At 39.1% G+C, this 72,089-nt stretch overlaps 3 protein-coding genes across 3 annotated transcripts; 2 read left to right on the forward strand and 1 right to left on the reverse strand.

The window, feature by feature from the left end:
• Window positions 1-12,369: 12,369 nt before the first annotated feature.
• On the reverse strand, window positions 12,370-13,404 carry LOC146690792 (zinc finger MYM-type protein 1-like). Its single transcript, XM_085435094.1, has one exon. The coding sequence runs from the start codon at window positions 13,402-13,404 to the stop codon at window positions 12,370-12,372; it is 1,035 nt and encodes a 344-aa protein (XP_085291220.1).
• Window positions 13,405-17,839: 4,435 nt separating this feature from the next.
• Window positions 17,840-30,376, forward strand: LOC146690793 (protocadherin-17-like). The gene is made up of 4 exons (XM_085433886.1): window positions 17,840-21,410; window positions 22,587-22,645; window positions 22,797-22,966; window positions 29,585-30,376. The coding sequence occupies exons 1-4, from the start codon at window positions 18,942-18,944 to the stop codon at window positions 30,160-30,162; spliced, it is 3,276 nt and encodes a 1,091-aa protein (XP_085290012.1). The 5' UTR covers window positions 17,840-18,941; the 3' UTR covers window positions 30,163-30,376.
• Window positions 30,377-54,105: 23,729 nt separating this feature from the next.
• Window positions 54,106-57,950, forward strand: slitrk5b (SLIT and NTRK-like family, member 5b). The gene is made up of 2 exons (XM_085433887.1): window positions 54,106-54,540; window positions 55,000-57,950. The coding sequence occupies exon 2, from the start codon at window positions 55,055-55,057 to the stop codon at window positions 57,653-57,655; it is 2,601 nt and encodes an 866-aa protein (XP_085290013.1). The 5' UTR covers window positions 54,106-54,540; window positions 55,000-55,054; the 3' UTR covers window positions 57,656-57,950.
• Window positions 57,951-72,089: the final 14,139 nt, after the last annotated feature.

Below are 72,089 nucleotides of genomic sequence, written 5' to 3' on the forward strand. Positions count from 1 at the left end.
GAGCTCCACCATACTCTTAAATAGCTCCTCCAACGGGGCTTGATCAGCTGTGTGATGGTCTTCAGGAGTGGTCAACCACCTGGCAGGGCCACACCTACCAGGCCTGAAGGCGCCTGTAAACAGGTGCTCCCAGACACACACACCCACACACACATACCTGCAAGCAGGGAGAACAAGGGACAGCAACACCAAAAACACATATAATATAATACAAGTCCATAACTGCTCAGGGACCCTGGATCGCTCAGATCCAGGGTCTATTTTAAACGATAAGTCCAGATACCTCTCAAAAAAGGTCTTTTGGGTTGTTTTTGTTGTTCTTTTGTTTTAAATGAACAGCCTTTAACTATTAATTCAAACCTTTAATTATAAATTGTTAGTTATAAATCATAAATTGTTCTCACCTTGTGTCTATTTACAATGTCATGAAAAGAAAAGGCAATTTTAAGAATTTAAAAACAGCTAAAATAAGAACATAAAAATCCAATTCAGTGCATGTTTGTGTATCCTTTTATTTTTTATAAAGAATATATTGCCTAAGGCCACATACAGTCATGTGAAAAAGAAAATTTTCTCAGGACTCTATGCAGTCCTGTGAAAAACTGAGTATACCCATGATTCACTAGCTTGGTGAATCACCTTTAGCAGCAATAACTTGAAGTAATTGTTTTCTCTGTGACTTTATCAGTCTCTCACATCACCGTGGAGGAATTGTGACCCACTCTTCTTTACAACGTTGCTTCAGTTCATTGAGGTTTGTGGGCATTCATTTATGCACAACTCTCTTAAACTTCTGCCACTGCATTTCGATCAGGTTGAGGTCTGGACTTTGACTGAAACACCTTGATTCCTTGCTTTTTCAGCCGTTGTGTTGTAGATTTTTCTGTTTCTGCTTGAGATCCTTATCCTGTTGTATGCAACAGTTTGGGCCAAGCTTTAGGACAGATAGACTCACTCATAACTCTAGAATACTTTGCTATACAGAGGTGTGCACAGTCATGGTGTGGCTACAAATCGAACCTACATCATCACATCTCTGCCACCATGCTTGATAGATATGAGGTGTTTATATTGATGTGATATGTTTTGCTTTTACCAAATGTGGCGCTATGTATTGCGGCCAGATACCTCTACTTTGCAACGTTGCAAACCTAAGTTGTGCTCCCATGATGTTTCAGAGAGAAGATTTCTTCAGGCAGTCCTTCCCAAGCCATGCTTTTTCAGTCTTTTTCTAATTATACTGTCATGAACTTCAATATTTAAAATGGCCTGTATAGTCTAAGATGTAACTCCTGGATTGTTTGCAATTTCTCTGATTGCAAGATTGTGGTATTTTGTTAATGCACGCTTGTTGCTCTGGACCATGCTCTGCTTTTGCAGTTAGACTCATTTTCTGATCTTTAATCAGCCAAGTGCATTTGATTAGCAGACCCTGGTTGTCACTCACTCTCTTAATTTCTATGGAAACAGTAAGAACATACTTTGTTTTTCACAGGACTGCATAGAGCGCTGTCAGTCAAGGCAATGCCAAGGTGCAGTGAAACTGTTACAGCCCCACATGCTAGTACAACGACTTATTAGTACACCTTTTATAATTTTTTTCTTCTTTACGTCACACAGCCAGTAGCGCCTCTGGGGTTTTTTCATAGGGCCACTGAGAATATTGGGGTGTCACACCAAAAAACAGAATTTCCAGTTTTATTATGCTGTTGCCCAATATAGTTTATTTAAAGAAAATATGGCAAAAATGAGAAACAGAAAAGAATTATCTGCCTATTAAAATTCCTGCTATGAAAGTTGATATCACTGAAAACAGGTACATATGAAAACCAAAGAAAAATTTGAAATCTATAATAATTTATTTTAAGCAGGAATAAATAAAAAGTGAATGTTTCAACTCATTGTAGGTTGTCTTCCTCTCTCTTGTGTTCAAGTTTATTAGAATTATTACCAACACAGCAAGCTACTGCAAGATGCTGTAGCCTGGATCGCTCTCTTTATTTTCAACTCTCTCAAGTTAGCATCAGTTACTTACAGATCATAAACAAAACAAATTATACTTGCAGGACAAAGGATAAGCACATAGTATTCACTATATAATGTGTTCATCCTTTTTGCTAAAATCCCCAATTTGTTAGAAGAAATTGGTGCAGTTTTTTATGTATTGATTAATTTGGCAAACAGCATCATAAGTTCAGAGAAACTGTGCACTGAAAGTCATTATATTCCCCAAAGTTTACTAAAAATGACCAAAATGATACTCTGTGGGTTTACAAATAGAAATATTTGCTGTATTTGTCACAGATTAGGAAGTTGGTACCATCATGTATGATATGTGTCAGAAATTTTACATGAGGAGCACATTTTAAAGGCGAATGTTGCTATATAATACAATATAGAGGTCATCAATTCATCTTGGCTCCTTCATCAGTCATTATTGATTTTATATTATTACTCTAGTTGAATCTGAAATGTATTAACCTCCTAAGACCTGAACTCTTCGATGGCGTGCATTTTTAATTTCTCTTTGATATTTGGGCATATTGGGGCCCGATGAATGTAAAAACAAAGAATTACCAGATTTTTTTTTTACCTTATTTTTGTTTTAAAGAAAAATAAGAGCCACATATGAGGAAATTCATTTAAATTTTTGATAGGACAGTAGCAGTATAATGTCCTCGTAAGTGGATATCAGGCCCTTGTAGAGCAAAATTGAGTATTTTGGTCTAAATAACCCAAAATGTGATGTCCACATATGTGGACGCCAGGTCTTAGGAGGTTAATGTTTACAGCATGAACCACAAAGAACAAACAGGAATGCTTGAGCTAATTTCTTTAAATTTAAAGAAAATAAATGTAAACAGGCATAGGTTAGTTAGGTTAGTTAAGATTTATTATATGTTTTAATTCTGTCAGTTTCAATCAAACTGGGGTGAAATTGAGTCCATATAGATGAAGTTATCTTACACAGACCCTTGCTTTTTATCTATAAAACTATTACAACCTGAATAATTAACTGCACTCTATGTAGCTTATGGCAGCACTAAATAACAGTGCCAGTATCTGTCTGTTCTATTTTGGTTCTTATACCACTAGGGGGAATCATCATGCTATGGAACCTCAAGAAATTACAGTTTGCCCAAACATCATTTACACTTATGGGGCGCAGATTTATGTACTGCAATCTTGTTAAAATGAAGTCTCAAAAAATATATTAATAATCAAATAAAAAAATAGGTATTTTCATGTATTGTATTGTGACTGGTTCACTCAAAGTAGAAAATGTTTCTCTTCAAAAGCAGGGCAGTGTAATCCATGAGCTCTCGCTATGCTTTTACAAAACATCCGCTTTTAATGGAGTTCTAGTCTCACACGGAGCCTGTGTTCAGTAGTAACATCACGCAGCGTGGCATTAATGTGTCAGTACTTTTACTTTCCCACTACTATTTCATCTTTTTCCATTGTATAGCTCGAGATTTTTCAGTGCTGTTTACATAATTCTGTTAAGAGCTTCCACTGATTTAAATCTGTCGGTCCAATGTGGCATCATCTGGAGGCTACGAACGTGTTGCATTCAAGTCTGATGAACAAACAAAGGATGAGTACATTTTGAGGGGCTTCTGCAATCAGATCACTGAGTGCTCATTTTAAGCTTGAGCACATCTAAGAGTAATCCAGTACCATGCAATCCATATTCTGCTCTTTTATCTTTATCTCAAACAGAACCCCCAAAAAAAGGAAAATCAAAATTACACGCAATATAGAAATAAATATATATTCCATTTTCTTTCTTTTTGCTTCAACTGTAATTATTATTCATGGATTAAGGGGAAAAAAGTGGAGCACGCTAAAGACCATTACAGAGAATATTCACAGTGATCGCAATATAAAATATGCATTTAAATCCCAATTCAGCTTGTATTCTGGATGAGCTGTTATTATCCGTTTTCAAGAAAACAATGATCATAGCATTCTCATAAAGGACCTTCTTTTAAGCATCTTTGTTATGTAGCATCTATGCAAACAGAATGTTTTACCTAACCAACCACAGGCACAGTCAAATAGGTTTTTTTCTGAATACGGAAATGCACACAAGGGCTTGACTGCATCTTTGCCACCTCAGAAACTGTGTGGTTGACCTGCCTACAGTTCTGTATCTGCAGACTGATTCTGCTCACACATCGAGCTTTGGTCCTGTGCTGATGATGATAAATCTGTGCCAGTTGTTCACCAGTTGATTGTGGTATACTGCTGAGCAGGGAGAGTGTCTCATTCATTGTGTCAGTGTGGGCCGTCATGGAGACTGCTGCCAAAGGAAACACGGCTTTTATACTATTCTCCGCTACATGGGAGAGAAAATTAGGAGAGAGAGAGAGAGGGAGAGTGCAAGAGGGAGAGGACAGAATAATATGTTGCATCAATCAGTCTAAATGACTTGCTTATAATTAGCTAACAATGTTTTGTTTCTTCGGTTCCCTGAAGTTATTGGTTCACAGTTAACCTTGAAGTAATTGGAAAGGCTCCATTGATGTTCCCCAATCTGTATGGAACTGACAGTTTATTTTTCTTCTGCGGATGGCTTCCCTCCTCTTTCATGTTGCTACAGTATTTATGAATTAGTTTCCTGTCACTTTACAGTACAGCCTAATACTAATTGGTGGCGAGATATATGGGTTATTCACATCCCACTAGGTGGCACGCAGTCTTCCTTCCTTCCCGACATTAACATGACTGAGAATTGTCGAAACTAATAACATGGTGTTGCGCTGGTAATACTGCTGCACAAATTACACCTTCCTTGAAAATGGCATAATCTCAAACATAAATTTAAACACTAAGGCTCGGCAGCCTCTGCTTCTCCAACCGGTCCCTGACATTTTAATTTGATGCTTCATCTGCAATTAGACATGCACTGCACACAGATTGGCTTATTTTTATTTAGTGAGAATCAAACATTCACTTTGGATTCCTCTTAATTTAAAAGGAGAGACTGAGAGAGACTTAGTGCAGGGGTTTTACCCTCAGTTCTTATTAAGTTTTAATAAGTTGGACAGTGTCTCGACTGAAAAATGAATTTAGCTGTCATGCTTTTGATGGCTACCATATTAGTGGCATGCTAGGACACAAAATCCTAGTCCAGTTGTCAATAAAAAAGGCCGAGTGTGTTGTGAGAGAGAGGATGATGAGCCGTGAATGCAAGAAAAAAAAGCGTCGCTCCTCATTGTTTAGATTTGTGAAAAGAAAAAAGATCCACATATAAAAGAAAGACAGTCTGTCAGTGAACATCTTGGCATGTTTATGCTTTGCACAGTTTTGTTCCATTTCAATTTCACACTGAAAAGTGTTATGCTTTTTTAATTTTCTGATAGTCCCTTGCCTCTGTCGGCCACTTTGCAGGATAGATATCTGCCCAAGAAGTTAATTTAAATGACTTTTGAGGATGGTGATTGATCCATTGCATACTAAATAACTTTCCAAGCCTAATATGAAGTGCCACAGCAGAAAGAATAAGAATATGTTATGAGCTCTTCCAAATCACTCCCCTATTGTAGCTATCTATTATCAATCTAATTATGTAAGCGCTGTTCGTTTCATGGCTCTCACCTTAATCCCACACAGAATACCGAATGTAGTCACTGTCAAAACCACTAATCTTACAATAAATGCACTGCAGTGTTGCATGCTGAATTTGAATACTTACGATTCATTTTTCAAGGGCTTTAGGCTCATATTCAAAATATATAAAAACAAAAAAGCGGTTTGTTTATTGTTTTGCTTTGGATTCTCAGAGATCACAGAGGCTGAGGAAGGTTTTCTTTTGTTTACCGAGGAAGATCACAGCCTGGGTCATATTAGAGATGTTTACTCCTCCTGTCAAAGGATAAGTTGTAAATTTTAGCTCACAGGAAATGAAAGATGTAGTGGCATGCTGAGTACAGACACCAAAGTAATGTCACCTTGAGTGAGCACTTCTCTTGTCTGGACTGGCAGGTGATATCAGAGGATAAACTCCATTTTGACCTTGTGTTCACTCATCTCAACAAAAACACAGGAGAAGAACAGCATTTAAAAAAAAGAAAAAAAGAAACACCCGTCACATTTCAAATATTATTGCTTCAGTCATGGCTGCCGATAACGGCGCTTCATTCTGTCTGGAGCAACGGAGCAATGTCTAGGCTTGATGTTAACGTTGTTTATTAAAAATGCAAAAAAAAAGAAAAAAGAAAAGAAGAAGAATTAAAAAAACAACAACTACTAAACATATCTTCATTAACATTCACTCCCGTGTAGGTGTGATTGATTCCATCATCAACCAAGTTATTTTCGTGACCAGCATAGGAACATCAAACACCATGACCTCCATTATTTCCCCTTTGAAATTGCATTCACTTTATTCACCTTTGTGGCTCTCCAATACCTTGAATCATTTCTCCTGGGAGGTGTTTTTTTCTAACCTGCTGCTTCTCTGCCAGTCCTAAGAGCAGTGTAACCAGCAATTCTCTCACACTGTATGTGGGACACTTGAGCTAAGAGTGAGATGAGACATCTGGCACAACCTTCCCGAGACTGTGCACTAGATTCAGCTCAGTGAAATTTAGACAGAGACCCCCAAAATAAAGTAGCACACATGTTATATTTATCTTGATAATATATGGCTCTTCTGTGGCAGGATTCAAATTCACTCTTTGATACTGAGTTCTGTGTCTGTGGAAAAAGATGCAAATAGATTTAAACATTTATATGTCTTTGTAAGTTATTCTGGGCCTATGCACCTCTAACGTCTCACTAAATAAATAGGAGTTAGAAAAAATAGAATGAACCTGGAAAAAAAAAATCTGACTTCTTTCCAGGAGTTAGAGGAAAACTTACTCACCACTCGTGTCTGTGCTCTAAGAGTGGATCTGAAGCCAGGTGGAAGTTAGATTAGCTTAGCATAAAGGCTTTTACCACTGGGGAAAGAGATGCCCTAGATATCACCAAAGCAAATTGTGTGCCTGCCACCTCTTTAAAGCCCACTAATTATCAGATTTTGTTTGTTTAATATCTACACAAAATGAAATCTGCTAATGAGAATCAATCATTTTGGTAATTACAAGCAAGGTTTGCTTGGTTATCTGAAGTCTTGTCATCGCAATCAAGATTAGACTCCAACCAGTAGGGACACTGCGCACAATACAACTCCACCTGCAACAAAATTTATGTGCAATTTTAAGCTCATTCTTTGTGTATAGATAAAACAAATGAGATATATTGTGTTATTCCCTGAGCTTTAGAAGTCTTGATAGGCTTATATCAGATCTAGCCGAACTGTTTTTTTTCTTTCCTGCTCCACATGTATCGACACGATAAGAGTGGTACTGATCTTTTCTTTTCTTTTTTCTCTTAAAATGTTTGCACCAGTAGGATTACTGATGCGCTTATGTAATATGCCCATCTATGAGCACTCCATAACTTTTTGCCCTTTTCAAAGTGCTTTTCACTTCTGTCTTTATTAGCAAATACAATACACTTTTCTTCGTAGTTCTCATACTGGTTCAGTTGTCGTGTAATTGAAGAAATTACATCTTGGTGTAAGATGCTTGATGATGGCCTTCTTAAGCTTTATCCACTCATCTATTACTTTCTGGTTAAAAACACAAAACAAAACAAAAAAACCTTGGTTACATTGCAGTTTGATGCTGGACTTTGTAGTGGTTTTCGTATTTTGAGTGTGTGTGCACCTGGAGAGGTGTGCTCTTCTTATTCTTTTCTTTTCTTTTTTTTCCCAGCTCTTGTTCTGGCTCCTTACCATTTCCTGTAGTCTCCCCTACAGCTGTCCCAAGGGTTTTCATACACCATCCCTTGAGTTAAAAACATCAGTTTGAACTTAAGGGGTATCTTCTCCTTGGAGTGTACTTGGAAAGATGTTAATGTGTAAGCGCAGGCTGGCAGGATACTTATAGCTTCAAGACTTTGACTAGATATTCTTACATTACAATAGGAAAGAATGACTTCAATTGAGCAGACAGCCTTGTTCAAAGCCTGAATCAAAATGTCCAAATCTGTGATATTCCCAACATAATCAAAGACGCAGCAGTTGTGTTGCAGGCCTGTTTTGAAATTTGAACAGTAAGTTGTTGCTGGAGTCGCTAAAATCTGCCACGTGACTTTAGAGTGCTGAGGTCTAACGAGTTAGGACATTAGGTCATTACGGAAATGAATAATCAATGTATCTTCAGGAGCGTGTGATTCTTCCTTATGCTTGCAATACTTTACAGCTCAGGCTATTTACAATTATTGGACTCATTTGAAATACAAATTCCAGATCCCTTAATGAAGCCTAGCTGAATGGTAAATTGTATAGATTTACTGAAATATTAATAATGCGCGAGTGTTAGTATCTATTTCAATATATATTACCATTTTTTATGTACACCTGATCAAGAGGCAGACATGAATTAATGACTCTATTTGACTGCATTCTTTGACTGTTAAGTAGTTTGTGCTTAAAAATAACGTTAGCCTTTGTGTCGTGAACAAAGCTTAAAACCAGCAACTGTGACCAAGTGAAGCCAAATTAAAATGATTTAATATATTTGACTCACTGATGTTTTGGCTTAGTCAAAGGCAATTAGCACCAAATCCGACATGCCTTTAGGTAGCACTGACCCCCAAACAGAGCTCTTTTTAAACTCTGTTTTTCATTTACTGCAGAAACTCTGGAAATGTGCAATTGCAGGCTATGGCGTGTGTTTCCTTGTGTCTTATAATTGCATTCACGATTCCAGTCTGAAATGTTCAATGTGAACTGAATAGGAATTCAGCTCCACTAAAGTACCTGCGAGTTTTGCCATCCTAATGTGTTTTGTGTTTGGATCACAGCACAGCATTGCATGCTTCTTTACCAGACTGATTGATGAGCAGGCAATTTGTGAGGTTTTAAGGTACATATTTGCATAAACTCTTAAAAAGACTGTCATATTCTTAACTCCTTCCCCCCCACACACAAACAAAAAAAATGGAGATTTGTTTTCAGAATTTATTAGGAACCAACAACCAAAACTGCACTGGGTGCTATGAAGACTCCAAAAATGATTTTCAGAATTTATGTTTTAAGAATTTGGCAGACAGATGCTGTAACTCCTGGATCCCTGGAGAGCTTCTAAAAATCTAATGCAAAAACATCAACGCTTTAACCCATACACTCTAGAGAGGGAGGCTTGACTCCGCAGTTCTGATTCAGAATTGAAATGTTGGAGAATTGACACACTGACCCTTGAGGATTTGCATTTACATGCAAATCCACAGCTGGTTTGTAGCAAAAATAATTTATTCGACACATATCATGATAACAAGGCTTGTGAGATGTGTGAGTCTCCTTTTGTTGCACCCACAGAGAGGCAAGCAGCTCTGCTATAAAGGTGGATATGAGAGAACCACATAACAATTGTCAACCTGCAGTACAAAAATGGAAGAGTAATGGCCACTAGTAAAAGGCCAAGATGTGGATGTGCTGTGCAAAGAAAACCAGTGAAATAAAACAAAAACATATTTTTTTATCCTTTGACTATATTTATTGCCAGAAATGAACAAGAAAAGTTTTTATTCCATATATACAGAAAGACACCTATAAATTAGGGAATAATACAAGAAAGTGGAGGGAATAACACGTAACAATGGTCTGGTATTTGAGTGTGCTTTGAACTGTAACATATTAGTGGAGATACTTGAAAACTAGATTAGCTCAAATAAGACAAGTCAGTGCACTAGAAAAAAAAATCCTTTCAATTGTTGGACAACTTCATAAAACACCAAACGCCACAAATAACAAAGTCCACTTATGGGAATTATTATCGAAGGACCAAAGGAGGACATCAGGTGAGGTTTCTTACATCTGCTTCCAAGACTCGCTGTAAGGTTGGGGTCAGGTTAAACATCATCAGAGATGGATGATTTTAGATGAGGTCATGTTCCAGTTAATGAAAAGTTAAACACAGATACTTGGAAACAGATCAAATCCCAGTCCTTAAATACAAAGGTGGTCAGGGTTTATGGATGGGTCAACACAACACAACACCAGACAGTAACATGGATGGCTGCTGTTTACTTTCTGTTTCAAGCTGATTAAACCTATATTGTTTTTATGCAATGACAAAAAGTCCTCTAACCCTACAGAGAAGTAGTATCTTTCTTCTGCCGACCTTGCTCTTTCATGGTTGAGGTAAATACAAGAGACTAATTTAAAAATAAGTGCCTGCATGCCTGAAAAGATCATAGTTTGAATTAAAGCTAATCTAAAAAGTAATTAAAAATAACCAGTCCTTCACCACAGCACTGCCATATCATAAATGGCTTTTTATTTTTTTCAGCCAAGGTTGTTGACAATTTATCTGTGGCATTTCTTCTGCTTCAGGTATTCTCTTACGGGTCATATCACTGGGTAGGAACAGCTGACCTATATGGCTGTTTATGTTTGGAGACTCGTTGGCAAATAGGGCATTTCTCTGGGACTATTTTCAGCAGCAGATTAATGCACATTTGGTATGCCAGTGAATTATGACAGCTTGTGTATATGGGACTAAAAATAAACAACAGCTCCCATGTTAATCTTAATGAAGAAACATGCTACCCAGTGCAACAGTGTCAACCCGTCTCCCTATGAGATTGTATTTCTACAAGTAGCAGCAGCAAATATTTTAATATATTTTGAAGGAAATGTAAAGCTGCCCCAATTACATATTCTATTAACATATTAAGGAAATGTTGTTAACTAAGGTATTTGGCAAGTTACAAAAATGTTTTACATAAAAATTTCAGTGAAATGTTTGCTGACAGTGTATTTATTATCATGTTTGGTTTGTATTACAGTATATAATAGCGCATTTCATACACCTAAAACTAATCACACTGTCACTGAGCTTTGTTATGGTTGTGATTATGCACTGAAAGCACATGGTTAAGGTTAGAGTAAGTTCCAGTTGTGTCTCGATGCAGAACGGCGACTGCAGTCATCAACATTAGATGAGACCACAGTCTTTTCCTAATCTTGCCTTAGTCTAACCACAGATGGGGCTCAGGATGCAAACCTCTCCCGAGTCAAAGTCCTATGCTTTGTGCCATCTTTCTGCTTGTCCTTACCTCTTACATTCCAGGCATCACTTGTCAGTCAGATCATTTTTTTGGCATTGTTGGATTTGGTCTTTTTGTAGGATTTGTTGTGAAGAAAAAAATAGGGAATATGGCCAGACTTATGCTTTAAGAAGAGTGCAAAAACAGAATAGATGAAAATAGGACATGACTGGACTCACATGCAGATAATGTTTATTTTATTTGCTGCAGTTTCAAGATGTCTGCTGCTACCTTTACTGAACTGAAGCAAACTGAATTTGTTTTGGGGTGGTGAAAGAAAATTGCATGTCACCAAAAACAAACTTTTTTTTCTCCAAAAACAGTATGTTAGTCACTGAGGAAATATTAACCTTCTGAGGTGTAAGTCGTTATGGGTGGTGATCATAAACTAATCCTGTGTTTTAGAGAAAGGCAAAATTTATGTGTGTCAGTTAAAATGATGGTTTTCTTTGTTTACATATAAACAAGACACAGATGACACCACGGTGATTGACCTCATCAGTGACAACGATGAGGCCGCCTACAGGGAGGAGGTGGATCGTCTGGCTGAGTGGTGCGACAGAAACAACCTGCTGCTTAACACCGAGAAGACCAAGGAGCTCATCGTGGACTACAGGAGGAATGCTGACCCACATCCACCCATCCACATTAAGGGGACGGCTGTGGAGCGTGTGAGCAGCTTCAAGTTCCTGGGAGTCCACATCTCCGAGGATCTCACCTGGACGACCAATTGCTGTAAGCTGGTCAAGAAGGCTCACCAGCGCCTCTTCTTCTTGAGGACTCTGAGGAAGAACCACCTGTCCTCAGACATCCTGGTGAACTTCTATCATTGCACCATCGAGAGCATCCTGACCAACTGTATAACAGTCTGGTACGGGAACTGCTCTGCCTCGGACCGGAAGGCGTTGCAGAGGGTCGTGAAAATTGCCCAGCGCATCGCCGGAGCACCACTTCCTGCCATACAGGGGTGTCACTAGGTTTTAAGGACAGGGGGGGCTTAGCCCCCAAGAGATGCACACAACATGAACGAACGTAGTGAATGAGCACAAAATTTCACAAACAGAAAACAAAGACTGAGAAATTGTTTTCCTACTTTTTTGGACAGATTAAACATCCTAGGCCACCAATAGATCTATTGTTTTATTTCAGTCTGCTTTATAATACAGTACAACAAAAAAACAGAGGAAATGTGTTTGCTGCATCAATAACAAGAAAAAAACTGAAAATAAAAAAGTACATTTTTCTGGCTGCAATCACCAGTTACTTGGTGGGTGGAAGCATCAAAGAATGACGTCTGTTTTTAAGAGTGGCAAATCGGTCAATCACTCTGTTGTGACTCAGATGCTGAAGCGTGTCTTTTTCAATAGACATGACTGCAAGACTGTGAAGTCTTTTCTGACCCATTGTTTGACGCAGCCAGGAGTGCAGCCGACGCAGTGCACTAAAGGACCGTTCGCACGAGCAGCTGCTGACAGGCACTGTTAGGGCAACTTGGATGGTTGCCTTCAGAGAGGGAAACATGTCTGAATCAAGGAGGTTGTACACAGACAACATATTTTTGGGTGGACATCCAGCCTCTGTTTTCCGGGTAAGAAAGTTTCTGGCCACCAGAACCTCCTCTTTTTTCAGGTCAAGTCTGTAGTGCTTTGCAAGTTCATTCAAGTGTGGTTCACTCAAGAAGTTCTCAGATTTAGGACTGCATGCCTGGACGCCTTTTAGCAGCCCTGCATCTACACTGCAAAATCTTTGATCAAGCTCGCCAACCATCCGATCCACACAAGGGAAAAGTAACTCTCTTTTCAATGTGTCTGAGTTGTTCAATTCAGTGCGTGAACCCACAGTTGCCTCCAGGACAAAATCCTCCATTTTCCTCTGTTTGTGCCTTGTCTTGGCACCTGGTTCAGGGATACTGTGGGTGTTACACAGGGCCTTGGTTTTCTCATACAGCTCTGTAGCAAATGCATCTGAGTGTTTGCCCTTAAGTGTGTCACACACAGCTTGTTTGCAGATAAAAGCTTCTGCCAGGTCTAAAGTCTCTTTCTGCAGGAATTTGTGGAGTCCTTCGGTTACAGACAGAATCGACTGAAACATCAGTAGTGCATAGACTGCTGAGAACTTGTAGAGCTTTGCTCTGAGACCAACAGCTATGGGGGATCCAATTGCAGATAGGCACTCCAAAATGGCAGGCAATGTCTCAAGAACTGCACTGATTGATCGCAACTGACATGCCCAGCGAGTGTTTGAAAGTTGCACAAGCTCAGTTTTTGTCAATCCAAGCTTTGCCTGAGTCTCCATGAACTTATGATGATTGACTAGGGAGGTGCTGAAGAAAGAATACACACACTCCAACAAGCTGAAAAGCTCCACAGCCTCTGGGACAGCCTTGCAAGTATTGCACAAAACCAGGTTGAGTTGATGAGCATAACAATGCACATAGATAGCCTCAGGATGGAGCCTTCTAAAATGTGCTTGTACACCTCCGGTGGAGCCACTCATAACGGCTGCACCATCATATGTTTGTGCTACACACTTAAGCTCTGCAAGACCATAGTTTTGGATCTGCTGCTGAATCTCATTTGCAATGGACTGGGCATCAAATGATTTTATCTCTGCAAGTGCAAGGAAACGCTCCTTCACTGCCCCCTCTGACACGTACCTGACACAAACAGCTAACTGCTCTGCCTTTTTATCCCTTGCCTCATCCACCATGATGGAATAGACTTTAGACTTTGTCATTTCAGATACAATGACACTAGTAACTTCCTGGGCACAACAGTCAATCATGTCATTCTGGGATGTTGGTGAGATATACTGTGCATTTGATGGGGGATTATGTTTTTGAAGAAAAGGATCAAACTCCTTCAAAAGCTCCATGCACGCAAGAAAATTCCCTCTGTTTGGGCTGTCTTCACCTTCATCATGACCACGAAAAGGGAGTCCCTGTCTCCCTAACATAGAGGTGACTGCAACAATTCGTCTGAGATACTCTCTTCTTTCGACTATCTCACTCACATTTGCAGTTGCTATCATCTGTGCAACGTTTCCCTGTTTGCTAGTTCCCTGGTAGCTTTTCCATGTAACAACACTTGAACTTGCCTGTTGACCTTTTTCTCCCTCAGCCACTCCTTCTGCCTCACCCTTCAAGATACATTAAAACATACTGAATTGTAATGTAAATTGCTAATATCATGACTTCTGCTCCCGCTCCACAGTAATTTGTTGCTCCCAAATATTTTGAAGTTACAAACATTATATTTTGAGCACGCATGTGACTAAAATGGTTGCAATTTAAAGCCCTGAAAAATATTACTAAATTACTTGAATTGAAGTAATATTAAAATAGAACCCTCAAAAATATGTGAGTCAGGCTAATTTGACTTATATACATATCTCTCTCTTTGCTCTCTCCACTTTCTAACCTTGACTCTCCTAAATAAAAGCTCAAGTTAAACAGGTCTTATATGTTGTACCGTGACTGAAATGTTTCATATTTCATATCCATATTGAGTCCCATAAAATTCTAATCAGACTGTCTCCATCACAAATGACTCCATCCTTTGACTCACCTCTCCAGCAGACGTCTCTCCCCTCTGCCTCTCTGTGCTCCTCTGCCCTGACTCCTACAGGTTAATGGGGATGGAGTGATTATTATTATTTCCACTGATGATAACCATACCTGAATGAGCTCAGCTGGATTTTTCAGAGCTAAAACGAGTGACAGAAATTAACATTATGCTAACAATTTAACTTAGTGCGCTAGCCAGGTTTTTATTTACAAAATGGGGAGCACCTGGTTCATTATTTACATGGGACTCTCTGCTGTTAGCTGGAGATAACTAATTGTTACTACCAGCCAGTGATGAAGACTTACTTTCTTGAAAAACTTGCGTATATCCATGATTTCTTGCCGTTTGCCACATGCACGCTAGTGTTTCTGCAGGTGTATACGAGCGGAGTGTAAAGTAGCAGTGAAAACGAGGACTGGATTTTCAGTCATGTGGATGTCCCCTGTGAACAACTGGAAGGGATTGGATAACGAAGCACTGACGCTACCTTAACAATGTAAAGCGAAAGGGACCAACCGAGTTATGATCATATTTGTGTGAATAGCGACAGGTTTATATTATTATTTCTTTAAACTCATATTCCTGCATCTTTATATTGAATTTGTCTGCAAGTTCTGTAAAAAAAAAAATCGAATAAGTTAAAAATAAATAAATAAATAAAAAAAAAACCCCCACCAAATTATTTAGGGGGGCTTAAGAATATTTTAGGGAGGCTTCAGCACCCCTAAAATAGGCCTAACGACGCCACTGCTGCCATAAAAGACATCTACAGGAAGCGGTGTCTGAAAAGGGCTGGGAAAATCATCAAAGACCCCAGTCACCCATCACATGGACTCTTCACCCTCCTTCTTTTTCTGGCATGCCTATTGCATAAACAGGGAAAACTCAATGTCCTTCCTTCAACTTTTAGTTTCATTCTCCTGATCCTCGCCCCACTAGTAGATGGCATAAACCCCAGTTTAAGAACCACTGCCTTAAAATGTGGATATCATGTTGTGTGGAATGTACAAAACAGATTTCCCTTTAATCCCTTCGGCAGGTACATTGAAATTCAGTTTCAGTGTTTCGGTACAACTTTTTTTTTTTTTTGTATTATATTGGCAGCAGAAGTTTCAGAGGCAGGCTTCTCAAAAATCTTGACACATAAAACTAAAATTTTCTGCATGAGTGGTTACAAGAATAGGGGGAAGAGTTTTTGGTGCTTGAATGAACTGTCCCTTTAAGATGGGTACTCTGCTGAAGAATCATGACACATCGATTATGCAGGGATATGGATCATTATTTCACAGTAAAAGACACATAATAGTGGGCTTTAAGAAACTTTACAGAAATACAGACTTCTTTTTATTGCAATATAGTAGTTTAAGTAGTTCAGAGTAATAATTATTACTGGATGTCACTGTTCTGTGTTATTTTGATCATCATACATAATAACTGTTGTCACTATTGTAACTTTTTTTCTTTACAGTTAATAGGGATGCTGTCCCGACCATTGCTGTACAAATTATTTTGTGTGCGCAATTTACATCCTTGCAAAATGTCTCTTGGAGGAATTTGTTTGAAGAACCTGCTTTTCCCTTTGTTTACACTGCACCAAGATTCATTGACTTGATCATCATTCCCACTCACCACCATCAGTATTCCGGTGTGCAGCTTGAAGTGTGGCGCAACCAGCAACGGGAGCAAAAACAGAATGATAAACAATTTAATCTCACCTCTAATCACGCTTGTGCAGAGTGGTAAGTGAATGACATCAAAGAGATGCCAAGATATTACAAGTATGCTTAAATGAGCAGTGTTTTGCCGTTTCAACCCCTGTGGAATACAACAGGTATGATTTTACACCAGCCAAATATTGTGCTTCCAGGTAAAAATCAATTCGTCATAAAACATCCCTGTGTTTTCACTGCAAGAAAAGCAGCAGAGATCGTGGTTCATACTCCAGGGCGGGGACAGTGGTCTCATTAGAGAAACTTATCCATGACAAAGTCATCAGCTTCTACAAGAACAAGGCAGCCAAAGCCTCACATTAGGATGTGGCCTATTTATTATGGATATGAACCACCCTCTCATTCAAAGTTCAGATCATATTAAATGGTATGACTGTGACAATGCACACACATTTGTCAATAGCAGTTCTTTCCTGAGGTTTTAACATAGACTGAATGATAATTAGTTTCCCTTTGTTGTCCTTATCTCTTACCTGCAGAAATGGCCAATTTATGCAGGCTGCACCCTGGCAAGGCAAAGTTGATGCTCCCCAGAGGAGGAAAGCAGCCATGTTTCAGACAATGAAAATGAACTCGGGGACAACTCAAGGTTGATTTAGATCCTGGGCAACATGGAATTAAATGAGAAACCGGGCCACACTAGTTGACACAGCTTCCTCTCAGAATGACTCTGGTATGGTACCTGCATCATCAAGGAGCCCCATGCGTCACTAAGATTTGGTCAAGTGAGGGGGAAAAAATGCAAATGTCATATTGTTGAAATGCTGAGTGAACTAAATGTCAGTCCATCTTTTTCCATATGAGATATGAGATTGATGTGGATAGGCTATTGAAAGCAAGTGTGATAGATGCAGAAGGCAGGTTATACCAACAGCTGTGATATTTGAGCTGGGAAATAAGCCTTGTTATTTTTTTTCAGAGGAATAAGCAGTTCTCTTATGTCCTTTGCAGAGATAATCCTGAAAACACCCACAGTCTGTCTCTTATTTTATGTCATGGTTAGATTTTCTCAAAACTAATCGCACTAATCGACAACAAGGTGCAATGCAAGAGACAGGTGGTCGCCTGCTATTTTTTAATAATTAATAAGAATCTTTAGTTCTGAATATCCAAAGATGTTCAATGACACCAAGAACATGGCACTGCAAGGGGAAGAAACCTTGAAACATTTTTATCAACTTTAATTTCACATTTTCCACAACATGTTGGCCATCTGATCCAATTCACCTTAAAAATGATCACTTGTCAAGTCCTCGCCGCTTCTACTTCCTCCCAGCCAAACACATTTCACCTATCTTTTCATAATCCCTAGTTCACTTCCACATGTATTAGGAGCAACATCCACAAGCACGTTTTCCCTCTGATGCTGCTGCTCTGTGCGCGCACATCAGTAAATGAATCACGTAGCACTAGAACAGCCCTTCTTCATGCGATCTTGCCAGACCTATTGGAGAAACCCCCAAGGCAAGATCTGTCACTGTTCACTCATTTGCTGGAAGACGATCAGAAACTATGTTAAATGCACCAAGAAACAACCTACACCGGAGTCTGTTATAAAGGCGTCGAGAGGATTCCGGGCAGATCAGCTCACTGTGAAGGGAGCAGGTTTCAACAGTTGACGCGGAGAGAACTGAGCGCAGGAAAAGCGATTAATTTTGATTATCTGAAATCTTCCAGCAGCCTTTTTTTCTTTTTGCATTTTCTGGCAACGTTTACGGGGGCAGTGCAGATGAGCATTGTCCGAATGAAGGATGCGAAAGCACTGGGTCCAATTGGACTGGATTATGGGATTACTGGACTGATTATAGGACAATCATCGGGCAAAAGTCGCAGCCGTGCTATAGATGCTCTTGAATGACGGGAACACAAAAGGTTGGACAGGAGTAGCAGCTCTATATCCTGCTTTTATTCTACTTTGTGGCATGGGTAGGCTGTATATGCTACACGAGCAGAACCCATATGCAACAGTGTGCCGCACAGGGAAAAAAGTAAATGCATTGCGAATGGTAACATCGGCCAATGCTGCATTTTGAACGGGCATGTCAGAATTTGCTGTAGCCTAGGTGTAGATGTCGCATGAGGGCAATGCGCTTTTGTAAGCTACGGTCTAACCTTCACCAGAGAGATTCAAGCGCTTTAACCTTGGATGCAGGAGGGAATATTAATACTTTATAGTCATCGATTATTCATTAAGTCCCCCCCGTGAGAAAAAAAAAACAACGAAAAAAAACCCCAAAGCATTTCTCGTACACGATGTTGAATTTGATATTTAATTCATACATCAGGTATCGCCAGGCGGTCATCTTTGTTTACAGAAAGAGTTCATCATAGCCGAGCGGTATATGAAAGAGGTTAAAATACCAATTTAAAAAGAGGTAGCGGTTCACGCATCGATTTAGTACCTAATTAGCCAAAGATCGGTGTAAACCACATGCCGGGTTCGGGTTTAGTAGTCTAGGTTTGCCGTAATCAACAGGTTGAAAGTCAACGAGGATTTTTTTTTCTCTCTGCCACTACTGCGGATCAGGTTGAAGGGATGCGTCTCTCTGTACCAGTTTTCTTACTGCTGTGGGTTAAAGCCCTGACATTGAAAAATCTCAATTATTCTGTCCCGGAGGAGCAAGGACCTGGAACTGTTATAGGTAATATAGCAAAAGATGCCGGATATGGGACCATGGAGAGAGGGAAAAAATCAAACTTCAGAGTACTGGAGAATTCAGCACCACATCTGGTGGATGTTGACCCGGAGAGTGGACTAATCTTCACCAAACAAAGGATTGACAGGGAGACATTATGCAGGCGTAACCCAAAGTGCCAGCTGTCTATGGAAGTGTTTGCAAATGACAAGGAAATATGCATGATCAAGATTGATATACAGGACATAAATGATAACTCACCCAGTTTCCCCTCAGATCATGTCAATATTGATATTTCAGAAAACGCAGCTGCTGGGACACGCTTTCCTCTCACTATTGCACATGATTCAGATTCTGGGGAAAATGGGATAAAGACCTACCAGGTCACAAGAGATGATTACAATACATTTTCTCTGGATTTAAAAGTGAGAGGCGATGGGACTATATATCCGGAGCTGGTGGTTCAGAGACCTCTGGATAGGGAGGATCAGAGTCATCACACCCTCCTTCTCACAGCAATAGATGGAGGGGAGTATCCAAGATCGGGCTCCATGCAGATCAACGTCAGAGTGACTGATTCGAATGACAATAGCCCGGTTTTTGAAAAATCCTCTTATGTTTTAGAGATTCCAGAGAATTCTCCCCCTGGAAAAGTACTTATAGATTTGAACGCCACTGATCAAGATGAAGGAAGTAACGGGCAGGTGGTGTATTCCTTCACTGGATATGCATCAGAGCGAATACAAGATTTGTTCTCCATCGACCCCAATACTGGCGTCATCAAGGTCCAGGGAGAGATTGACTATGAAGAGAATCCAATCATAGAGTTTGATGTGCAGGCTAAGGATCTGGGGCCCAACCCAATACCAGGCCACTGTAAAATTACCGTCAAAGTGCTTGACAAAAATGACAACTCGCCAATAATTAGTTTTGTTTCTGTCCGGCAGGGAGCCATCAGCGAGGCAGCGCCTCCAGAATCTGTCATAGCGCTGGTCAGAGTGACAGATAAAGACTCCGGCCGTAATGGTCAACTTCAGTGCCGGGTACTAGGAAATGTACCTTTCAGACTGCAAGAAAACAATGACAATTTTTATACGCTGCTCACTGATAGACCTCTGGACAGGGAAATGAAAGATGAATACAATGTAACAATTGTAGCCAGAGATAATGGGATCCCGTCTTTGAATTACACTAGGTCATTTACTGTAAAAATCTTGGATGAAAATGACAACGCACCACGCTTTACAAAAGCAGTGTATGTGCTACAGGTGCCTGAGAACAACATCCCGGGGGAGTACTTGGGCTCCGTTTTGGCCCACGACCCAGACGTGGGTCGAAATGGGACAGTGACGTACTCCATTCTTCCATCACATATAGGAGATGTTTCAGTCTACACATATGTGTCTGTTAATCCCACCAATGGAGCCATATATGCCTCCCGGTCTTTCAATTATGAGCAAACTAAATCATTTGAGTTCAAAGTTCAGGCTAAAGATGGTGGATCACCTCACATGGAAAGCACTTCTACAGTTAGAGTCAGTGTTCTCGATGTCAACGACAATCTCCCGGTTATTATTTTACCGCTTCTTCAGAATGATACAGCGGAAATCCCGGTGCCTAGAAATGTAGGTATTGGATACATTGTGGCTACAGTGAAAGCAGTGGACCATGACCATGGAGAAAGTGGACATTTGACCTATGAGATCACAGAGGGAAACGATGACCACCTGTTTGAGATGGATCCAGTGGGAGGAGAGGTCAGAACTGCCCATGCTCTTTGGGAGGAGGTCGCCCCAGTGGTTGAGCTGGTGGTGAAGGTAACTGACCATGGCAAGCCCCCCTTATCTGCCGTGGCTAAGCTGATCATTAAGGCGAACACAGACACAGCAACAGGAGGGGGATCCAGCGCGAGTGGGGAACAGCAGCACTGGGATGTGTCCCTGCCCCTCATAGTTACCCTCTGCATTATCTCTGTCATGCTCTTAGCAGTCATGACCGCCATTGCTGTCAAGTCCAAGCATCAAGATAAGGAGGCTGGGAATTATAACTGCCGCATGGCTGAGTACTCCAATCCTCCAGTGGGGAAGGGGAAAAAGAAACGGATCAACAAGAGTGACATCATGCTGGTTCAAAGTGAGATGGAGGAGAGAGATTCTGCGAGTCGAATGAACGTGGTGAGCAGCCCGTCTCTCATCACCTCGCCAATTTGTTTTGACTACCAGAGCCCCCTGCCACTCACACTGCCCAGGTCAGAGGTCATGTACCTGAAAACCACCCCAAACAGCCTGACAGTCCCCAGGGCAGGTTGCCACTCCAGCTTTGCCGGGCTTAGCACAGACACTCCAGCGAATAGGATGTCAGTGATACAGGTAAGAAGGATGCTGCACTGTGTTCTTTATCAGCCCTTTATTCTTGCTTATCTGTACACACTGCTTAGCCATACTGATCTGACAAAAGAAAAGTAATCGACTGAAAAAAGAGAAACTCTGTCACTGTGAGCAGACATCATTATTTTCACTTTTTCTCCCGCTGTTATGATGCTCTGAATCATTCTCTGCATATAAAGCGTTATACGGCAACTTACTGTTGAATCGTATTCATGTGCTTCAAATGGCATTTCACTAAGGAGAGGTTTTTTGATTTTTTTTTATCCATAGCAGTATTTTAGAATCATTTCGAAATTGCTCAATCTTAAGTCTTCTGTTGGAAAATGGTACAGTTGGTCTTCATAATCAGAAAGCACTCTCAGTTAGACATGCAAACAGCGTGAGTCTTGAAGAAGGCTGCTGTGACCCTGCCAGATCTGCTGCTATGGAGTGAAAACAAAACCTTGCCTGAAATGTGGGATTGGACAGGTGTTTGAGCAGCTTGTCCGATCACATTACTGAACCAATGTGCACCAGACAGCGAGATGCACACAGCATAACCTTACAATCGCATTTTTCGCTCCCCGCAAATATGGGCCAGATCCACCAGCCCGTATCCAAAGTTGGCACGATAAGGCCATTAATAGGGTCCAACCATGCCTTGTAGAGACGGCAGGGTTGAATACACGAGCCAGCTAACATGCTAATTTGACAGCATAGGCTTGTAGTGCAGTTTAGCACAGCAGAATTATGTGTTGTAAACGATGTAAATATCTAGGACAGTCTCGCAGACAGTCTCATTTGGAGATGATAACGCAGATGACAAGGCCTGGCACTGTCACCAGTCACTAGAGTATGTGGGTGTGATCAACACAAACACATTATTGTCAAGATAGGGTGGAAAGGATGCTGATGACAGTGGCTAATGCTTAACTCTTCGCCTCGCCGAGGGAGAGTACATATGGTCACAATGGAGATTTGTTCCTCTCGTGATTTCGTCACTGCCAGGTGCTCAGCAGATTTTCTTGAGCAGATTTTCCACGTGCTAGAGTAAAGAAATTCGAATCTAAAAACTGGATAAGGGAATTTCTTTTCCTGTCTTAATCTCATGTTACTTACGCTGTCAATTAAAATTTTTAACATGGACAATGTAAAATATTATTTTCCTTTCATTTTTAGACTGAAAATTTTCCCTCAGAGCCCAATTATGCTGGCAGCAGGCAGCCATTTGTTCAAAGGTAAGAGCACTAGCCAAAAACGTCTGACCAGTGCGTTTAGCTTCTTCACTTTTGTATCAAGCCAGCTGACTATGGCTATCAAACAGGAGTTAAGAGGTAAGTTAAATTCTTTTTTTTTCTTTCTTTTTGTCCTCTTCCTGTTCTGCTGCAGCTCAACATTTAAGGATGCAGAACGAGCAAGCCTCCGAGACAGTGGCCATGGTGATAGTGACCAAGCTGATAGTGACCAGGATACTAATAAAGGCTCACACTGCGACACGTCTGCCAGGGAGGCCCTCAAGATGAAAGCAACAGCAGTTAATGGCCAGCCTTTCGAGCAGGGTGAGTGGACATCTTGAAGACGCCTATCTGACTCTTACACTAGACATTATTTATAGTTTATCCAGTGGGAACATGCATGCACCTCACTGATCTTTAAGTGGGGGTCTACCATTTTGGGGGTGCAGCCAATGCAGCCACTTCTCCTGTCAAGAAGCTGAACTGTCATTAGATGCTGTAGCTGCAGTGTTACTTTGTCCCACTTTAACTTGCATGCAGCCTGAGTTGTGTTTCAAAGATGACATGAAGGCACCAGAGAGGAAGGCAGATGATAGTTTAAAAGGATAAAAGTGTTCCTTGGCTGAAGGTAGAAATTGCAAACATCTTCTGTCTGATTTAGCTATCAAACCACCTCATATGCATGGCAAAGTGTACCTCCGTAGGCGCCTTTCTTTGATCATGTCATTATTTTAATACAGGTTTGTCACATACATGTCCTGAATAAGATGACAGAGACAAGAAACATGATCGGCACTTGCGGTGCAAAATGAAAGATATTTATGGTGCAACACAACACAGAGCTTCCACCTTTTGCTTGGAAAGACTTTCTCAGCTGTTATTGGTTTTGCTGTGGTTGCACTGTTTTGAGAGGAGCCTGCTTTCCAACTGGAAATAGAAATGTTAAATTTTATTTCACAAATCTGAAACGATTGGCGCTGCCAGGAGTATAATCATAGATGACTGTCAGTCTGTTTCAACCTGGCTGACCTGATAGGGTCTGATATATTTAGCTATTGTGGATATAAACTGAAAATATGAGAGCAACTCTCAGTGGTAAGATAAAAGATAATGGGGGACTTGAGTGAAGTGGTGATGTTTCTCATTTCCTTGTCTGCGCCTTGGAAGAGAATGGCTGTGGTCATCATGTCCCTGTGCAGTACTTTCCACACCATTTACATTGCTATGTACTGTTTGTTTGCAGCATGCTCAGGAGGGCAGAGATGGAAACACTCTTGCGGCTGCCAGAAGGATGTGCGAATCTCTCTCTCTCGATCTATCTCACTTTTATATATGTGTGAGTGAGTGAGTGTGTGTGTGTGTGTGCGTGCTATGAGGAATTATGGTAGACCAAACTTGACTCTGTGGGAGGTGTAAATTCAATCACTTTTTTTTGCAGCACATTTCTGAATCTGATTCAACCCAAGTTCTAAGGCCAATCACATGAAGAGATATTGAAGGAGATGTTTTGTACATGCAAAACTGAATATTTACAAGTGCAGTACTGACGCTTCGCTTGACAGGAATGTCAGTTAATTTATAGACCTGCATTTATAAGATAAGAGAAAAGCGATGAATTCGGGCTTTGCTTTTAATATCAACATGTTTTGCTAATGGCTTCCCTGCTTGCATGTGAGGAATGCAGTTAAAAGGCAAAACTAATGGTTGGATTAAACTCTGTTCTCTCTCCTGGGGTTGGTCAGTTGAACATTAAATGGTGTCACTGTCCGCAGACTACAAGCTGGAAGGTCTACATTATGCATTATGCCTTAGACGTGATCACACACACAAAACACCCTCCAACCCACATACTCCTTCTGTCTCTCACTGTCTCTCTCTCTCACACACACAAACACACACCACACAAACATGCAGGTACATTTATTGAACAACAAAGCCACTGTTTTGCAGATTTAGACAAGATAGTGCTATTATCCAAAATGGAGACACCTCAGAATTTTAGTTCCAAATGCACCAACACAAAAGCTTGTGGGTTAAGTAGTATTGCTTTTATGTCTTTACCTTTACCATCCCTCTAGTCTCCTGGCTGCTTTGATACAGGTAATATATGCACCTGTGCAGCTTCCACCATCATGCACTCTGAATATTTATTCACTCTCACAGACACCAGATGCACAGTGGGTATGTTGCTAGGCTTTCTCTGATTCTATTTATAATGGGCAGGCAGTTTCTTTGTTTTTGAGAACACATTATTGTTGCATTCTACAGTTGCCCATAAGATCACAGCTATTTGTCACTTTGTCATGTTTCTGTTATGTGGCGGTGTAAATGCAGCAGCAGAATACATAAAGGTGCTCCGTTGTTTCAGAGCACGCATTTAACAAAATTTTACTCAGTGATAAATGTAAAATGGAGAGCAGGCAGATGAAGGCACTCCCACTTCATTTAGCCTGTTTTAAACTATCAAAATCCCACAACATCTAACAGTACTGCTATACAAGCTAGTGTGCCTAGTTAATTTCCTATGTATATATTGTGTGTTATAGAAAAACCTGTAGTGTAGGACAATAAAAGTGGGAAAAATATCATTTTGGTGCAATTTACACAATTGCAAAAAAAAAAGGGGGTAATAGCTTAACCTTCCCAATCAAACAGACAATATAAACAGTTAAAATATGCCTTTTAATGCACTTCAACTGTTAATGAATGTGCTTGTTCTAAGCTATAACAACTCTTTTTGGCACCCAAGTGGAGACTGCAAAATCCCTAAACATATATATATATATTATAACTGTAGTAATATAAACTATTTAATAATCTTAATTGCAGGATAGGATACGTTATAGCTTTTGATAGACACTATAAGCTCGTGTGTATGAGCCTAGATATGCTTAAAACTGCACAGGTGCCATATATACAATGTTTACATGCTGGTAATAAATTCTAAGCAGAAAGGTCTATAATGTAAAGTATTATCTGAGTAACAATTTAATCTTGTATAATATAAACATGTCTTTCAATTACTCTCGGCTTTCTAGCACCACACAATAGTGCAAACGGCAAAAATACCTTACCCTGTTGCAGCTGTACCTTCTAAGCACATACATCCTTTTGCATCAGCATCATCTGCTCGCTCCTCCGCACTAGTGATAGGCAGCATGGAAATGAATTCAGCATCTCCCTGCTTCTCCTTGCTTATGCTTATTGTTCTGGCCCTGTGTATCTGTGCATAAAAAATACTTTTTTCTCTGTGGCGGAGAAAAGAAGATGGAGAAACACAAATGCATGGGGCACAGAACTGTAATCTGGGGTGTAGATGCATCAAAGCGTGTAGCACTTACAATATGCAGGATCTGTGTTGCAGTTATGCCAAATCAAAGCCATAATTTAGTTCTCTCTTGTAAGATGCTTTTTGAGCAAATGCATATTTTGAATCCTGACAAAGCACCATAATAGTTTATGCTAAGAATGCAACATAAGTTCTTACAACCTCCAGCATGAGAGGAAAAAATCATTGCTGCCCGAAACCCAGAAATACTAATTTGTTTAGTAAATCTAAGAGTTGCTACAAGCATCTACTTGTGTTTTCAAAGATACATTTACACATCGTACTGACCCAGTGCAAATATGAGCGACCAAGAGAAGACTTTATTTCTACTGTTTAGATACAACTTTAACAATAATCACAAAGGTTTCTGTTCTTTACCTTGGATCACATGCAACTTAATATAAACTGTAAAAGCACAATCGATGATGATCATTGACCTGAGAAAACTTGATAAAGCACATGTTCCGCTTATGTCTTATATATAAATAAATTGAAAAAAAAAGTTAAAAAGCAAAATATAAAAAAAGATCATAAAAAGATCAAAATTTCCAGATCATTGGACTAATTATTAGAGCTATCTGCTAAGAAAATGTGAGTCTGTGTGCATTAGCTGTGCACCGGCTGGTTTAATTCTTCTCAGAGCACGTCTCACATCACACATAAAGGATCTTCAGTTCTACAATGTTTGTTATGTTTACTTAGCTGGGAATAGCAGCAGAGCAACTAGCAGCACACAAAGGTAAAAGGTGGGGTTTTCATTTAGTGAAATCTGCAAGGTCTGTGTTTATACTCATTTTGATGTGAGATCTTTCTACAGAAAACCTCAATGTGAAAAACATTGGCCTGTATAAACAGACAAAAGTCACATCTCATATACAATTAGGAGATGACATGATTTAAAATTACACCTATTATTCCCAAAAGTCTTTACTTTGCATATAAAACACACACAACGTTACAAAGAAATGACTGTTGCCCTTTCAAGAAATCTGTAGCACACTGAATGCCATTTTAACATTTGTTGGGAAGAAAATGTAAAAATCTTTCCCTTCAACATTTTTGCAGACGTGGAATCTGTAAAACAGTTCTTATGTAAATTAACAACCCCATTTAAATCTGCCCAGTCCTTATAAATAACAGTTCCATTATATCCTATGGCTATGTGTGGGTGTATTGGTGTTCGTATACTTGAGCAGCGGTATGTGATAATTGTGGCATGTACTTTGCAAATGAGCTTCCACTGGCTGTGTGGCACATGGTGCTGCTTTTTACTGCTTTTGGGGGTTTTGGCATAGAGGAGGTATCTTTTTTTTTTTTATTTTGAACTTCCTCTTTGCCGTTCAGTATCCTCCAGCAAACTGGTCGAGGCCAGTTTATGCGGAAGGTACTGTTGCCTTTGAAAAGGAGGATCTATCCACCTCTTCTAGGATGAACGCGTTCATGTGGAGCTTCCTCTTATTCCAGGCTGTGTAGTCCCATCCTCATCAAAGCCGGGTTTCAAAATGAGATCAAGTGCCTCATTCAGGGTTACTCATTTGCTCCACAGAATGACATGTGAACAAGATAGAGGAGTCTTATCTAGCTAATCAGAGTAGCATCAAGTCGTGTGAATTAAATATTGCAGTTATTTATATAAATGAAATACAAGTTTTGATTGGAATTTTAGTTGCAGGAAAGTGATTTTTTATTTATGAGAGAGGAATGATGTGAAGATTTAACATCATATGTAACAAGATTGTATTACCGGTGTTTGTGTCCTGTTTTGTTTGTGTCCCAATCTGTATTAATGTCTCCCCCATTCAACAATAAGCGTACAAGCCATCTATGTCTTGATGCATGCTCAGTCATCCAGGTAAGGAAATGCCAGAAAGTTGATTCTGTTCATCTGGAGATAACGGAAAACACTATCCCCAAGTAAACAGAATCAATTTTCTGGGATCTACAACATCTAAATATTTAATCAAATACTAATCAATTCATTGTTTGCATTTCTTTGTATATTTAGTGAAAGGGTGCCTTTAAAACCTCAAAGTAATCACAACAAATGAAAACTTATTTTTTTACATAAGTTTAATCAGTCAGCAGAACAATTGGAGGATTCTTTGAAATATTAGTTTTATAGATTAAATTGCAGTTTCATTTTCATGTATAGCAAATGAAAGAAAAGTAGGATTTACCGCCAATTTACAAAGACGTGTTTGACATTTTTATTCTTGTGGCTACATGCAAGACATCCCATTGCATCATTGTCAAATTAATTTCAATAGCAAAGTGTAATGGCGTCAGGAAAAACAACACCTTCTACATCATTACACCATGGAAATTGGCTCTGTGGTACGTGTTGCTTTCTGTGTGCTTATTGTACCCCTCCAGGGCTGGGTGTGGTGTGAAATGTAAACGATGGATTTACAACCCAAATATAGAGCGCTGTCCATTTCTCCTGTGTTGCTGACATTTAGTGCCATGAACACGTTGTGCAGTCCTGTGTTGTGGTGTGCCGCATCAGCCAATCAAGCAGAATCTACTGCAGCCATGGAATATCCAGCGGACCACTTAAATCAACAGTACTCAATACTTTCAGTGTGGATTATATGTAAAGCTTATTGTTTGGCCTTTTAAACGAAGCTTATGAGAAAGATTTAATCTTAATTTTAGCCAGTGTCCAAAGACAGTTGTTTAGGGAGCTTGTTGATGACTGTTTACTACAGCAGAGGTCCACAAGTGTTCAGAGAACAGCTTAGTTCACAATATGCATCCACTAAAAAAGATGAAAAATGTGCCAATGAGCCCCTGGCTATGCACCAGAGTCCTTTAAAATAAATAAAAGAAACACTCAAGGTCAAATGGCACTTCCACAATCAAACTAAAATCAACTGACTTGGATATATTATTATAGTGTCAATATAACAGTTTTTGAACTCCCTCCCAAACATTCTATCTTTTGAAGTTTTAGAAAAAATATATAAAAATGAAAATAATGAGCCCGCACAATGTCGAACAACATCCCAACTACGGAGTGTTTCAAAACTTTCTGGTCAGAAATGGCAAATGCAGTCATGCAAATTCAGGCTTGTTTTTCTTTCTTTTTTTGTTTATTTCACACAAACATCTTCTGATGGAAATGTAAATGAAAAAAAACATCACTTCCTCTGCACCAGATGATATTTTCCAGGAAACACCTACACAGGTTGTTGAGAATAGCAGAGGGAAAAGATTTCATATATAGGACGAATCATTCATTTGGTACAATAACGGAAAAAGAAAAGAGTAAAATTAACTTTTTTTTATATGACTTTATTTGCGTATCAGTGCTTTAAGGTTGCATCGTAAGCAGTTTTTAGAATTGAAAACATGCATTGCTAAATTCAAACCCTCACAGTTGCTGTCGCAATAAGCTGCTGTTGCTATTCATTCTGAAAATGTCTGGTGACACATACTCTATATCAACAAAGATACTTAGCTATGAGCTGGATTTTAAAAGCATCAAAATTTGCATCCGTTTGTGGCGTTTTATTATTGCTGCTCATCCTTCAAATGCCTTCTACATCATCTTCTGTTTTTTTTTTACTCACCCCAGCATGGTCCAATAACAAAATGTTTAACTGTTTTTACAGAGCAAGACAAATCAGTCCACTGCACCGATGAATGTCGTGCACTGGGACATTCTGACAGATGCTGGATGCCAAAGTTACGGGTAGGAAGCCAAGCAGACAGCGCCGATAATCGCACCAACCTTTTCATCCCTGTGGGAATGGATGCAATGGTAGAGACAGAGATTTATGGCACCATCAGCTGCAACAGCAGAAAAACCCTCAGCACGTTTGGAAAGGAACAGCGGGACAGTACAATCCTTGTGGCCAATGTCAAACCTTACTTAAAATCGCAGCGTGCACTAAGCCCACCGCTCCAGGAGAGTCCATCTGCGTCTAGTAGTCCCACCAAGAGTAGTGTGCCCCCGGACTTGGCCAACCAAGAGCCCAAAGAAGTGAGGGACGGGGGTTCAGACAGCAGTGCCTATGGCCCTCCAGATGGCCAGTGCTCCCCACTGCACACAGAATTGGAGGAGCCCTCCTACCTGACCTGCGAGCTCAGGCCTAAGTCCCTGTCAAGCAGTCTCATTCACAGCTCTGTCATCAGCCAGGAGTGTGGGGGGTCAGATTGTGCTCTCGACCCTCGGGACTCTGGTAACTGACAGGTGGGGCGCGATCCCGTTCTCTCTAACCTGCCAGGGGTGATGATGATGATATCACAGATCAAATGACCAAGAGCTGATTTAATTTAACCCACAGAGGTGTTCAGACACGCATTGTAACCAAAAACCATCTGCTTTGTATGTCTTTTCTTTTTGAGTTTGTGACTTGTTGTGTTCAAGTGAAATATGTGTCTTTGACTGCTGTGAAGATTTGGGGGTGGGTGGGGGTGGGGGGGGAGGTGGGGGCCAATCAGTGCTTACCTGACTACAAGTGTTTTCATAGTGTACTGTACCCGTCGATTTAGGTGTCTGTATTTTACACATTTCAAACTCCAATTTTGTGAGGCTGTTGAACAAATTGCTACTGTTAAGCTATTGAGTCCTGTCTGCTTTTGTACAGTGAAGCTTTCTGTCTCCATTTAGTGTATAAGGAACATCTCTTTGAATATCACAGCAACTGAAATACATATCAGTGACGTTACATTCAAAAAGTGAAGTGTCTTATGAACTGTTAATGGTGGTGCAACAGGGAATGTCCCTTTTCATGAAACCATTTGAGGTTCCTCGAAAAACAATTTTTTAAGAATGTATTTGTAATTTTATTGTCGTCCTCTCTGCAGTTTATGTGAAAATAAGCTGAGCTTACACGTGAATGTGGGCCACTGTACTTGTTGTGTATTTTATTAAATTTGTATACACTGTGCGTGCATGGAAGGCAATTATTTTTGACTGGTGACAACTTCTGAAGCTGTCTTGTTTATGTGAGAGAAGTGTTTTTATGTCTACAAGGTGCTTAATGTGTGTTAATGACAGATAGCACTAGTGACTCTGCAAATGTGCCAACTTTAGCTATATACTGTATACCAGCACATGTGACCTAGCAGTAATAAAGATCTTAGTCACAGACACTGCTAAAGAAAATCACAATCAACATTTTACACAGCTATTTCTATTTAATAAAGGCAAATAAAAACAGGCACTGTGTATTAGTGCACCCACCAGAAGATGGCTTGACTCCCTCTGCTCAATGCTTTTATTAAAAATATGTATCGTACGGAAGAGATGGATACATTTTCAGGGATATTTTTAAATTCAAAGTCATCCGAGCTGCTGTCAGTCTGGGCTACTTGTGATTATAGGTTTGTTAAATATGCATGTTTCCTGACAAATGATGAGACGCGACTCTAAGAAAAAAAAAAAGGAAAAAAAATGACATTCAGCAGTAACAAGCAGTTACAAGCAAGGACTTTTGCAATGAATTCTTTGATTAGATAAAATGAAAGTTTAATGATCCCTGTGGGGGGAAGTAGGTCATTGCAGCAGCAAAGGATTGAACAAATAGTGCTATTAGAGGTTATCACAACTATATGCAAAAAAGAAAAAAAGAATAATGCATCAAGCACAAATAAAACATCTTCACTGTAGCGATTTCAAGGTTAGGAGAACCTAGCGTTTAATATCCAGGGTTTTATAGTCTTTTTACTGACTGTACAAAATGTTCGATATTTGCTCCCTACCTCATTACGAGACCAAATGTGCAAATTTGCTGTTTGCATGCACTGTACTCTATTTACTATTCAATCAAATGCAGAAGGGGTAGGTGTAGTGACAGAAGGCCATAGTCTGCAGACATATTCAAACAGACAAACTGCAGCAATCCATCCATTTACTAATTTCTCTCCTGCTTTCCAAATGTGGCTGCTGGTTATCCATCGCAGCAGGAGACAGGGATATACATTTTTTTTTTATTCCTTTTTCTTTTTATTTTTGAAAACTGCCAAAATACTCACTTGACACTGTGTATGGAGAGATTAAACATAAGCATGGATGTATGTTTACAAAGTTAGATCACTAAACTTCCTGGAATCCTGGAAATGTAAAAGTGTTTTCTATTTTCTCATCTGTAAAACCATCACACAAAAGCCTCTCGCTTCTTTTTACTTAGTTTAGTTTAGTTTCTCCATCTGGAGACACTGACTTTTGTACCCTGGCTCAGTGAGCGGTTTGAGAATGCCTTGTTTTTCATGAGTTCTGGATAACAGAATCCTGTCATCTACTGAGAGCTGACTATAAGTACGACTCAGTTTCTCCTCGGGGAAAACACATTAATTTGGATTTTGATTTGCATTTGTTTTGGTGCTGGTATTGACACAATTCCAGACCTAGATGTCTCATCTCAGCAGGCAGCTCTGATGAGCTCATCTGCATAAGTTGAAATACTCTTTGAGAGGGAGATTGCGTGGGTCACAGCAACTCATCCCATTGAAATACAGACAGAAACATCACATCATTTTATCTGTATCAGTCCCAGGGTTTCAGAACACGAGGGATGAAGACAGGTGAGCAGAATGTCAAGTGGAAAAGGGTTGAACCATTTGCTGCGACTCTTACTCCTCCAACTTTTGAACGCTATATCACTTAAGGATGTAATACAGGTTAAACTTCCACTTCTGCAATAATTATGCAAAATTTGCTTTGAAGCAAGCCTTTTCTTAATTAACACTGTGCTACAGTATAGCTGTTTGACAAAAAGTGCTATGTTGTCGAGGGGAGCTGAATGCAGATTAAGGACCAGCATGCAGTGTTGGATGAATATGACTTGTCTCTCAGAATGATTACAGTCACAGTGAAAGGGAATTACAGACAATGAAACTGATATGTGTAATACCTCCATTCTTCTACATTTTACATACACAAATGATCTATTCAAATGAAAATAGAATGAGCACTGTACCATTCAGTTGTGAAAAATTGACATGCTCACCCTGAGTACTTAAGCTTTTAATTCAATAATTCAATAACACAGCCGATTAAGAGCTTGTCTTCCACCTCCACTAAATTCTATGGGAGATGGTTCCACTTGGCTGAAAACTGTTGGTGGGGAAACAACAGTAAACAATATTGAGAGTGTAGTTTTCATTTTAACTCAGTCATGTCGTTGAACACAGCGTGCATGCCTTTAGGGGGAATTTTCAAAACGCTGCTTTTCAGGTTTATTTGCATTTTAAACCTAGAAAACAAACGTGCAAATAAACGGCTTAAACAGGGCACTATTAGGCAATGTAAACTAGACGCCAGAGCATTTATCTTAAAGAGATTTTAATTTGATAACATGGTTATATAGCCTAAAACATAGTGAGTGAATTTATGTCATGTTGAAAGAATCTTTTCTCTTTTCCAGTAAAAAAAAAAAAAAAAATAGGAAAGTGCTGCAATGGGACACGATCCAAAGATGACTCTAATTGGTTTTCTGAATAAAATTTGCTGTCATTTTTATAGGTTTAAATCTGGAATAAAAGAAAAACTTTAAAAGTCATGTTCATGCCTGGAGTTAGGTAGGATGAGAAATGGAAACCTCTCACATCTTTGTGGCAAATGCAGTGCGACCCTGCAGCCAGCAATCAGTTACAAGTGGGGAAAATACTCCCTCATCTCTGAAGCTCACTAATTTACACTTATCTAATTTATATCTTGTTTCATTATTTTGTACAAAAAAACAAAGTGTCAAAGACAGTTTGTTGTTTTCCTGGAGGATACGGACAGTTGCAAAGGCAATTCGATTTTATTCAAGAACAAGTCGAGGTGCGGAGCTGTGCAGCATCAGAAAATCAGAAAACACTGTCAGATATAAAATCACCATTAAGAACTGCCTCTGAAAAAAACTGGGCACAGCTGTCAGGCTCATGTACAGTGCCCAGAATGATATGACCATGATAGACCATGCCCATGGTATTAGATGAAGACCGCCACATTTCGAAATTCTGAAATCATTTTGTACTAAATAAAATGGTGAGATGAGGTTTTTACTTACACTATAGTTCATTTCAAAAATCCAACTTAAAGAAAAGAACAAAATGATTAGCATCAAAATACACATCATTCATTCATTTTTTTATTTATTTCTAAATACATAAATAGCAAGTAATTATTATTAGTGGCTCCTTAGTGTAGCTGCTTAGAGAACAGGCACGTCTCTTTGTGTTTTCAGAGTAAAAATCTGACAAATCAAATTCGGGGAGCTACCCACTGTGGCAAACCCTTGTGACAAGCAAGCAGCTGAAAGTAGCTTTATTAGTATTTACACAATATTATTGTTGGAGATGACAGCTGTTGGTGTTCTGTATAATCTGTAATAATATCGGATCATTTATCAGTGTATTAATGTTTTATATTAATCAATGTCTACAAAATATTTAGCAACTACACTGCATAAAAGTTCCATCCAAAATGTAATAAGGTGAAAGTGGAAAAGAGGATAATACAGAAATACTTATTTAAAGTAAATGTACATTAGAATTGCACTAATAGAGTAAATGTCCTTCGAATCTTCTCAACACAGTGGTTCATTCCTGTTGTCCGGGCTTAGATGCAGTGGTACTGGAGATGTCATATCAACTATATTGATAGCTACTCTCCAAAGAATGAAATTGGTGGTGGCTCTGCCACCCCTTTATACACAGCCCCTGTCAGGTTAGCTGTTCTCTTTGTCTTCATTTTTTATGGCTAGCTAAACTTGCTGCTTACTGTAGTTTCATGTTTAACGCAGCGGCATGGATCAGGGTATCATTTTTAGGTAAGTAAACATTTTTACCACAATCTGTCAAGTCAGGTTGTTAAAGTTGTTGAGTTACAAGGATGAGAATACAATTTTCTACTTCAGCTTATACATTGCTGTGTCACTAAATTTAAAACGTCCACTGCATGTTTCTCTGTAATGATAAAATGCAGACTGTCTCTTCATGTACTTGTATTTTTTAATAGAATATAGAGCTTTTTTAGTGATTAAAAGAAACAAAAAACTCACAATGATTGTAAAATACTTGTGAAAACAGACTGAGAAAAAGCCAAACAGTTAACCAAATTGATTAATGTGTTGTTAAATTTCTACCAGGCACAGTGACATGGAAATAAATGTACCTGCCAACTTTCACTATTCAGTAATGATTTCCTTAATTTGGATTCAAGGTGCTGTAATGATATGCATGTGTTGAAGCAACAGCAATTTCACAGTTTATTTTTTCTTTATAACAGTGGACAGACTTGACAGGGCAGCAAAGGAGGCATTTGCACAATACTGTCCTTTAATCATTGTTCTGCTCCCATGCTTAAAAGATGTATGCCACCACAGAATGCATTGAGTCCTCATTCAGACTCATGGGAATTAACACTCCTCTTGTTGACCCCGTCTGACAGAAAATTCCCGACTACACAACCGTTTCATTTTAAGTGGTTGTTAAGAAGGTGTTACTAACACATTCTCCTATGGGAGGAGTTCAAATACACGCCAATCTGTCAATCATGATTAATGTTTAACGCCAAGAAAGGATATAGCGAAGGGAAGCGATCCGGCAGGACTTCACACAGGTTTCGCTATGTGCTACTGGGTCATGACATACTTTCCTCACTTTGAATTGGGCAAAAATAGTCCTCTACATGCTTTTTTAGGGACAAAGTGGGCCAATATCTGCATAAAGTGGAAAAGCTAATGCGTTCTGTCATATGCTCAAAAGTTCTCTGTCTAAAAAGCTTCACCCTTTAAGTGCTTTGTCTGCCATCATAAATAAGATGGAAAATAGAGAAAGGAGGCACTAGACAGAACCAGGCAGAGTACAGAAACTTGCCCAGCCTTTTAGAATCAATAGACAGTTTATTAAATCAATACACAGTTTGGTGTAGCAAAACCTGGCTGTCTGACAAAAGTGGTAGATGTTCAAGAAGATTTAAGTGTCATGCAGACATAAGTGCATGATCCAGAGACTTTTCAGACCCAGCAAGCCTCACAATTTTCAGCTGTTTGACACGGGTAAAGCAACAGCAAAGGTGCGGGTGTCACCTTTGCTGTTTTTATAAAACCCACTTTATGTTAAGCTTCTCAGTTGGTTAAAAAGGAGAAATCTCATTAGCATTTACTGGAAGTGGACTCGAAAGTTAATGATGCAGCCAACTTGTCTGGAGGAGGTTTTAGCTGGAGTTAGTTGGGAGATTTCAAGTTTGCATGAGGATGCATACATTAGCACATTAACTACATAAAATTTTCGATCCTTTCTTTGTATAGAAAACCACAATTTTTCTTTGCATTTCAATTTATTACTCAAAACAACTTTCAGATATCTTAATATGTGTCCTGCAATGCGTATATATTTACTTGTTTTTGCATATGTTCGACTGTATTAGCCATGCACCATTGAAATTTCTCAAAGGTGACACGAATAATATTGATCCTTTCTCATTATAGTTCTGCTATCTTTTGGCAATCATATGGATATTACTTTAACACATATCAACCACGTAATCACTGTTGCAGCAGCTGATTACCTCTTCACTCAAACTCGACAGGAATGACTCACAGAACATGACAAAGACCGCTTCACATACGCCCCACCCACACAAGCCTGCAGGGTGCAGAAAAATCAGTTGCCAACTTCCCAGTGCCAGTCACCACATAGCCCCAGAAGTCCTGTGACCGTGTCCTAATGGGGCCAAGAGTTTGGTCTGTTTTGGTGACACAAGGGGAACCGATACAATCTTAGCCGATTTTTAATATTGTGGTTAATCTGTATATATAACTTCCCTTTAGAGCATTTTTATGATGAGTATTGTCAGAAAAAATCAACTCACAAGCCAAAGAAATGCTGCTACAGATGGTGTGAAAAGGATAGGCTAAAGCTACATTTTAAAGTTTACCATTTTGCAGCAATTTCACTAGTATTAAAGCCCTTATACACCCATTGTCCACCCACATAGGTGTTTTTTTACTTGTTTTAGCTGATTAAACCTCCCCAGAGGACTGTGTGGGTGTGTTCAGGCAAGTACTCAACTGACATCTCCCTCACTCTCCTGTTGGTTTTATTTCACCTGTGGGGTCAGTCAGTTTAGACCTTTATGATTATTAGTACACAGACAGTGGGAACATCATGTAATTCTGAGCCAAGTTTTGCACAAAAAGAGATTGATTGGAATAACTTACTCATCAGAGCCTTACTAAACTTGCCATTTCGGACACGCAAACAAATTGGATATAAATGCAAATCAGTGATCAAAGCTCACTTAAATTGGCTTCCCAGTCCAGGTAGTTTTATATCTCATGTAAAATATAACAAAATTACAGAATTGCTGAGACTTTTAAGGGGAAAATAGCAAAACTGAAAAAAGAAATGATTTTAATTAACAGTTTTGTTATTATCTTTTGGGGGTTGCTTGTTTTAATAAGTACTTGAACTTGGATTATTCCTCATTCACCTTTTCTTTCACTGTCTTTAATAGTCTGCAGTGTTGAAAGTAATTGGCCATTTTGACGTGTTTGTTGTTAGTCTGTTTCATTTTTTTTTTCAAATCTGCTGATTTGCTACAGCCTTAGGTATACTCTAATGCTTGAGGAAGAACTCTTGTATTAGTAGCCAGGGATGAAAAAAGCCTGTCATTACATTATACAGCACAGCGAATAAAACATTAAACATGTCTCGCTGTGACTAAATTGAAGTTTTCTGGGTCATCTGTTGGTTGGTAATGAGCAAAGTGACATATTAGTGATAGACTTTAGAGGTTCACTCATTGAAGCAACTGGTACACTTGGAGTAGTACGGCTATGGAAATTGTCCTTCATACTCAAGCACCTTTTTATACTCTGATTATCTGTACTTTGGTATATAGGTTAAGCAAATTTTATGCAGCTTTGACACCTCCTGTTGAGAAGCACTGTTATCGTAAATAAGGCATTTAAGAGAATATCCTCATCCACCTATCATCGTGTTTCACCCAGAGAGAGATCAGTCCGCTGGCATAAAACTATGAAAGGCAGCTGCCAGCAACCCCCTCCCTGTCTGAATGAGCAAAAGTAGGTTAACCATAACACTGTGCAAGTCTGGTAAATATCACAGCGAGCCAAACCTCTCAACCTCATAATGACAGCGTTTGTCTACATGAACTCTTACAGGCCACTTATCGTAGTGCCGTACGTTAACCTGTAAATCAGGTTGCTTAATTTTTTTTCCGTAAGGAACGAGATTTTCAATGCAAATCTGTGTGACCGCTAATACAGCTCACACAGTGGTGTATCAGCAGAGGTAAACACATGTTAAGCATCGGCGTTATTACAGGGGATCGCATTATTGTGGTGTCTGTGATTATGTGTAATCTATTTAGTCATGACACACACACACTTTCATTTACATGCTTTTCATTTCCACTGGCAGCTGTTTGATGATAGAGTCTTGCGAAAGGCATTCATCAACTACAGTACAACTGTGAGACCCGCAAACTGGACATGAATGTCCTGTGGGGCTGTCGTTCCACAAGGAGAGTGTATTTATAGATGTGAAACGGATTCATCATGAATGCCCAGCTAAGGTAAACTGTGGCCCAGAACAGTCTATACTGTTTTAAGAAGTAATGCCAAATCTAATAATTTTGGCAGCTGCAGGAATGCATGACCTTACGCCGGGATAAAAATATGATTTGTTTAAAGGAGAGCATGACAAGGTGCCATGGCACTTGAGTGGATTAGTACAACCCCCTGGGAAATCATCCATTTTCAGCTCTTGCATGGGTTTGAATCTAATTGCATGCAATGCTATTATATATCTCTTCTCAATCCTGTTCAGGATCACTATACATTCTTAACAGCAAAATGATGAAGACAGATGAGATTTATGTAAAAGCTTGCAAGCCCTGAGATTCAATGGGTAATAAAGCCTTTTTTTCAGGAAAGGTTTCTCCTTATTTCATCTGATCTTTTTCTTATTAGTTTAACTATCAAATGAATGCATTGATTTCAAAGCACTGTAACATACAGAAAAGGCCACATGTTATCATTAAACACATCATATTAAATCATATTTCTTGTAACCTCTTGTAACCTCTTCAGAGCATTTCAAGGACAAAAGAAAATACAGGAATAAGCGTCAGAAGTTATAAAATGATTATTTATACATTTTAGACAAATGTGCATTTTAAAATGAATTTGTTCATTAGGCCTTCACTTGCTGTAACTTCCTGTGTAGTGATGGCTAACAAATCCAAATTATCAGCATAGTAATTACAATCATGTGATTGTGGCTGTTGCAAAATTGTCACTGGGCAAAACAAACACCACTCTGGCTTTTATAGAAGCAGGGTCAGAGCAGTTTATGTCAGTGATTTCCAACCGGAGATACAAGTACCCCGATGGGCAATTTTGCAGTTGCCAGGGGAATGAAAATATTAGCTTCACTAATTGAAAAAGAAAAGAAGAAAAAAACACTGAAATTACATTTAAATTCAATGACTGCAGTTGCTTAGCCATGACTTAACAATTACGACTTAAGTCATGAATCAGCAGTAGGAAAAAAACCCCAAAAGTAATGCTTATTTGAGTAAAATAGATAAGTAATGGTCAAAAAGTGAATAATTTAAAACGCCAGCTTAAGGTATACTGACCTAGTAAAAGGTTCAGTATCAGAAGGTAATTTAGCTATTTCATAGAGGTAAAATAGATTAAAGCAAACCACAAGGGAACTATCTGAAACAGAAGGGCATAATCAGAGATCACTTGGAATTTGTACTAGGGAGCTGGCAGGTTAAAGACTGTTTAATGTCCAGCCTGACTGTGTCGGACATTTATGTTCACACACGGACTTCGGTCGCTTAAGGGGATTAAGTGCAGCGCTACTGTGACAATGAGCCAAACAGACACACTTCTGTATTATTTTGTCTGGCTTTAGGCATTGTAACGGTGAGACAAAAAAAGGGGGAGAAAAAAAACATCATGAGGTTATACTGGAAATTACAGCACTGAGATGTGTAATTATGGTCCAGCACACTGTGACAGAAACAAGTTATTAGACTTGTCAATTTGTTATTTTATACACTTTTTAGATTTGAAAGAAAGAAAGAAAGAAAGAAAGAAAGAAAGAAAGAAAGAAAGAAAGAAAGTAAGTAAGTAAGTAAGAAAGAAAGAAAGAAAAAAAGAAAGAAAGAAAGAAAGAAAGAAAGAAAGAAAGAAAGAAAGAAAGAAAGAAAGAAAGAAAGAAAGAAAGAAAGAAAGAAAGAAAGAAAGAAAGAAAGAAAGAAAGAAAGAAAGAAAGAAAGAAAGAATGGTTCTGGTTCTTTTTTATAATAAAACACTGTAATAAGACAAAGTTTGAGGAGTACCTGAGAGTAAGTTGCTTTAACAAAAACAAATAATACATTGCAAATAAAAAGTCTTGGGTCACTAACATCCCCAGGCATGAATTTGAGAAACCGCAGAGAAACTATGCATGCAGACTTTGTACGGAAAGACATGCTGCATAATATAGAAAGGCTGAGGACAAAAACAGAAAAAAGAAGAATGTGAGGGTCAATTTGGAAAGAATCTGTGACCTCTGTGTTCATTCTACAATGATGATAATGGGCCATAATTAAAGTCAAAAACCTCAGAGCATGCATTGTGTCATATCTGCGCTGATTAGAGAGGTTAAGAAGGTCTCAAAGTTGACCTGAATCTTAAATTTGTCTCATTGGAGCACTTTATGGAAGCAATAAAACAGAACCAAAGCACACGTTGTCAGACAGCCAGGATCAATCTTTGGAACATCTTTAAACAGCAACGATACTCCCTCACTTTGTCATTTCAGGCAATGACTGGCAGCCCATTTGAATAAGTAAATGTTTGGATCAGTGGGAGGCTAGGATCGAAACTGTTTGTGTTGGAGTCAAAACACTGTTTGCAATATTGACCACAGAGCTGTGGCTACAGTAAGATCCAGCTCTGATGGTTCTGTTTTGTCCATCTAGTCGATCTTTTTTTTTCTTCCTGAAAACTGTAAAAGAAACGTTTTTAAGTTTTACAAATAGTTCTTTGTGCAATAATTGTTTTGTCAGATGTCCAAAGTCAGATCACGCGAGGTCTGTTGACTGTTTACCTAAAGCTTAGACAAAGCCAAAATCAGAGGCAGCTCATAAAATGAGTTGGATTCCCATTTCAGATGTGCATGCTTTAACTGCCATCGGCTGTAGGCTCCCCATTAGACTGTGACGCAATACCTCCTGTCCAATCCACTTTAATTCTAAATCTCATTGTGCTCTGTCTGCAACAAGGACACTGCAGACAGAAAAAAAAAATTCTAATTGCTCCAGATATTTTAACCTTGGTGATTAGGCGACCGACTCCTCAAGGTCACTAATGTTGCTCATAATAAAAAAGAGCGTTTTAATGAAATGAATCTATCAAAGCTTCACTAAGAAATGTGTGCAGTTCTTCAAACCGTGTACCCTTATCACCGAATCCTGGGCAGGATTTCATGCAATTTGTGAACGCGAATGTGTTCTTTTCACTATTCCCATTCCTGAAAACTCCATGTGTGGATGAAAATCGCAGCCAAAGTGGAGTTTCATTCTGGCTCAGATGAGGTGAGGGAGCATTTGCATTCCCCTTGATTCCTTACTTCTTCCACCTGTTAGTGAGTGGAATGAAACATAACCATCCAGCATGATGTTTAAATATCAAAATCCACCAGTTCTGTGAGCCTTCCTGCTGCTCTAAACAAACAGGTTTTGTCACTGATTAAAGCCAAATCAAATGAGATTAATATATAAGTATATATGAATACATTTGTTTGAATTAGATTGAAATAGAAGGCCTCTTAGAGGGGTGGAAATTATTGCCATGGCAGAAGCAGCAAACCTGTTTCCAGGTTTTGATTGGTCGACATGCTACTGGAGAGCTCTGCTGGATATGCACCAGAGGTACAATAAATGAGAAACTGAACACATTTCGAGCTGCCTTGAACAAACTGAATGTTTATAAGGAGTTTCCCTTTGGGATTTAGTTCTTGCACCAGAGGGAGAAGTGATTGCGTGGGCTATCGTCATCTTTTTTTTCCCCCCCAATCCATTATAAAGACTCTTCCGTCATATGTGATCCTTTTCCTCCGTCATCTTGAGAAAGGAGATTAGAGCTGGATCTGAATACCATAGTGCACTATGTTGCTTTTTTTTCTTCTTTTTTCCTGTTTATAACCACCTCTCATTGACCTTGATGGAAACACTAGAGCAATTGTAACTTAAGGGGCGGAAAGATTGCTGAAATAGTCTAGCTAAAAGAAAAGTTGGCATGTAATGCAATGACAAAGGTCGGAAGTAGCATCTGAATAGAGGGTCATGTTGGAGTAAGGACACGTGGGGACAAAAAATCTCTTTCCTTTTCCCTTTTTAGGACAGTGCTTTTCTCAGGCTGAAGGAAATCAAAGGAAACACCATGAAGAACCTTGTATGGGAGCCTCACTACTGGCTTCAATACAGCATCTGACAGCCACTTTAAGAACTTTATCTTAAGGCAGTTTTGCATGGAGCGCAGAAGTCTCCCCCCTTTTCTAAGTGAGCCTTTGTTCTACTGGTCTCAACTCCACGATACATTTTCTCTTCCAGTCTCTTTTATCGCCTTTCTGAAACCTGTAATATCATAACTGCCTTTTTTTTCTGCCCAACACTGTGCTAAATTCAGTCTTATACTTGCTACTAAGATTTGATCACCTCATCTTTTACCACTAAAATAAAACTATAATTATTTTGCTAGCTTTCAGCCACTTCTCCTTCCATCGATAGCACACTGATCACTTTAAGCTGTCGTCACCCTCCTGGGGCAGAAATTGAGAGGGAACTCGGCACAGTGCAGAGGCTAATTGCCCATTTCAGTGCAAAAAACCTCATATAATAATATTGCATCCTCTAACAAACTATGCAGTGCAGAATTATAGCGAATTTCAAGCTACAAAACGACTCCGCAAACTGGAGTGTGGTATATAAAAGAAAGGGAAACTATAAAACTATAGCTTACAGCGAAAAAATTAGTTCACAAGATATGGATCATTTATTTTTTCTAATAGTGTTTTATTAGATTTTTTTATTGCATCCACAAAAAAATGGGGAAATCACATATTTATGCAAGTGACAGACAGGAATGCAAAATAATGCACAAAACAAACCAGCACAACCTTGCTTATCACGATTTCGAAAGAGTAGCTGTAACACGCTGTAATTCCCACACAGTATACATGCATGATATGCAAAATTTCCATCAGATATTCCTCCGTGTTGCTGTGTGATGAATTAGCCCACACTTCATGCTGGATGTTTGCATTTCCTGCTCCATGTGGAAGAGAAGAAAAACAAGGAAACAAAGCAGAATAAATTGTCTGTGATTTGAGAAAACTTCCAACTAAATTCCACTTTATGTATCTGTCATGCTTCATGTTGGAATTTTGGAGCTCTCTCACCCCCTACCACCCCAGTCAATTCAGCAGAGGATAACATCCAGAGGAAAGTGTTTTACATGAATGAGTTGCTGCTTCACAGACGGAGTAACTTATCATTTGAAAATTCATGCGAGTACAAAAATCATGACGAGTTATGCGGTTTGACACAGTATCAATCAGATTTTGTTTTGCAGACAGTGTCTTGTGCTTTCAAAGCTATTCTCAGTGGTCAAAAAGATTAAAGGCCTGGTCTACGAGTGCAACTACTGGGCATCGTTTTGCCAAGAATAGACTTCAAGCCTTCAGCATACACCACTCTAACCCTGACAGGGCATGGACATTTACTTCTGAGTGGGGCTCTGCGGTGACAGGCACCAGGTTGTTGGCGTCTTTTGTGATCTGTGTGTTGAAGGGCGTGGCTTTGTTCCAGGTTATCACGCGGATATTTGATCACATTGGTATATATAGAGTTTTTAGGCTGAGCCATCATCTTAGGCTTCATGTCGTGTTCCTCAAATGCTGCTGAGACATTCTGGGCTAAGCGTGCAAATTTGGCGTGTGTCAAAGCAGCATTCACTTGAATGCCAAGACCCAAGGTTTTCGAGCAGAACAATGCATTGTAATGAGGAAAGGTTTATTTATCTCAACCGGTGGGTGGGAGTGATTTAAATGTCCTAACTCAACTGTGTACACTACACTGTTAATCAAAAGTTTTTTTAAGAAAGCGATGAGCTTCATTGAGACCACATCTCCAATAAGTGACCTTGGTCTGTCCAAACGATCTTTGTTGACAAAGCTGATACGAGTGTCTTGGGTTATTCTGTGAATGAGAGTTCAATCATCACATCATTAATGGGTTTGGAGTGGGGCCAGTCATTCATGACACTCTGCTTTATAGCTTTGCCAGAAATCTCTGTGCTGAAATGAGAAGGTTGTAGATATTTTCTATGGAGCTATTTCCTGACCAGAGGGTGCCTTTGATTAATGGCTTTTTCGCTGCGAAGCCATTTAGGTAATCCAAAAGAATAATCTTTCCATGTCTTTGAAACCTGAAACTGAGCACAATGACCAAGACTGGCTGTCTCCTCCTCACAAATTCCTGGGCTAATTAGTACTTATGTGTGTCAACCAAGATGTTTTAAGTGAATTGTTTTGTCCTTTTGCTCCAGCTTTGTGTTTCCATTTATTATTATTTTTAAAGTAACTCAAGAGGTCTTTCTGTGCTGCAGCAACAATACCCACATGTATGAATAGGTCCTGGATAAATAATGGCTCTAGAGAGGCTATTTTGCATGATTATATTTATTCAGCTCCGGTGGTCCCTTATCCAACAAAAGCAATTTACAGCCATATTGATCATAGGCTCTGTTTTATTAGTCAACAAAATCAGTTTTTATTAGCCTTGGATTTCTTTTGCTTAGGAGAGCTCCGTGTTGACTGATCTTGATTTGTGTGTACTCAAGTTATTGTTTTCTGTTTTTATTTCTTTAGAACTTCATGCCTTCCATCACTCTCCAGACTGTTGTAAAGCTTAATAAAAAAAAATCCCCTCCAAAATCCATCTCAGTAAGTAAATATAACTGCTTCCCTTCAAAGCCTGTTGAGTGCTTCTCTTGACTCACATTGACTGGGCATTGCCTAGGAGACTCAGCCTGCTCTCTACACCACAAGTGTTAACGCCAATTAAACCCCTGGCACCACCCTGTCATTCTCCACATTCTGTGACATATGAGTGATAACACAGACCCTTACCTACAGCTCTCATCTGACGCACATTAAATGGCACTAGACCCTTGCGTTTCCTGACATTTTGCAGAAATCGATTGCAATTTAATCAGTGTGAGCATGCTGCTATCAGCCACGCTTACACCAGCTGTTTTTTCGTGTTACCTGGGTCGAGTTCTCTGTGCTGGGAGAACAAAAAAGACCAAAAAAACCCAACAAGATTTACGGCAATTTCAAACTCCAACAACATGAAATTCTCATTAAATCAACCATAAAAAAAGATCAAGACAAGATCACAGCCTCCGAGTTGATAATAATAATCAGAGATTTGATGTTCCTGTGAAAGCATATTTCCATTCAATTTGCACGCTATTAGATTTATTGTCTATTTTGAACACTCATTACTTCCCTTCTCCCTCCCCTTCTCTCTCCCTCTCTCCCCGCCTGTCTTGTTGTGTGTCTTCGTCTCTCCCTTTCTCTTCCCCTCTGGTGGTAAGTTCAATAATTATCCCATTATTCTTTGAAGTCTTTGTAAAATCCAAGGCTCCCAAACAATCCTTCAACATGTGAATACATGGTCCTTTTAAGTATTCGGGGTCCTACGAGGTAGCCGACAGCTGGAATGCTCCCGCTTTCAAATTCCAACAGGTCAAAATAAACCCCCAAAGAACGTGGCTTTAAAGAAGGAAATGTGTGGAACATGTCGCTTCTCGGAGCTTAACTCATACACTTCTTCTCTGAGCTAAGGTGTGCACCGAGGCCGGATTTAAACTGCCAGAAATTATCTCTGAACTTAAAGCATTGTGTGCCAATTGAATCCTCATAACACCACCATTGCTTACTGGGGCGACCACGCAAACACTCACAGATGCCTCAAGGTAACTACATGCAAACTCTATAGAGCTCAGTTCTCAGATGAACAGACTGAGCTTTCCAAGAGAGCTTAGTACCATTTTCTTAATGACTTAATTGGGTGATAATATGTTAAAAATTTTAATTTGTCTCTATTTTAGGAAAACCTTGAGTTCCATTGCCGGCTGCAGATCCTCGCACATGTGCAAGCACGCACACACAGACGCGAGTTATTATCCACTCATCCTTTGAATTTGCAATTATGTATGCACAGAGTGTCACACAGAGAAATCAGGAAAAATGAATATACCGGCACATGTTCCTATTTCCACGTATATCCAGATGAAATATTGATTATTAATGGCAGCAAGAAACCTGGGCTATTAAGCAGAGTAACATTCCACAAACACACTTTCTCACTTTAATTGAGTAGAGACATTAATACGTCAGTGATGTACAAATGTCTGGGTCCTATCTGCCACTAGGTATTACTCTGGGTTACTGCCTAAGGCGATACAAATATGAGCCGAAAATGAAAGCAGCTCTATAACTGTTTGGATGGTGGATGGTCTGATAAACGTGATAGAAATACTCATGCAGTTCGTGTCGTCTCAGCCAGTGCTCTTCACTGTTTTATTGCTAAATCCGCATGGGAGCAAGAGAGGTGATGGTCAACTGAATGATCATCGTTGGTGCGGAACATGGGACATCACACCAAGGAACAGCAACACATGTTGATACATGCATGCAAACGCATGCTCACAGTCTTAAATATACAGCAATGCACTATTAGACAGCATGCATGCAAACACATGCTGTGAGGTAATTATCATGTGTAAACAAATGAACGCCACACAATCTTTCCCATCGCTAAATGAATGCAAAAATGAGTGAAAGACATGCAACCCCATAACTTATTTAATACAGTGCAGTACAAGTTGGATGCTATCATGACTGCAAATGATCACGCAAAAGATGTGAGCAGAAGCTGTCATTAAAGGCACAATGTGTGTTACCGTGGCAACATCATAGAGACCGCCATCTTTTTAATGCCGTGGTTAGGAACAATCGACACTGCACCCAATCCCCATGTGAATTAAAGGCACATAGCTAAATAAAGCTCAAGTACCCCGCTGCCACACTTTTACAATCCACTGTTTGTCTCTTCTCTTTAGGGAATTCTGTAACAACCTGTTTCTGTGGGGGGAAAGTAGGCAAAGTGTCAACACTCCACAATCAACGTAGCTCCCTGTTAGCTGGGATTTAATTTTAAAATAATCACTGAACAAAAAGAAAAGAAAAAGAAAAAGCAAATGATGAAACTGGTAAATTTTGATTGTCACACTACTACTTGACGGTAATTGTTCGACACAATGATGTCTCTTTTCACTCCTTCACTGACTGATTTAACGCAATCACAAAGGTGACATCTTGTTTCCCTCATTTGCAGTTTCATGCAGTGTCCTTACTCTAGCTTGGTTAAATGTCTGAGTCTAACTCTTCACACTTTGCCATTTTGTACCACAATGACCTCTCTGGCCAAAGTAATTACCTCAGCTCTTGAGCCGTCCAAGTCATAGATAAAGCCCCACAGTGATATTTCTGCATCAGATTAGCAGATTGGCTTTTGCAGGCTTCTGTGACTTACAGAACAGTTGTTCATTCTAGACTAACGTGGTGCTTTCTGCTTGTTTGTTTATTCATTAGCATTTGATCTGTCAGCTGAAGAAGAGTTGTCTTTGGTTTACAGCAGTCTTGTCAGCATGAGCAACCGAGATCAGGTGAATGTAGTATTTAATTAAGACGTGGGTAGGAAGCCTTCCTGGTATCTGCGTACATACAGACACCACACAGCAATTGACCTTAGTGAACATGTCAAGACTTTATCTTGCTCCCATCAGCTCCCAGCAGGAGTTGTGAAGACAGTGAATAGCTTTGCTGCAAGGCAGCTTTTTCATTTCCACAAACAGAGGATTTTTTAAGTGTTTGTTTTGGATGTTATTTTTCAGTCAAGTGAGGCAACATTATTTTATGCTTCTTGTCATAGTGTTTCCAAAATTCCTAAATGCTAATTAGTGTGAGTCATGTTTTTTTTTTCCTGCACAGTCAAATTATCTTTCGCCATGCCTTACTTCAAAATATGTGTGGCAGACTGAAATTAAATGAAATGCATGAAGTTATTTTTAAAAAATGAAAATCAAATTAAGAGTATTTCCACAAGCTTTGCTGCTAATATCTGTCATATTGAAAGGAAGGAATCACTGCAAACACTAACTGCATTGTGCTCTTATTGATCAGTCAGTAACCATCACTCTAAAAAGCAAATCAAAATATCAAGACATGCATTTAGACATTTAATGCCATGGCAGTTTCTGAGCTCCCTCCGTCTGCACTCAATTAATTTTGATATTGCCGTTGTCTTTCATATTCATCAAAACTTGTTTTATCATTGGTGTCACACATATTTAATGTTTATAGCAAAGAACAACAAAGGAAGCGCGAAACAGTTCTTTCCTAAGCCAACAGTGACACCTTGAGGCTTTTCATAAAACTACAGCTGGTTTTAGATTGATCGGTTTAGATGGATTGAGGATTATCTCTCATAGTATGATAACATAAACACTCAAATGAAGAGCAATATTTGATGGGAGTAAGAGCATGGTTGCAAGCAAGAAGCAGAAATCAAAATGTAACAAATCAAGAAAAATAAAATAGCTGGTTGGACACAATTAACACAAAAATCCTAAAATCTTAAAATTGTTCCTATAAATTAAACAGTGTAATGAGGGATATTATAGCTTTTCTCTTCTGAACCAAGACAGTAAAATTAATTATCTGTTTGATCTCAATTGCTCCCATTGAGCCTGACATTACTTCAGACAAGGACACAAGTGACAAATAAAAGGTCAAATCCGAGCTCTTGAACAACACTCAGGGGATTTCATGGTTTTGTTATGCTGTTTTGGGTATTTCAACTTGGATCCACTTAACCCCTTAAAGGTGGCACTTGGTAACATATTATCATGCACAGTAAGAGTGAAACAGCATACTTCTTTACATTACAGTAATCTGCATTTCATACCATTCTCATACATAATCATTACACAGCAGCACGGGATGAACCCCTCTGCACTGATGTGTCTTTTCTGTAGCTGATGTTGCAAATGTTATGAAATGAACTATGAACCAGTATAAAAATAACAAACACACGACATGCACAAACTAAAAGCACTTGATGTGTGCATTGTTGCCTGTGAGGCTCCCAGTCATACGTTGGTTCCTTAAAACTTTATGACCCACTGCTTCAGACACAAGGGTCACCGCAAATCAATACAAAGCTGAGTCCTTTATCCTGTGAAGAAATATTCCTACCCTGGTGTATATGCTCTGTTCAAGGATGACACTGTCCCCCACACAGAGAGAGCAGAGTGGTGCTCTGAACAGTTTGATGAATATGAAAAAAAGGATGGAAATCATATGGTACTGACTTCACACTCATCGCATTTGTTAGATGATGCTTTTGGACATAGTTGAATATTTCCTTTGATGGGTTTTTTTTTTGTATGTTTGTTTGCTTGTTTTTTCCCTAGTCAACTATCAATTGTAGAGCTAGATTATGAGAATGCAATAACAGCAATGACGTTAGCGCATTTTAGAGAACTGGGAGGGTAATAAACGAGGCTGTGTCACTGCATGATTCTGCTAACATATATGGATGTGTATGAATTGCAGTGTCATTAATCAGCAGGAAAGATCCATGGTTTGTTGAGCTATTTATATGCCGCCTCTTATTATTTCAACTTCACTTCTCAAATTTGACCAAGAGGTGGGGCTATAGCAGCTAGAAAAGAAAAAAATAATAATATTTTGGTCCTGATTTTGTTTCTAGTCATGATCAGCAGTATCTATGCTGATATTCGTGGAAAGTCACTGGAGCATTTCCAAGCTGCAGCTTATTCTTTCTTTCCCCCTATGATTTCATCAGTGGGGCCTTAAACTCAGTGATGAGCCCCACTGAGGGCTTAAATGGGTATACTTATTTAGAATCAATATTCAGCTACCAACAGACCATTGATGCAAAAAGGTTAGATGCAACTGCTGACATATTTTGACTTTAAAAAACATAGAGTGAGTCCAGAAAAAACAAATGCGATGAAATAAAAGAAGGAGTAGAATATGCGGTAGATGAAAAATGAAAAGATAAAAAGAAAAACCATCATTAAGATTTTTACAATTTCAATTTTTATAAACATCATATGACGGATGTGTGCTAAAACAAAATAGTCAATAAAGTAAATCTAAGGATATAGTACATTAGAGCGGATATCGTGGATGGTAATAAAAAGATCATTAGATCATTAGAGCAAATGCGGTAATTATGTAAATTGTTTAGAACAGTGGGGATGAAAAATGTGGTGTAGTATGCCTTTTATAAATGGAGCTGCCTGCCACATACGCAGCTGCCCTGGGTGCCTTGGGAACCATGTAGAAGGTTAGAGGTGTCATCCATGATGGCTGATAATGTGGCCAACATTCTCAGCCCACCCCCACCCCACCTCCTCAAGAGAGATCAGAGATACCCTCGGAGGCATGTACACAGACTGCCTGTTGTTAAGAGTGCTTGTAGCCAGAGATGTTTTTTCATGCCCCTACAAACACGCTCACATTTTCTGCTCCAATCTGTCCTTAGTCTGTCTTCCTCCTGTACTAATTATTACTCCCATTGTCTCCGTCATTTAGTTGATCATTTAGTTCATTATCTACTTGGTGATGCAGCATGTCAGGCTGTTTGCGACATCATCATCTTGAAGTCTGAATTTTCTCGTGAAGTGTTTAAGGTGGCCTCTCAAAGTTCCATTTGTCCAGCTCTTTCCCAGCAAGCCCTCCAACCTGAACAGCCGTATAGGTAATTTGTCCCTATCCTCATTGACTAAATTGCTTGTGGAGTTGCAAGTGATTAACATGTCAGGTCACCTGTAAGTATATTGCTTTACTCCATAAATAACTAACAAGCCCTTTTTGTTGCATTCTATATCCCTGCTGGCACAGCATGCCTGGGAAAGGTATACTACACTATAATTACTTCACAGGTTCTCAAGAATATCATTATTGTTAACCTTATTTCTCCCTAATTTCATTTAAATTTACAAGTGGAATACGCTATTGCTATCCAACTTACACTCATTGGCTGCTTCTTTAGGTAAGTAACTAATATTTATTTATAAGGAACCTTTCACAGACAAGCGGACACAAATGGAGACACAAAATAAAGTAAAATAAATAAATATAATCAAGTCATCCATACTATACAAAAACAAGTTAATATAAAGAATAAATTAAAGTCAGTAAACATATTTTAAAAAAGCCTAGCTAACCAAAAAAGTTTTTAACTTTTTTTTTTTTAGTCAGCAAAGTCAGCTGAACATAACAGAAGTGGAACATTATTCCAGAGTCTTAGTGCAACAGAATAAAAAGCTCTGTCCCCCCAGTTTTCAGTCTCGTACATGGGACAATCGGCAGACTCTGAGCCTGTTATTGAAGGGTACTAGCAGAAACGTGTTTGGTAAGAAGTTAGAACAGTCTGGAGCCTGGCTACTTGAGAATTTTAAAGGAACTCTAAAATCTGTAATTCACATTTTTAATACTTATTGGACCTCAATTTGCCCTCAGAACTGCTTTAATTCTTTCTGACATAGTTGAACAAGGTGCTGGAAATATTCCTCATTTTGTCCAAGTTGACATGATAGCATGAATCAGTTGCTGCAGATTTTTCAGCTGCACATCCATGATCCCAATCTCCTGTTTCAGCACATCTCAAAGGTGCTGTTTTGGACTGAGATCATTGTCGTGCTCAAGAAATGAGTCTGATAAGATTTAAGGTTTTGGGTTCTTAGCTGACAAGAGTGGACTGCTACTGTAACCCATCTGTTACACTGTTGTATTGCTCTTCTGCATAACTTACTGTTGCCCTCCGATCAGTTCAAAGCAGTCCACTCAATCTCTTATTGCCAAATTTAAAAAAAAAACACACACACACACAAAAAAAAAACAAGGACTTTTTGATCAGAGAACTGCTTCCCACTTGAAATTTTTCATTTTGCGAACCTTTCTCTGTAAACCCTCAACATGGAAAATCCCAGTACAGTAGATCAGCAGTTTCTGAAATGCTCAAACCAGCCCATCTGGATCCAAAAATCATGCTAATTTCAAAGTCACTTAAATCACCTTCTTTCCCTATTCTGATGCTCAGTTTGAACTTGTTTGCCTTGATCTGCTATACTTGCATAACAATCCTGAAAAAAAGTCAGTGTTGTTTAGCTGTTTGTAATGTAACGTCCCTTCTGTTGTAACAAAGGTCTGTCAGAGTCCTGACAGAAACGCTTCTGCCAGACAAAGGCAGAACATTTCACTGGGATACCGAATGTTCTTGTATGCTCCAGCTGGACACAGATGACAAAGTATGGTGCTCCATCTGTAAGGAACATACATCAGAAGCACTACCCATCATGCTCTGTGGCACGGTGCCAACTCTGTTTGTGTATTTCTGACCTTGGAGCACATACACATTGTTAGTCATCATCCTTTTCTTCCAGTTATTTGTAATGCTGATTCTCTGTGTATGTGCATGTGTGTGTGTGTGTGCCTGTGTGTGTGCCTGTGTGTGTGCGTGTGTGTTTGGAGAGGGAGAGGGTGCAAGGGGAGAACACTGTTTTCTGCTCCCAGTTGGTGAAGATTATGTTCAGTGTCATGGAAGACTTGGAGAGATATTAAATGAGCCTCATATCATGTGGTGTGTGTGCCTCGTGCTCCCTCTACACATTGTGACCATGGACAGAAATTAATTATCATAGTGCAAGGAGTGTAAACATATGCGTGAACATAAACAAAATGCAAATACACAAAGTCACATTCATTTGAAAGTATATTGAATATATGGCTTTTTTAGTGTAATATGATGTAAGTCAGCTGCACAATACATCAATTAACATAAATGCTAATTTATTCAGAAATAGTGGTATAATGATGGGGTTTAGCTAATGCTGAGGGCCTAGCCTCGGATAAGGAGAAAACCTCTGAAGGCAGAGGAAACAGACGCACAAATGAATTGTACGAACACTGAATGCAGCCTTCATACTCTTTAATATGAGCCACAGGCACTGTCCCTGATGTGCCTGCTCTCCTCCCATGTGAGCAAGAGCCAAGTGGGGAGGATGATGGATATAGCTCCATGAGGATACAGCAGTATGCAATGATAGTTGACATGTTTCCACATGAATGGCACTGCATCAGGTTGAGAAGGCCATGACAGGTCTTTTTCTTTATCCTGTGCATTATCTCTAAACTAACATGAAATTTTGCACGCACCATGTGCCACCAGTTCAGATGCTACATCTGATAAATTAAAATGAGAGAAATGAATAATTCACTCTTAATTATAGCGGTGTGAGAACTCGTTCCAGAACTGTTTGGTTTTCATTAAAGCTAGGTGAAAACACAGTCAGTGAGGACAATGACTCATGCTCTGTGTGACTCATAGTTTGCCATTCAGCTTTCACCAAACAGAGTAAGTATCACATCAAATTTAAGAATAATTTAAGAATAATGATATATTCTTTAATTTTCAAGCTCTCTACTGGCAGGTGTGGGATCATAGTTACATATCCCAAAAGTGGCAAAGTCCCAGTGTGTTCATGCAGTGATGGCCAATGGCATGGTTTTTATTAAGACTGCTCTGCACAGATCACATAAGCACTTCATTGGTGTTTCAAAGAGCTGAAATGGGATTACTGTGATAGTTCATTCATGCTGTGACCTGAATTTTGCCAAAATATTTTAAAGCATAAAAATCTAACAGCCCCGTACCTCTCACTGACAGAAGTGATATGGACAGAAAGCTGATCAGTCGAGCACTTTGCAAGACACCCTGTGTCTTCATCAACCGCGTCTCCGGGTGTGATGTCCAAATATAGCAGCTGGGACGTCAGAGGGAAAACTAACACAGTGTTTTTGGAAAGCCACCTGCCATTATGGGATTGACAGATTATGAAAAGCTGATGTAACTTGGCATCCCGGTGAGGGTTTTGTTCTGAGCATGAATAACAAAAAAACGGTTTGAACACGGGGCCACGCCTAGCGCGGTGACATCGTTTGTTTTATATATTTAGATTTTTTTCTTTATTTTTTTTCTTTGGAACATCTTTTAGGTCAACATCTTTTGGGGGCTGTATCTCGGTATAATGCTCCAGTGAGCTGATTCCTTGTGCATGAAATGACTTGACATCCTCCCGACCACCGAGTGCGACTCAGTGCGCGTGTGCCTGAGCGTCCACGGAGGGAGAGAGAGAGGGAGGGGGAGAGAGAGAATAAGCAACTTTGTGACCAAGCATAGCTGTGTCTACAGGAACAGCGTGGGTCGGGAAAAAAAATAATTTGACAGTTATGGTTGATCAGCGTTTCTTTCATCCCGCATTAGTGACGACGAACGTGCTCGCGTACAATAGCGCCCGTTTCCTATTTCGTTTTGACGGATTAAAAATAAAAGACGCGCCGAAATACCCAGCGAGCCTACATCTTCATCAATGTGCGCGAGGTATGTATTTCCTACCAAGAGTTACACAGAAATTATGAAGGCTATCTTATCTCAGGCAAGGCGCTGTCATACAGAATTTCTGCTAATCTTCTGTAATTTGCAAAGCTTTGCATTTAAATCGGCAGCCTATTTAACAGCACTTCAGGTCTTAACAAGCAAGTATGATATGGGTTCCCCCCTCGCAGTGGATTTAGACTATTGTTTGTGCTTATGTCTTCCTTTGACCTTGCTTTTTTGTTGTTTGACATAGCTTGAAGGAGTTTCTTTCTTTCCTTCTTTTTTTCCTCTTTTCTTTTTCTTTTTTTCTTTAGCCGTTTTAAATCAGCAGGCACAAAGACAGAAGTTACCTCTGGGTAACAGCAATCAAAGCTTTGACTCATGCCGACTAGAGCTCTCTTGTTTAGAAGTTGCTTTCATCGCAGCCCGCCTGTTTTACATCATCCTGTCTTTTATTTCTAGATGACATTGAGGATACCTTAGCAGGACTGTGAGCTTGGCCGTCATTTGCAGGAAAATGCATCTTTGGATTCCATATGTTTTGCTGAGTGCAACGTCAGTGTGCACTGTTGAGATGTTGAGCCATTATGGAGAAATATGTCAAGGACTATGTGCCTGTGAGGAGAGAGAAGGGGTGCTTACAGTGAGCTGTGAAAACAGAGGAATTGAAAGTCTCTCAGACATAAGCCCAGTGTACTTCTCCCAGTATCATCTGCTGCTTACTGGAAATCTTTTGAAAAAGCTATCCACCAATGATTTCGCTGAGTACAAAGGACTTACAATATTACATCTGGGAAATAATGAAATATCTGATCTTGAAGCAGGAGCTTTTAATGGACTGCAGGAATTAAAACGATTACATCTCAACAATAACAAAATTGATGCCTTGAAGGAAGAGTTTTTCTTTGGCCTTGATAGTCTGGAATATCTACAACTTGATTATAATTATATCACTCATATTGTGTCAAATGCCTTCAGCAGACTTCGACATTTGGAGGTCCTGATTCTAAATGACAATTTAATATCTGCCCTGCCCGTAAACATTTTCACGCATGTACCATTGACCCACTTAGACTTAAGGGGAAATCAGCTCAAAGTACTTCCCTACACAGGTCTGCTGGAGCACATGAACAGTGTTGTGGAGTTGCAGCTAGAGGAGAATCCGTGGAACTGTTCCTGTGAGTTGATTGCTCTTAAAACCTGGCTCGAGAGCATATCATACACAGCTTTAGTTGGGGATGTTGTCTGTGAGTTCCCTTTTCGGCTTCACGGGAGAGACCTTGATGAAGTTTCAAAACAAGAGTTGTGCCCGAGGAGAGCCATTGCTGAATATGAGATGCCACCCCTGCCGCATTTGAGCACTGATGCATACTATAGAACCACGCCAGCTCTTACAGCCTCCTTCGCTTCATCTGGGTTCGCACGGTCCTCATCAAGACCCACTAAGGGACCTCGACAGTCAGCCAAATTAAAATCAAGACCCACAGCTCGCATTTCGTCCAATAAACCACAAAATTATGGCCAAATTATTTCATATCAGACCAAATCCCCTGTGCCTTTAGATTGCCCAACAGCCTGCACGTGCAATCTTCAAATTTCAGACCTTGGCCTGAACGTGAACTGTCAGGAGCGAAAGATCGAGCAGATCTCCGACTTAAATCCCAAACCTTACAATCCCAAAAAGATGTATTACACTGGGAATTACATCACTGTGGTTCGCAGATCAGACTTTATTGATGCAACTGGATTAGACTTGCTTCATCTTGGTAACAATCGAATAGCCCAAGTACATGACAGAGCTTTTGCTGATTTGGCAAATCTTAGAAGACTATACCTTAATGGTAATTTAATAGATCATCTTCCAGCTGATATATTTTATGGATTAGATAGCCTGCAGTTCTTGTATTTAGAATATAATGTAATTAAAGAGGTTACATCTGACACCTTTCAGCATGTACCTAAGCTTCAGCTTTTATTTCTAAACAATAACCTACTGAAAACTTTACCAGAGGGAACGTTTACTGGCCTGACGTTAGCCAGACTAAATCTTCGCAACAACCATCTTCGATATCTGCCAGTCAGGGGTGTGCTAGATCAGCTTACAGCACTGGTACAAGTTGATTTGTTTGAGAATCCCTGGGATTGCTCATGTAGCATACTGGAGTTGAAGATGTGGCTGGAGCAGCTCAGCACGGGCACAGTTGTAAACAATGTCATCTGTGGATCTCCTAAGAAACTAGCTGGAGAGGATATGAGATACATTAAGACGACTAATTTCTGCCCTAATAACTCTGATATACTTGCCTCCATGATTCCACCGTCTGAAGAATCTTTTCCTGGAAGCACTATCACCATAGAAACATCCTTGGGCTCTGACACTCAGTACAGCACCATTCCTTTATCTGTGATGATTCTTGCCCTTCTCCTCATGTTCATTATGTCTGTGTTTGTGGCTGCAGGGCTGTTTGTGGCAATGAAAAAGAGACGTCAAAAGAGTCAAAATGAGCAGAATAACTCAATGAATGCTTGCATTAGCTCTCTCAACATGGAATATGGCCTTTACAAAAAAGGATCCATCCCCAAAGTCAGGACCTCCAGCGGACATGTGTACGAGTACATCCCACCTCCTACAGAATCTTCATGCAGAACCACTGCTCACACCCCAGCGGACAATAAATCAGCGGACGGATTTAGAGACTTTGATGAGTTGAGTGGCGCTTTTCTGGGTAACTCGGATGAAGAGCCAGCCAGTAATGTAATAAGCTCAGAATACAGTGCCACCACTCCAGAGCCTCTTAACAAGCCCTCCACCCCTCACCAAAATGACCCGTGCTTCTACAGGGATGTGCTTGAGCCTGACAAGCACGCACGCTACAGCAATACATTGCCATGCAGACATACAGCACATTCATCAAATCAGTATGCCACAGACTTTGATGCGAGGCATCAGTATGTTCCCCCTGAAAGAATACAACAGACAATACTGTATTGTACTTCGCCAAGTACTGTTTATGTGGAGCCGAACAGGAGTGAGTACTGGGAACTGAAAGCAAAGCTTCACATTGACCCAGATTACCTGGAGGTTCTTGAAAAACGAACTACATTCACACAGTTTTAAGAGACTTGGACGGATTTCTGTGATGTATCTATTTTAATCAGGAGTCGTAACATGTCCTAAAAAATAGGCATAATTATTTTCTCAACTTTAGTACAGTGCATTGGGAGTTACAGCGTGCACTTCTCGGAGTCATGCCTAACAGAAGTGAGCAAGAAAAGACAACACGCTTCATTTTAAATGATCACTTAACACTTTATCCCTGTTTTGTTTAACAGTTTGGTTTAATTTTAAAAATATAAAGAAGAAAGCACAGATTCAGGGCTCATATGACTCATCTCTATCCTGGAGCTGTATCATTGACAACAATGTGAGACTGAGCTTTAACTCCCAAATTAGCTTCATTTTATGAGTGCTAATGAACCGTGCAGACGACATGTACTTGTCCCAAAATAAACCAGGTTTTTTGTCACAGATACATGTATTGCTGCCAGTTCTGCCTTTTCAAATTTATTCAAAATGAAACACGTGCATAGGACTAAAACAAATTTGTCCTGCAAATAGATTTATAGCCATGAAGTTGACCTTTTAGGTAGACAAAAGTCACTTAAGCACTGAGCCAGACCCATTTAGCTATGCAGTCCTCGAGGAGTCACAGCTCGGAGGTGATAATATTTAATGCATTAGATCATGGAATAAATTCTAAAGTAATGTTTCAAACCACAGATTATGAGACTCATAAATCGCAGCTCACTTGTTGGGAGGTTCTAAAGAGAATAATCACAATAATTCATATCCTACAAATGTATTGAACTGAACCAGTACAGTGAAATCCCTCAAAGACTACCTATCTCCAGCCTGACAGCACTAAGTGATTATGATCATGAAAGCATGTTGGGCTGGAGTTAAATTTAATGCATTGTAATTGTGCTCAAAAATGTTGTAACTAAAACATTATACTCATAACTGTATTCAGGTGTATTGTAAAGGAAAGAAAATGAGCTTTAACTGCCAATGTTTGTCATGTGTTACAAATGTGTGCAAACAGTGTGTCTGGCATTTTACATAAACACACGCTTACACCTTCATCTGTTACGTACGTGTACCACTACCAAAGCAGTCCACAAAGAATAACATATAGTTTACATCAAAACACAGTCCTGTGAAATATTGAACCTATAATAACTCTTTACTGTAATTGTCAGAATGTGTCTACTGTAGTATCCCAGTTACAACACATTTGAGTGAATTTACAATACAATGAGATATATCTGCAAAGTATTCTATCTGAAACTCAGTTCAGATTTTTCAGTGTTTTGGCCTTAGGCTCATACATTATAAACATTTGAGTAACTTCAAATTCTTATGCAAACAAATACGGTTATCGAGCTTTTTGTCAGTTATTTGGTTTATTATGTTTTATTTTATATAAAAAAAAGAATGCACTATGACTTTTACAGGTCAAAAATGATGTCACTTTCTGAAATGCACAATGTAGTAGTGTGCATATAGCCATAGAAATAGATTTAATAATTTCATACATAAAGATTACATCTGTCAAAAACTCTTGCACTGCACTATGCATAGATATGGATTATCCTTAGACAATCTCTGCAAACCTGCCCACTGCTCACCCCTCCGTCACCAAAAGCATCCATAAACACAAAATTTAATAATACTATCACATCCCATAACTCCTCATTTGGAATTCAGCACACATGAATATTCAGAGGTACTTTTGTGCCACATTTTGGATAATTCATTTATTCGCAAAAGTAATATATTTTTAATTACATGTGTTTTTAGGGGAATACTGAGTGGATTTGCTTGGCATTGTTTGTCTCATTTGTTCGGTTCGGGGTCACAGTCTCTGCTTGTCTCTTTCTTAGGGAGGGATTGATGGTTAGTGTAACAACTGTGTAAAAATCTGCAAGTGCTTTAGCATTATTAGACTGAAAATCACAACAAATGAATGCAGCAATTGAATGGATAAAATGCATAAAATTTTGAATGCTCTAAAGGAAGCTAAACACATCATGTAGGCATAACGCCACCTAACCAGTTTCTGGGTCAATAGCGAATGCCTAGAAATGTGACTTTCCCTGCAAACATGCAGCAAATTCACATCATATGCAGTATTATGCACGGAACCTGTCATTTTAATTCAGCTAATTACAGGACATGGTGTTTCTGGACCTGGTCTGCATGTCACCAAATATTACACTGCAGTATTAGTCATGCTGTTTACCATGCTGTTTACAGTCTGGGTTTGTTGCCTTTCACGTGTTCAGTCATTTTGTGATTCTTTTGTCACCTGACCTGTCTCTGTGCTTTAGAAATTCAGCAGAACAAATGAACTGAAGTCTGCACAGAAAATAAAAAAGCATGTACCTACACAGCAGGTTTGTTTTTAAAGACTACGTTGCTGTGAGTCAGTGTTGAAAACAATGTAAAACTGCAGACATGCACAGACTGATCCACAAAAAATGTTTGTGTTGTGAACAGTGGCTGGCATTTAATTGATTGTGTTTCAACTTTTTTTTTACACGTGTCAGTTTTTACATCCCAAACTAATGCGACAAAAGAGTGGATAATCCAGTATTAAAAGGAAAATGTATTGTGTGGGAGATTCCATACTTTATTTTATTTATATATATATTTTTGGTTTATTTATTTTTTTACAGAATCTTGCAAAAAAGAAACTGCATAATCGAACAACAGGATCTGCTGTATATAACAGAAATTTGTAATCTGTTTTCTCTTGTTCAGATTTTTGTAATCCTTGACCAAATGCAGATTTTTTTGTCACATGTAAGACTACAAATATTGATCATCCAAAATTGTGTTAAATTGAAATGTGACTGTCCTGTGTATATGTGCAAATGTTCAGTTTGCAAAGAAGACACGGTGAAGTCAGTGTCTTATTCGATTGTGTTTGTTTTTCATATGAAACAGTGATTTCCTGTGTAAACCTTTGATTTGTAAATAGAACACTTCATCAGCCTTTTCATGCAAACTTGCATCTTTTTTTGAAAAGCAAAAACACAGTACAACTAGGAATATGTGGGGTAAATATATCTACAATGTGCTGTTTCTTTAGTTGCTAGCTAATGAATAAAACATATGCGTTCATTTGATACACTCGTGTTTGTTTTCCCTTCACCCTTTAAACCATGTTCTTTGCAGCAAATGTGATAGTGCACACAGAGGAGAGAAAGTGTTGCGCAAAGCTATTGGCAGTTTTTTTTTCCTTTTTTTCTCTTCTTGCTAAAATTGTTATATCTAATTCAAATGTCTCGATCAAGAGGTGTCATAGTTTCATTCGGACAAATTGGAAATAACGAGAAGGCTATGTTATATAATCAACACCAAGATGGAATATTTATTACTTCACAATGCCTTAGGATTACTCAGTCACATTCAAAGCTATTTAAACTAACTGCTTAAATGATCAATTATGCCATCTATAAATGCTTATCAGATGCCCCAAAGGATTATGACAGCTGCACAAATAGCAGTGCCAAAATAAGCCTTCGGTGCTATTGCAAAACTAGAGTTTCTTGTACATGTTTGACTACAAAATGTTTGACACTGAGCTTCTCGCAGCAGCAAAAAATGTATTTGTTGTGTTGCCGCCGTTGTGTTTAATGCTAAAAAAAAAGAAATTCTTACAGTAACTGCAATATGAACACATCTGCATCCCTATACTAGCAGAGAAACTATACACTTTGCAGAAATAGCTTTCTGGAAGCCCAGTATCCATGGAAACATCCAATTACCTGACACAGAAAAACAATCTAGAGCAAGAGGTACAATGTCAGCACAGAGTTGAACACATTTGTAACTCAAAGAGTTGAGATTTAAGTGAATTGTGTCTTGCGCACATCTCTAAATTGCACACCTTTGTGCATATAGACAAAAGGTGATTTGTAGGATACATGTGCTGCTGCATTATATTTAACCATAACTGACAGACAAAAAATGTGACTGAAAACTATCAGTTCTAATAAGACGAGTAACAACAGATCAGCGTTTGACTGACGCCATTTGTCAGACTGATGGTGTTATGTTTCTTAGCTGCTTGAAGACTCCAGTTTTTGTGAGGCAGGGGGAAATTAGGGCAGATCTACATTATGTAAGCTTGAAGAGATGTGTCAGGCACTGTGAAGGCAGCATATGACTGTAAGCATTCACCAAAGGAAAAACCTTTGCTATCTTCCATCAGGGAAGCAAACTTGATAGGAAACTGATTCAGGGCTCCTTTTTCTTTGATGGTGAAGATTTGAATCTCTCACCTTTTGTGTGGTTTTCAGTTGTTGCTCTCATTCTGTGTTTCTGTCCCAGAAGATTTTTCAGTCTTATTTGCAGCAATGCTCCTTTTCTCTCTAACACACACTTTGTATGTCTGTGCGTGGATTGGAATGTGTGTGTCTAGGCGCATAAATTATTGACTCAGAGTGTATTCATGCTTGCCTCAAGGACTTTAGCCTACCAACATGGCAATACCTTTTTCCTCTCTTTTCATCTTTCAGCATTTTTGTCTAGAAAAAAAAGCTTCACACAACTCACCACCAAACTAAAGGTCTTTAGAAATAATTGATGTATTCCTTCTCGAACATAAACTGCCATTTATCTATGTCCAACGTGCTGTTTAATAATGTATGCCAGGGTAATGTCCGTTTTAGACTGACTTCTAAAGAAATGGCATGCTGTTGGTGGGATAAGGTGATATTTACAAGCCCAGATTTTGCTTGGTATTGCAAGTATATTTGCAACAACTGGAAACAGTATGTCTGAGACAGGCTAATATTTATGAGGGTTTATCCAGGCTTACGACTGCCAACCTAAGAAAAGTGACAAAATCCTCCCTCATCCTCCCATTAATAGTATTCACACTAAACAGAAGAGTGATATTTTACATCAAGAGAAGAGAAAAGCTTTGGCAATGGGCGAGCTAAAATCCGGTCCTGTGAAAACAGTGAATTTATGTTTTTAGGAGGTTTTCATAGCTCTTGAATTCTAACAATGCCAGACTTGCTGGCTGTATGCATAATATAATTCTCTGAGATTTCCTGCCAAAACAAAACAAATTAAAATTAATGCACTTTTTAAATGTGGGTTCCTCTGACTATCGTGTTTTTCTCCTTCAATCCCAAGCATACTGCATACTTCTGCTGCCTGCAGAGTGGCTCATCTCACATTAACCTCTGTCTGTGCCCCGATATTCAACCACTTCTTTTTTTCCAGCCCCTTCTCCTCTTGGCTCTTCATTGCATCAAGGGCATGTCCTCCTCTATATCTTGGCCTGAAGTGCTGCTGTAATTGCTATAAGAGAATGGCATGCTTGTTGACCTGTAATTTATAGCAACAACACACAAGCCATTGAGAATATCCCTTATTATGTAATGAAGTATGTCACTATACTGAAACATCTTCTTTTTGTTTGTTGGTTTCGTGATACATTTATTTAAATGCAGCACACCAGCATGAGCCACTACAAGAACGTCTCCCAGTGATTTGAAAAAGATGTGACCTGAAAGGGCCCTGTTCATGTATCCTCCTTCAGTTGAGGAGAAGGAGAGACATAAACCTCACAGTGAAAAAGCATCCGTGTCTGAACAATGGTAATGTTCTTAAGATCAGACACTTGCTTCTACAGAAGCCATTCAAACAAAACTGTAGGGCAAGATTATGCATTTTATTTACAGTCTGGTCTGCTTTAAATGGAAAACACACATTCTCTCAGCTAAAGCGGTTTGTAATCATATTTATGATTATTTTATACAGTCTCTTCTAGATGTGTCACACTTCCAAAATTTAAAATGTCAAGATAAATCTGACTTGGCTGTGAAACTGCTCAATGGAGCTCTATGATGCGTGAGTGGACTATTATAGATTGTCCATGTACTGTGGCACTCTGAATTTAAATGCAGATGTACTTCTTCACTGCTGCATATTTCCCTCTTCTCCTTCCTGACCATGCCATCGAGTCAAATAGACAGCTGGGGGAAGTAGCTCACCCTTGCCTTTAAATGTGTGATTGTTTAGTTTGTTTTGATGAGTAACAGTGAATCAGATCAAACATTTTTAACGTTGAAAAGACTAAGGCCTCTCACGTACCGTATGCCTTTTGCATATTTCTCCTTGGACAGAAAAACATCACATTAAAAAGTGCACTTAATAACTGTGTGTAATATTACTCCAGTTATGCATTCTTTCTAATAGGCTAACATTCAATCCATAATTAAACCCTTAATGCAAACCTTCAAGTGGAACATTTTGTACCAGATTTATAAAGTGATAACAGCTAAACATTAGAAAATTAGTGTCACAACGCTGTGCTCAGATTTTAATCTCTTTAAATGATGAATTCCCACTGAGATGCTTCTCTTTTGCAACAGAACTGTTAAATCATCACTGGATTTTTCTTTTTTATTATGCATAATGTCAAGGTTTTGTGGACAATTCAAAAGAGACTTGATCTGCAGTATGAAGGCTGGGTACATTACCAGCTGGTACAAAGGCCTCTTATCTCACCATTATGCTTAGAGGTACAGCACAAGTAGCCTGGGTAATGAACTGACTTTTGTGGTTTATCTTCCATTTATTTGGTGTTATCTTTGACATAGTTTGATGTTGTTTCATTATAACCGAGCCACAAACCCAAAGCAATATAAGCAAGGGCAATATAAGAGCTAATCTTCATTCAAATTCCAATATTTTTGCCGTGGAAAAGGGTCAAGTACAACGAGCTGCTGTTCCTGTTGAGTAACACTGCAGCTGAATAGACACTACAAGTCACAACTAAAAGTGTTGGGACGCTAAGATTTAAATGAAAATAATACAATAATTTGTAAACCTCGTACACCCATATTTTGTTCAGAGTGAAAAACAGAAAATATGTCAGCTGTTTACTGTAATACATTGTGCTATTAAATGGAAAATATTAACTCAGCTTGAATTTGGCAGCAGCACACCACAAAAATATTAAGATGGGGGGGGGGGGGGGGGGGGGTAAAGAAGTAACAGCTGGAGGAACATTTTACAGTTAATTAGTTAAGTTAATTGGTAACAGGTCAATTACATGATTAGGTATAAAAATAGCATCTTCACTTCTGTCACTGCATGAAAAACAGGAATGATTCTGCATGGGAATCACTACATGGGCTCACGAACACTTCCAGAAATCATTGTCAGTGAGCACGGTTCACCATGCCATCCACAAATGCAGGTTAAAGCTCTGTCATGCAATGAAAAAACATATGTGATCCAGAAAAGCAACTTCATCTCTGGGACAAAGCTTGTTTAAGATTTATTGAAGCCAAGTGGAAACTGTTCAGTGATCAGAGAAATTGAATTTTGAAATTCTTTTTGGAAAACATGAACATGATGTGCTCTGGACTATATATATATATATATATATATATATATATATATATATATATATATATATATATCGAAGAATCCATAGGTCCGTCCGAATGACAGCAATATCAGGAAGAAGGAACACGAGAAGCTGGAGAAATACCAAGGGCTCAGAGAAGAGCTCGAGAGGATGTGGAGGGTGAAGGTAACGGTGGTCCCCGTGGTAATCGGAGCACTAGGTGCGGTGACTCCCAAGCTAGGCGAGTGGCTCCAGCAGATCCCGGGAATAACATCGGAGATCTCTGTCCAGAAGAGCGCAGTCCTGGGAACAGCTAAGATACTGCGCAGGACCCTCAAGCTCCCAGGCCTCTGGTAGAGGACCCGAGCTTGAAGGATAAACCGCCCGCAGGGGCGTGCTGGGTGGTTTTTTTTTATATATATATATACAGGTTTTAGAGCAGCTCTCTTCTCGGTTACCTCTTTTTCACAGAAACCCCTGCATATTGCAGCAAGACAAAAGCACATGCTGCATGGCTTTGTGGTTGAAGAGTCTGGGTGCTGGCCTGCCTGCAGTCCGGGCCTTTTACCAGTTGAAAATATTTGGTACATCACGAAATGCAAAATATGCAATGAAGACCCAGGATTGTTGAACAGCACACCATTCCTCTCCCAGAACTCCATCATCTGGTCTCTGCACTTCCAGACTTCTACAGAGTGTTGTTAAAAGAAGTTGGGATGCTACAGAGTGGTGAACATGGCCCTCACTCAAATCTCTGGAGACCTGCTGCTGCCATCAAATTCAAAATGAGCTTTTTTTATTTGTTTTTTCTTCAGTGTGAACATTTGCCATGTTTTCTTTGTTCTTGTCACGGTTCTGGGTCAATTTTGACCCAGCTTTTTCTGTTTCTATTTTGTTTTTCTAAACATATGATTTGTTGGGGTTTTGAGTTGTGTTTTTGCATTTAGGGTTATTCTTGGTTTTGTTCCTTTTACATTACTTGGTGTTCTGGCCTTTAGTTCAAGTCACTGTCGTCTCTGTTTCATGTGTTATATTCTTTCAGTCAGCCTTCTGGAGTGTAGTCTGCATTTTTGTGATTTGTTTCATGCTTACTGTTTTATTTTGTAGGATTGTGTCTTATGTCAGTGTGTCCAGCTTTGCTCCTCCTGTCTTGTTAGTCCTATTTCTCCCAGCTGTGTCTCCCTCCTGTTGCCCATTCCCTGATTACCACCCTGTGTAAATTAGCCCCGTGTTTTCCTGTGCTCACTGTCACGTCGTACCATCAGACTTGCCTGTGTGTTTCAGTCTCTAGTGATTCAGTGTCAGTTCATGTTTTGTTTTGTCACCAGCAATAAAGCTGAGGTTTTTGAGTTTCAATTTAGTGTCTGAATCCTGCATTTGGATCCACCTCTCCATCCACCTGCACACAGAGCCCTGACAGTTCTGATGTAAATGAATTATTGCTTTGATATTTGGAAATCACTCCAATCTGTTTTTATCAACTTTTTGCACAGCATCCATATTTAAATTGTGGTTGGACATATAATGTACACATAATCCCAATTTCTAAGTCATGTTTGTTCAACATTGCATTTCTAATTTTTTATGCATAATATCGAGGTTTTGTGGACTCACAGAGCAAACTTGATATACAGCATGAAAAAAGAAAAAGAAAAAAAAGTATGGCACACAGCAGCAATTAACAGCCTCCTATCTCAGCAGTGTGCTTAAAGGTAGAGCACAAGTAGCTGTAGATTTGGGTTCAAGGGTAGTAAAATGACTTGCGTAGAGCATCTTTGCTTTATCTGGTACAAATTGCATGGATGAGGGGGCTTCCTGAATCTTTTACAGAGTCATGTCTTCTTTAATTATAACCAAGCTGTAAAGTGAAATCAGGCAATATAAGGATGGGTCATATAAGAGCTAATAAGTACTGAAACTGCAATATTTTGCTCTGGCACAGGGTCAAATAATGCTACACCCACTGATCTTGCTCAAGGACACTGCAGTTGACTAGACACTATGGGTGACAGGAGAACCTACTGTGGCCTTCATCTCCACATGTTCTTTTGGCATCTGGTTCAGTAATTTCACAGCACGAGGCATGGCTTAAAAAAACTGCAACATAACCCCTGGCATGTCAGACACAGGCTAGTGTCCACTTAGATCACTGTTCTCTTCAAGTTGTTTCATAGAAAAAAATGTAAACACCTTCTAGATATTATTCTGTTTTCATCTCTTTTTTTATCCATGTGTTGCAGTTTCTGAGCTATTTGTACTTAACCTGACTTGGTACGAAATGTAAGAGCAATTCAAGCACCAACGTTTAATTAGGTGTCACCGTTATTTTAATCATCATCATATTTTTGCGAACAGCATTTCTCAGTGCATTTCGGTCACTGAGAAAGGCGTATTTATGTGAGTGCCACGAACACCGGAATAAAGTTGGTGGCTGAGATGCTTTTATATTTAAACTTGAAGATAATTTTTTAAACAGTGTATAGTTCAAGGCATACTACTCAAAACTCTCGTGACAGGCTTATGGTGTACTGTGGTTCCTAAAAGCACTTTTCTATGTTTCTGTCTCTCTTCCCTCTGAGTATCCTGTGGCATTTACAACAAGCTACAATGGATCCAGACAGATGGCAAGGTGGGGGTGTTGGGTAACCATCTACTGAACCCCAGGGAGTACTGCCATATACAAGCTGTCAAACAAATGTCTTCACTCAGAATTTTATTTGTTGTACTATAATGAGATCCTGAATTTGATGTTAATTTTGCACAATTGCGCAGACATCCAAAAGAAAGTGAATGCAGTGTTATTGCCTTATTGTGTGCTCTTGTTAAGAACTTTGTGAATATACTCCCTTATTAATTATTTTCTTGTTGTGCCAGCAGCATTTTCATATCGTCTATGAATGCATCAGGGCAACAAGGCCATCAGGAATTTCCATAAAGTAAAGAAGCAAATAGGTCATGAATAACATTAATATTCAAAAAGAAGCACTTCAAAGAGTACTAACCCAGTGCCTCAGCATTAACTACATTTGACCATTCATATCTTCCCTCATTAACCACCCTGAGAAGCTTTATTTGCTGAAGGCTGTGTACTGTAGGCTGGTGGCAAGTGCATCAAAACAGTTCTTTCAAGTTTCTCCTTTGTGTTAAGTATCGTGCAGCTACACAGCTCTTAACAAGTCAAAAGACTGAGAAGGCCTTCTGAAAGCATGTGTCAGCTCTGCTAATACTGATGAAGCTCATAACAATTTATGTAAGACACAACTTCAGTCGTTCACTGTTGACTGGATAATTGACAGGCTATTGTTGGTTGACTGCCAAGATTTCCCAAGAGATGTGTCAAATTTGTCCAGTCAACCACTAAAAGACTTCACATATTTTGACAAGGATTGTTTCTTTTTTTTTGACAAAAGAGTATGCTTTTAGAATACTTGGAAAGATGTCATAAGAACACAAAACCTAAACAAACAGCAGCCCGGAAGTGTGTCATGCTCTTTTGTGAATAACTTTTTTAACAGTATGTGCTTTCAACCTCAACTTTATATTCTCACATTCAAAACTCCATCATCTTAGTAAATCTTAAAGGCTCTCATTTGTTAAATGTTTATTATGTATATTTGCTTTCTTTTTTCAGTAATATGAGTGTCTATCTGTACCATTACTCTCATATTATCACTTCCGCTCCAGCCTAGAGTGAAAATGTGGATATTTAAATGATAATAATGAATATTTTTGAAAAGGCTGGTGTTATTGTTTTCTAGGTTGCAATGTTAGTGTTATAAATCCTTCAGTCTACCCCTTCTCTAATATTTTTCACACATCCATGGTCCTCAGATGATGGATCCTAATGAACTGTGTGGTTTTTGTGTGTGTGTGCAGTTTTTGCCCCCAGAGTACAGGTTTTAAATTGACATTTGTGGATTTATTGACTCTAACAGCCTCAACAGACAGCCAATAACTTTCATACGACACCTTTGTAACAATTATAGCTAACGGATGTATTTTGTGTTGTGTTGCGCAATCATTTACACTTTACCTGTTAAACACTGACATGTTAGCATTGTCACTGTGTGCATTTTTCAGTAGCATTTGCCGTAAAACACAGCCATATAAAGATTATCACAGTTACAGACTCCAAGTCTTGTTCTAACATGTAGTGTTTGCAGAGTGGAGAATTGCTACTGAAAAATGTTTCTTATCTGAGTAGTGCTTTTGAACAGCATTAACCCTGACATCTATTTCTCCAAGCAGAGCTTGATTATAAGGAGCACCTGTAGCCGATAAATCTGTCTTGACTTTTTGGTCTTATTCTGGTTGCTGATGGCAGTGATGGTTGCAGGTATGTGGAAAATGGATTTAAAGTGTTTAGAGTACATTTAGAAGCTCTCTTGCTGTTACAGTCTAATCCTTATGTTTGTGAATCTGATTTTTCATTCTCTTTGTGACTGTCTTTAGCTGCTAAATGCCTGCCTGTGGTTAGCAGGATCACAGCATTAAGTTTGGGACTAGTCAGGTGGACCTAGGAAAACAATTCTTTTTCTACTCTTTATAGATTTCCCCTGCTGCTGTCTTGTTTAGACCTTGTTTATTGTATTTCACCTTTATTGTGTTTTAACTTGATTCTTGTATTTGTATTGGCCAAAATACAACCACGCAAGTGTTTTGTATTTTAAACTGAGTTTCCCTGTCTTGTTTTGTTTATTTGGTTTTATTGGAGCTCTCAGTTTGTCTTTATCTACTTTTTCCTATTATTACCATAGAGGGCAATGTTGTTGGAATGCTGGTCATATTTAGTGAGGTCCCCTTCCTACTGGGCACTCTGTGCAAATTGTCTTCTCAAGTGGCCCACAATTAGTTGTATTTATATAGACAGACAGACAGACAGACAGACAGACAGATAGATAATAAGGGTTCTTTTCCTGGGGTGCAGTTCCCGAGGCAGTATTATTGGTCTTTCATTTTTTGTTACTGTTACTTATTACTGTAACAAGTAACAGTAACAAAACAACTGAAAGACCAATAATACCATTGCCTCGTGTGAGGCTACACGACACTGAAATGATTGTTCACATGAAACAACAAAAGAAAAAGCAAGCAAAAAATAACTGGGCTATTACAAAAAAAATGACACATAGCTGAGGTTAGCACTAAAATGGGTAAAAGCGCATTAAGAGAGAACATTGACAATCCCTGCTGAATCCTGAACACAGCTGGATCTGCAACTGCAGCATCAGCGAACAGCAACTGAGGTGACTGCAAGCCTGACACCACACATCCAAAAAACACATAAAAATCAGGACAATGTTAAGAAGAATTCAAAAGGATGTGAACTGTAGTTAAAAAAAAAACATTTTTTGAACACTTTAATTAAAAGGCCTTAAGATTACATGTCTCCCAAGGCAAGTTTGTGGACTCTAGATAGACCCTTTGAAAATATAGTAGATTTGTATTGCTGCACACATAAAGTAGTAGGCAGGAAAATTGATATTTGCATACACTTTGGAACATCAAATCCACCTGCTGCAGCTGAGACCATTTTGTTTGGTCAGAAGACATGCTGTTTTATGTCGATACCACATTCAGCTTCTCTGAATGGCAAACAAATTAAAATGCAATCATTTTAAACAGCTGTTGTAATTATTAAAGCAAAACCTCGGCAATGTGAGACAACAAATCAATCCCTACACTAGTTTACAATATGAAACCCATAAGAGCTTGGGTAAATTATTTAAAGGCACTATTTTAGATCTCACAATGTCTGTTAATAATTCATCACATATCCTGCATACTTGAAAACACCTGAGTTTGTGTGGGGCTTTACATGCATATTCAAAATTCCAGATTTGACACAGAAATGCAGCTAAAAACAGAAGACAAATGTCTTTCTTGTCACTGGATGTGATGAGCATCTTGTGCGGTGAATGAGTCGAGGCCTCAGATGAGCAGATTACTGAACTAAATTCCCTCCTCCTCTTCTCTTGAGTGTTTGCGGTGCCGATAGCAATTGCAATCTTGATGGGTTCTTGTTCCCACAGCGAGATTTCTCCCACTAGTTTTAACACAGTTAAACTCCCCACCTAGCCACTGGCTACCAGATCAAAGCAACATTCATTCAGAGGAAAACAGTCAAGCGTGGAAAGTAGCTGCTGTAGAAACACACACCACTTCTTTTACAGTACGCACTACATTTTATAATTAGAACAGAGGATATTAACTACATTAATCAAGGTAATCCTGTGCTCAACCAGCACCTGCTGGGATGATTGAAGATTGGAAGCAGCAGGTTTTGTACACCTTGCTGTTTAAAGGGTAATAATGGATCTGTATCACTGAAATACTGGGTGGTATAACTTAAATTCAGGTACTGCAGAGGAAAAAGAAGAACATGGAAAAGAAAAAAGTAGCAGTTTCTCTGGATCAAATATTTCAAAACTGGAAATATATAATGTAGTATAGGTTCCTATAGGGTACAGTGGAGGAAACAGAATTGAATTGCATGGCTCTAGGTGTGAATGTGAGTGTGACTGGTTGTGTGTCTCTCTGTGTTAGCCATGCAACAGACTATCGACCTGTCCAGGGTGGAACCTGCCTGAGTTTAGGAAGATGGATGGACATTTCACTCCTTCATTATTCTTAAATACAGTGCTATGGAGGGCTCCTAGTGCTGTTCACAGAGTAAAAAAAACCACCATATTAAACTAACATAATCATTTTAAAGGAACTAGTAATTTGTGCTTTGATTCAGAACAGTAAGGTAATATTAAGTTGGGCTTTCCCCTTGTTTTGCACTTTCACCACATTGAAATACTATTTATTCTTCCTAAGTTTTGTGTGTCATTACTAAACCCTGAAGGTGCTGATTTAAAAGAAAAATGATAAACCTCTGAATGTATTGATTTATTTATTATTTTTTGTCAATTGCTTAAATATATACAATATAGTTCAATCTTTAAATATAACATGTTTTTTAATAATTAAAAAAAGCTTTATGTTAAATGAATGAACTGCATTTTGCATGCATGTGTTTCTGCCCCTCTCATAAAACCTGAACTTTTCTGTTCGTGGTGGCAACATCAAATATTGACATTGTGCATTTACCACACTGACATCCTTGGA

This window comes from Copadichromis virginalis, linkage group LG16 (assembly GCF_057382275.1).
Source record: "Copadichromis virginalis isolate Kocher_CV1m ecotype Utaka linkage group LG16, C_Virginalis_male_GT1.1, whole genome shotgun sequence".
NCBI classification, from domain to species: Eukaryota; Metazoa; Chordata; class Actinopteri; order Cichliformes; family Cichlidae; genus Copadichromis; species Copadichromis virginalis.

Bases quoted from the DNA above. Each gene is read 5' to 3' on its own strand.
- LOC146690792 (XM_085435094.1), bottom strand. From the start codon at position 13,404: ATGGAGACTCAGGCAAAGCTTGGATTGACAAAAACTGAGCTTGTGCAA.
- LOC146690793 (XM_085433886.1), top strand. From the start codon at position 18,942: ATGCGTCTCTCTGTACCAGTTTTCTTACTGCTGTGGGTTAAAGCCCTG. The intron at 22,646-22,796 runs GTAAGAGCACTA...GTTCTGCTGCAG, and splicing joins AGGCAGCCATTTGTTCAAAG to CTCAACATTTAAGGATGCAG. The intron at 22,967-29,584 runs GTGAGTGGACAT...CTGTTTTTACAG, and splicing joins TGGCCAGCCTTTCGAGCAGG to AGCAAGACAAATCAGTCCAC.
- slitrk5b (XM_085433887.1), top strand. From the start codon at position 55,055: ATGCATCTTTGGATTCCATATGTTTTGCTGAGTGCAACGTCAGTGTGC.